We start from the raw sequence: 72,089 nt of genomic DNA on the forward strand, positions 1-72,089 counted from the left end.
ACCGGATCTGTTGACTTTGGGGAGGGGGGAGTTGAGAGGGAAAAACCTAAAATCTTGGAAACACTTAGAGTGGAGGGATCGGGATGAAACTTGGTGGGAAAAATAAGAACAAGTCCTAGATACATGATTAAAATAACTGGAACAGATGCGCTCTCTTTGGGGTAGTTGGAGGGGTTAATTCTGAAAAATTAGAAAAATTAGATATTTTTAACTTACGAATGGGTGATCGGATCTTAATGAAATTTGACATTTAGAAAAAATTCGTGTCTCAGAGCTCTTATTTCAAATCCCGATAAGATCTTTTGACATTGAGGGGAGTTGGAGGGTGAAATCTTGGAAAACCCTTGGAGGGGAAGAATCGGGATGAAGCTTGGTGGATAGAATAAAAAAAATTTCCTTGATACGTGATTGACGTAACCGTACTGGATTGGCTCTCTTTGGGGGAGTTGGGGGGGGGTTCAGTGATTTGGCGAGTTTGGTGCTTCTGGACGTGCTAGGATGATGAAAATTGGTAGTAAAATTGGTAAATTTTCTTTGATAATTCATTTTGTGGGAAAATTTTCTTAAGTTAATTTTTATTCGTTTATTATTAACATAGTCATATTCATTGAAAAATTAACATCTTATATCTGTTTGTTCTTTTTTTTTTTTATAAAAATCCATGGTTTGGCTATTTGTATACTGGAGAATCTTTTTTAACAATTTTTAATTTACAACATTTCTTGTTTAATTTAAGTTTAAGTTTATACCTCCTCAAGTTGACTTAAAAAATAGAAGTTAATATCAATTCCTAAGAAATCCTATCTATGCTCTTCGACAATCTTAATACACTTAACCTCTTTTGGCTTATCAAGTTGTAATTCTAGAATTAGTAATAGCATAATTAATAAAAAGGCTTGTGTAAATTAACATCTACAACATCGACCTCCTAGTTTTAGTTTTTATGGCACTTGGTATTAACCAAGCAACATATAGCAATCGTAAATTCTGTCGGTTTGTCGGTCTCTTTATGTGTTGGTCTGTCGGTCTGGCTGTCTGTCGACCCCGGTTTTGCTACTTTAGGCACTTCAAGGTAAGCTAGGACGATGAAATTTGGCAGCGGTATCAGGGACCGGACCAGATTTAATTAGAAATAGTCATTTTCCCGATTTGACCATCTGGGTGGGGGAGTGGGGGGCCCGTTAATTCGGAAAAAATAGAAAAAAAGAAGTATTTTTAACTTAAGAACGGTTGATCAGATCTTAACGAAATTTGATGTTTGGAAGGATATCATGTCTCAAAGCTGTTATTTTAAATCCTGACCGGATCTATTGACGTTGGGGGGGGGGGAGTTGTGAGGGGGAAACCTAAAATCTTGGAACACTTAGAGTGGTGGAATCGGGATGAAACTTCGTGGTAAAAATAAGCTCAAGTCCTAGATACATCATTGACATAACTGGAACGGATCCGCTCTCTTTGGAGTAGCTGGAGGGGGGGGGGGGGGGTAATTTTAAAAAAATAGAAAAAATGAGGTAATTTTAACTTACGAACGGTTGATCGGATCTCAATAAAATTTGATATTTAGAAGGATATCGTCTCTCAAAGCTCTTATTTTGAATCCCGACTGGATCTGGTGACTTTGGGGGGGGAGTTTGTGGGGTGGAGCTAAAATCACGGAAAACGCTTAGATTGGAGGGATCGAGATGAAACGTGGTGGGAAAAATAGGCAGAAGTCTTAGATACGTCATTTACATAATTTTGAACGGATCTGCTCTATTGGGGGGGGGGGTTAATTCTGAAAAATTAGAAAAAATGACACATTTTTAACTTACGAAGGAGTGATTGGATCTTCATGAAACTTCATTATTAGAATGACCTCTTAACTCAGATCTCTTATTTTAAATTTCAACCGGATCCAGTGTCATTGTCGGGGGGGGGGGGAGCTGGGGGGACTGGAAATCTTAGAAAATACTTAAAGCGGAGAGATCAGGATGAAACTGGATGGGAAGAATAAAACCTGTCTAAGATACGTGACTGACATAACTGGACCAGATCTGCTCTCTTTGGTGGAGTTGAGGGGGGGGGGTAATTTTGAAAATTGAGGTATTTGTAACTTACGAAAGGGTGACCCGATCTTAATGAAATTTGATATTTTGAAGGATCTCGTGCTTTATAGCTCTAATTTTAAATTCCGACCAGATCCTGTGACGCTGGGGGGCGTTGGAGGGGGAAACCAGATTTCTTAGAAAACGTGAAAATTGGGGTGTTTTTATCTTTTGAATAGGTGATCGGATCTTAATGAAATTTGAGATTTAGAAGGAATTCGTGTCTCAGAGCTCTTATTTCAAATCCTGATCAGATCTTTTGACATTGGGGGGAGTTGGAGGGGGAAAAATTGGAAAACCCTTGGAGTGGGGGAATCGAGTTGAAGCTTGGTGGTTAGAATAAGCAAATGTCCTTGATAGGTGATTGACGTAACTTTACTGGATTCGCTCTCTTCGGGGGAGTTTGGGGAAGGGGTTCAGTAATTTGGCGAGTTTGGTGCTTCTAGACGTGCTAGGATGATAAAAATTGGTAAGCGTATCAGGGAGCTGCACAAATTGACTTGATAAAGTCATTTTCCCAGATTCGACTATCTGGGAGGCTAAAGGGAAAGGAAAAATTAGAAAAAATTAGGTATTTATATCTTACGAGTGGGTGATTGGATCTTAATTAATTTTAATATTTAGAAGGACATCGTGACTCAAAGCTCTTATTTTAAATCCTGACCGGCATTAAGTTTCTCATTTTCCTTTTAAATGAATCTATTGATTCCTAGAATTTTGTTTAGAGCTCATACCATGTGATCTTTGGCTTTTAGCTCTTCTTGCCTCGTCACAAGTGCCATATGAGCTCTTAGCTCTTATTTAAGCATACATTAGGCACGGTACAGTTACATAAATTTAAATAGAACTGCAGTTTAGGTGTTTCCTTCTCTTGTAACCAACTTATCAATTAAGCATCTATTTGTAGATTGCCAAAATAACAAAAATACAAAAAAATTCATTTAGAACCTGAGCCTATGCCCAAATCTAGCAAAAGCCGCTTGTGAGGGTCAAAAGCAGAAACTGCCTGCTTTTTTGTTCGAAGAAAGTGATAGTTATCAAAAGCTTGTTTCAAGAGTCTTTTTTTCAGCAAAAAGATCTTATTGTATCTTACCACAGATAAAAAGCTTATGAAATAAAAGTATATTACACATATTTTGTCTGAATATCTTTCTTATTAAATCCGAATATCTATGGTTTTGCGTTTTCTTACATTCTTATTAAATATAAGAATTGGCAACTTTGCTTGATTTCTATTAAAAAAATGCGAAATAATTGGAGACCTTTGCCACGAGGCAAATTTATGCCTACCACCAATGGAACTCGTCAAGATAACGACAAAGTCAGTATTTTTAAGACAACTTTGGTTTTGTTGGGTTGGAAATGAAAATTTTGGTATATGTTTCTGGTGTTAGTTTGGTTCTTAACTCTGCAGAAAACAACCCTAGCCTACATGGTTCTGGAAACTAGACTAGCCTAGTATTAAATACTTACTTACCCTATTTTTTCCTAAATTAAGATTGATTAATATTTAGCAGTATATACATCTGATTCTCCATAAGCAAACTTAAGAAAAATTCTGAAACTAGTTATTTCTAAATAGCCTAGCCTACTAGGCTATTATCAATCCTAGACATAGGCTAAATCACATTGTTTGCCGGGAGAGAACCTTTATGTTTACTACTTTTCTTGTTTTTCAGGTAATCACATTGTTTCATCTGGTATCACAGTTCATACAATTGACTTAGGCTACTAGGCTATAGTGAACATACCACTTGATGCCCTTTTTTCATTCTCTATACAAAAATGATAATCACTTCAGTAAAATTCTAGTTAATTGACTTCTTGCTATCAAAGAAAGGGTTTATGTTAGGAAAATGGAACTTTCAGGAATGAATCTACAGACTAAAGTATGCCCTGGCAAGGTATTTTGAAGCAACTACCTCCACTTTTTCTCCCTCTAAAGGGCCCTGACCTTTGATAACCTTCAAAAATATATGTGTTATAAAATTGAAACCTTACAAAATAAATCTTCTGCTTAATTGAAGTACAACAAATTGTTTCAGCTTCATAACTTTGCTCATATCCATTTTATAAGGTTTTAAAGATATGCAAATACATTTCCTAAATTAAAAAAAAAAACATTGATATGGTTCAAAATTCTACTCAAATAACAGGAATTGCTAAAGGCAGAGAAAAGGCAACTAGTAACTGAAAATGAAGGTAAAATGTTGTTTTGTCAAAATTTCAATAGGTATAGACCTGTCATGTAGGCAAATTTCAGGGCCTTCTAGAGGGAGAAGGAGTGGAGGTGGGCACTTTTCCTAAACTAAACCCTTTCTGAGATAGCAAGAAGTCAATTAACTAGAATTTTACCATCACTTCTATTGCATTTTCAAATGTAAGCACTTTTTGACCTAACCTAACCCACCCAATCCTAACCTAACTATAAATAATTTTGGCACTGAGAAAATATAGTAGGCTATTATTTTGTTGAAAACAACCTAGAAAACAAAGTAATATTTTGTCAAATACAACCAATAACTCATACTTTAATTGAAAATTTGTCATTTGTAAGACCTCAAAAAGGCCTTAAATTTGAATTTGAAATAGAAGTGATTATTATATTTGTAAAGAGCATAAAAAAGGCATCAATTTGTATGTTTACTTTATTAGTGAGTCAATTATATGAACTGTGATACCTTTAGCTTACCATTTTTCCTTCACATTTTTCAATATTTCTGTCTATTCTCTAAGGGGATACCACCAGATAGCTTATTTGACAGTGTATATAGTTCCATATACAAATCTTTAGGCTACCTTAAATTGCAACTTGGAGCAATTGAAGGCATCCTATAGCATTGCTCATCATTTCTTTAAAACAATTGCCATGTGGATCTATTTGGATTGTTTTGAATTTAAGTTGACTTGATTGACTAGGGTTTATGCTCTGGTCTGGGACTCCAAGGTGTCTAATTACAGCCTCCATTCTTTATTGCTCTACTCCTTGTCAAGTGATACTTTGAATTCTTTGATGGTCTTACTGGATACAGTATGATTTCTCAGGGAGTTCCACAGGTCTACAACCTGGTTGGTTAGGAAGTGATGGCATTCCCTCCTCTGAGCATTGAACTTTATGAACTTCTTAGAATGACCCCTTGTTTGCTGTGATGAATCAATAAAGAAGAGACCATGAATTGGATTGTTGTGAATCAACTTGTAAGTGCTAATCATGTTTCCCCTTTGTCTTCAGTAATTCATGCTGCATAAGTTCAGAGTTTACAGTATCATTTGGCAAGGAGGATGTTGGCACCTCTCTGCTATCTTTGTTGCTCTCCTCTGTACTTTTTCCATCATATCCTTGTCCACTTTGCAAAAGAGAGATGCAATTGACATGCCAGTTTCTAGCCTTGGGTCTGACAAGACTCTTGTAGAGCTTGGTGATTATTTGTGGAGATCCAGTTGTGAATGATTGTTTAATTGTCCCTAAAAAATGGTTTGCACTAGCTAAAATCTTTTTGTATGACTTTGAAACTTTAACTGGTAGTCAACTATGACACCCAAGTCTCTTTCCTCTGTAACTGCAACTAGGGGTTTCTTTCCAATGTGACTGTCACTGGTGAATCAATTAATTCTTTCAAAAATGCAGTTGATTTGGAGTGGAGTAATACAGAATAGAAGAACCAGTGGGACCCCACACCCCATCACACCCACTAATTGTGTCACCTCATCAATTCAACAGCAAGATGTTCTACAGGAGGATGCAGTCCACCTTATCTTGCTGTAAATGTGATTTAAGGGTTTCTCTTTGACCAATTATTTGGTTTTGCATGGTGTAAATATGTGTTTTATTTTTATTGCCAACATGTAAAATTTTATATTTGCTTGGATTAAATTCAAGCAGCCATTGTCTAGCCCAGTCATCCAGCTTGTTGAGATCAGCTTGGATTGAGGCAGCCTCTGGCTAAGATGATGCTGCCCCAATGATCTAAGAATCATCTGCATAGAGTGTGAGAAGGTTTTGGAGTATTTCACAAGTAGTATTGATATATATTTTGAAAAGTGATGGCCTAAGCATGGTTCCTTTGGTGACTCTTCTAAGAACATGTATAGGTGATGATAGCACACATACTCCTTTATAATTAGTAACAGCAACTCTTTGGATTTTAGCAATAATAAATGAGGGAAGCATAGTTTCTTGCTACCTGATCCCTGCAGTTTAAGGGAGAAACCACTCCTGTTTCAATAAATGTCTATAGGGAAATCGCACCAGCTTGAGCTTACTGTATTAATAGGTTATATCCAAAATAAGGTGTTTACCAAGCAAACTCTCAAATAAGACTGCAGAATAATTATAGTTAACACATTTTGCATAGGGAGAATCTTTATCTTCACTTCTTTCCTTGTTTTTGCAATTTTTCTAAGAAATTCATGAATTTATTAGAACCTATATATGTGCATAGTATATACTTGCATCTCAGATGAACTTAACCCCCATATTACCTGTATTGTGGATATCCTTTTCTAAGTCAATGGTTCTCAAACTTATTTAGACACTATACCCCTTTTTACCCTTAAAACATTTTAGATACCCCTTCTCAGTTACCAGTAGGCCTACTAAGTAAACTTTAGCTGAAATATTAATAAAATTGCCAGTCCTAGAGTTAAAGGGTTGTTTATTTGTTGCTGGACAGCTGCATACCCCCTAAATTTTTTTGCATACCCCCAAGAGGTACACATAGCCTACCACAGTTTGAGAGCCACTGCTCTGATTCTTGAAAACTGTTTATAAGCAAATAACCAAGTGTTATCTAACTAATCTAACCTAACTTAACCTAATTAATTAGTCTTTGCCTATTAGTATGTTTCTTTTTGATAAATTATTAGGTGGCACTGATGGTGGTAACTTTCATATATATAGATTATTTGAAAATGGATAAATACAGTCAAATCCATGGTTATTTTTCAGAATTTTCCTTAAAAAAATTTGTACTACTGTGAAAGAAGTGAAGATAAAGCATCTCCACTTGCAAAATATATTAATTAGGATTAATCTGCATATTATCACCTTAATCCATCTGAGAGCCTTAAGGTCTTCCTGACTTGTAGTGCTCTTTGGTTAATGACTACCAATTGAATCTCTACTGCTTCTTCCCCCATTCCTTGTCAAGTTGGTTTTTGAAGGACTGGATGGAGGGAGCACTGACAGTTGAAATTTTTGATTCTGGTGATTTATGTCTCTTCTTGAAAAGGACGATTGGCAAGTTCTTGATTGGGAGCTTGACTTTGGTAGCTTCTTGGAGTGTCCTCTCATGTTATGCTGGAACTGAGATTGCAGCCATAAATAGCCGACTTTTCATTCTGCAGCTTGTAAGTAAGCATCACATTGCTCTGCAAGTGTCTGTAAACTTAAGTGGGTAGTTTTAGGTACCTGTAGCAGTCCTTTTATGAGGCTGATGTAAGACTTCTTACGCATTTTGTTGCTCATCTCTGTACATTTTTGATGAGCCTCACATCTTGTCAATAAGAAGGACCAACAAGACACATGCCAAAATTGAGATGGGGTTTTACACAAGAGCTCTATATAGTTTTATAAATATGGATTCCTGTCTGCTATTAATAGTCCATTTTAGTAATCCAAGACTGAAGCTTGCATGGGAAACAACATGCTGGACATGGCTTTTAAATTCAAACTTGTTATCAATGATGACACCAAGATCCCTTTCTTCTGCTCTGCTCTCTTACTTTTGTCGTAGGGTTATATATTGTATAGTTAGCCATTGGGTTATTAGGTCCAAAGTGTAATACAGAGCACATTTGCCTATGTTGAATTGGAGAAGCCAGTCTTGGGTCCAATCTTGTAGCTCATCTGTGTCATGCTGGATGCTTTGGGGGTATGAAATACCAAAGAGTTTAGCATCATTAGCAAACATATGCATGCCATTGTTTATATGGTTAAATATAGCATTGATGTAAATCATAAAGAGAATTGGATACAATGCAGTACCCTGTGGTATTCTGCTTATTGCTTTGGCCTTGTCAGAGTAAGTTGGTTGGCCGTCTGTAGCAAATAAGTGAACTTTCTGCTTGCGATTTGTAAGAAATTTCATTAGCCAGTCTTTCCATGGATTGATGCCAACAGCAGATATTTTGGAATGCAGTTGACTGTTATGAATCTTGTCAAATGCCTTGGGAAAGTCCAGCAACAGCAGGTCAACTGGATGTCTGTGGTCAATTAGATCTGTGATTTCCTTGTATGATTCCAAAAGGATGTTTCAATTGATTTCCCTGACTGGAAGCCATGCTGCTTGGGTGACAAGATCTTGTTGGTGGCCAAATGCTAAAGGATTGAATAATTGATTATGTGCTTGAGTGTTTTGACAACAACTGAGGTCAGGCTAATAGGCCAATAATTTTCAGGCTTTGAATGGTTACCTTTCTTCATTGCCTTCGTTGTTCTAAGGAACCAATTAGGACATCATCCCAGGAGATGTTGCTAAGATCTATTATGAAATAAGAATTTTATTCTAAGTATGTTTCCTTATGTACTGAACAAACCCTAGACTTTTACCATTATTTCTAGAAAAAATTTCATTTTGAGCTGTTCAAGGGGCTAAAAGAGCTAAAAACAGCCCTTAGTAACTAATTTTTAAAAATATGTTCTGAAATAGGCTTGCTTCTCCTTGCTGATGATAGAAAATTGCCATGATGAAAAATGAAAAAATCATGAAAAAGGATTAAGGAATGGTAATTATTATTTTCAGTAGTCTTAATATTAAAATGATGGTATGAAAACAAATTGGCATAAGTTTTAAAAAAGAGCCTGAACTCCCTCAAAAATGACATGTTGGAAGGCTTTGATGTCATTTCCAAGGGGTTTCATGCTCTTTAAAAACTTTTTCTGTTTTACACCACGAAGGTAGACTCCCAGCCTAACTGAACTACTTTCCAAGATAGCAAAAACGAAAAACTAAGAATTTTACAAAAAGTAGAAGAAAAATTAAAATAATGAGTTTCTACATGTATTATGCCAGCATGTTTCTATTAATCACAAGATCATGTTTCCTTCCATTGTAATCTTTTTTTTCTACACAAGTAGTATTTATGTTTACAATTTTATTTCTCTCACTCAAGGCAAATCTAAATTTTATCCAGTAAGAACTACAGATGCTTGTATTATTAAAAGAATCAGAGACATAATGCAAGAGCAATTAATTGAAAAATATATTACTGGGGCTATATTTGAGACCTCTGGGGGGGGGGTCTAATGTCTAAACAACAGCAATATTCAGGGGTCTAGCTTCAGCATTTTTATTGTAGGGGAGGACAGGGGGTCCACCTCCAGATGGTCATTGAGCATAGGTTATCCTTCAGAGAAAAGTAGCAGTAGTTCTGGTCTCTTCAATTTGCTTAAACTTACTGTAAGTATTAAGTATTCCTATATAAGCATTACAGTAAGTAACTAACATACTGCCAACTATGACCTCTATTTTGTTCTAATAAAGAAAACTTTTTAAAAACTACAAATGATTATAAATGTTGGAATATTTATTTCAAATTTGCACCCATAAAATTTCAGTACACAGGGTGAGTGCCCTCTCAACCTCTTTCATCTAAAACCACCTTTGGGGAAGCAGTATTAAAAATTTTGTGAAAAACACAACCCTAAATGTGCGTTAAAGATGTTTGAAAGCTCTGATGATTCTATTCCAAAGTTTCTCTTGTTAGTCTAAGGGAAAATCAAGTCTCTTTGTTGACAAGGGCCATCACAAATATTGCCATAGCTGAAACTTTACACAGGAAAGTTGCACAGTAAATGATACTCATTGAACAACAAGAAAACATCACTTTTTATATGGGCAGCAGTCATAATTCCTCTTACTTTTCTTCATTGCTATTGAGGCACTAGAACATCATTGAGAGCTGTTTAAGGACCCATAAAAAATGAATCCTACATATTACTGTTTTTATATGCCTTGACTCAGTAAAGCCATTGTAAGGTCCTGCAGGGTGCACTAAAAGCACAATTTGGGTGACATTTTTGGAATGGAAAGCCTGGGCCAGACACATGGACATCATAGAAAGCTAATTATGGGCTCATTTATAAACTAATTTTCATATTTAATTGCTCTTTGTAAATTCGACTTTGTAAGGTAGTTATAAAGTGATGAATGACACCCAAAGAGTGGGCTTTGGGTTGTTTTTTTTTCTTTTTTTTACCAAAAAAGGGTATTGTTGGATAAATAAAACTTGGTGTATAAATTTCCCCCCACTCATGAACAAAAATTTTCTCCATGGAACACCCCCCTGGTAATTTTTCTTGCATTTGAAATAGCAAAAGTATTTTTAATTTAAAGTATTAAAAAAATATATCAATTATTAACTTGTTTGTTGAGCATTGTTTGGTTAAGAATATCCAGAAAATCAGAACAATTCTTAGTAGCATTGTGGTAGAAACCTCACATTAATTAAAATTTACCAGGGATGCCAATTGGATGAAAAGAATTGATGCCTACAGTTCGAAAATCATATTTCCCTTAGCATCATAGTTAAAAAATCTAGAAAAATTACAGATTTTTTTGAGAATTTTTTTTTGTGCGAGGTATGCATTTCTGAAAGGGAGAGTGGGGTCCTGAATATTTTTTCCCCAAAATTCTTTTAACCTAGTAAATCCCAGTCTCCTACTGCTGCATATCGAAATGATAACAATAGATAAAAGAGTGTGGGCTGGTACTACTTATTTTGTGAGCATAAAATTTCTAATTTGTGAGAAAATTATATGTATATTGTTCAGATTCACTTTGTTCTGCTTGCAACAGACATTCCTTACAACATACTGATGTAGATATAAATGTCACACAAGTAGTACTGACATTATGCGAATAATTTTCAGTACATTTGTTGATTCCTTTTCTTTGGAGCAGGTTAAGGCCGTGATTAAGTGAACTTGAAAACATCGATATTCAAAATTGAACTTCGGGTAGCCCTCTGTCTCTCAATTCTCTAGAGACCGTCGATTGTCAAAAACCCTTCAAATAGCACTAATTCATTGGCGGAAATAGCAGGTTAATTATACCAGCTTGTCAAGTTGGTCTCTAGGGCGATCTGAAACGATTCTTTCTGGCAAAAAAGTTGTAAAAATTTCATGTAGCTGAAAATGTTCTATGGGGCTGTTCGAAAACAGGAAAATACATTGAAAAATGGTTGCAATCATCTTACAGGTTATTGTCTTCTGCTCATGATAGTACCGATTTTGTTCTAAAAGCAATATCCTTCATAGAGTACACTTGTGAAAAAGAGCTAGACATTTTCTAAGATTTCTAAGCAATTAGAGGAAATAGAGCAAAATCCTAGCAAACATTTTGTAGCATCTTCAAGAGGCTACAGCCTGATATTAAAAGCGGTATCTTCCGTCAATGAATACTTGAGTACTTTTAAATATAAATTTCCAATTTAACAGGGGATTTTCGAGATCCATCAGTTCACTTGATCACAGCCTTAAAAGAAATATGTAGAAAAGTGAAAATAGCAAAAATTCAGCATGGTATTGCACATAGAGGCAGTTCTACATTTATGAGTTAGTATGTGAACCTAAAACGCTAGGAATAGTATGTTATCATTGCTCACTAGCCATTTCAGTTACAATTAAGAGAATTTAGTGCTATTTTGGAATTTTGATTTAAATATTGGAAGTAAAAATTTAAAACAATTAAATGACTCTGGGTGCTGATTCCTCCCCCCTACTAACTTTTATGACTAAATTTCAACTGATCTAACCTATCTAGCTACAAGGTGAATGTTATTATAAGAAATACTGAGTCTTATTTCCTTTTTTGTTGATTTCTTGTCATGTTATTCAATGAAAAATTTATCTTGTTTTTGATGATTTTTGTTTTTTAGTGATTCCATTCTGTCCTATTTAAAGATTTAGAGGGTGCTTTCATAACCATTTTTAAAGTTTTAAAACAAGAAAATCTTACATTGAACTTATAGACTTTAGGAAGTAAAAGTCCCTTGCCTATCAGGAGAAACAACTTGACCTGAGCAAACATTGCAAAATCGGAGGTATAGTACATTTTCGCTATTTTTCCATTAAATAGTCTCACCTATTGGATGATAAGGTGTCAAAGGTAGTATATTTGCATAAATACTAATGTGGAACATATTAGAACGTGTAATGAATGCCTGTTTTTTGCATTTTTTTATGTTAAAAATGAGGATGGATTAATTAAAAAAGTTATCTTCTCGAAGTAAAGAACAAAGTTGAAACTTGAAACAAGCAGCAGTTTCAACGTTACTTAGTAATTTTTCTGCAAATTATTGGGGGGCAAGTGTCCCCCTTGCGCCCCCCCTCAGTAATGCCACTGACAATATTTTTGGAAGTGCTATTAGATAAGAAATCTAAGTGTACTACTTGTATTTGTAGGCTATAGCATGTTGTAGAAAATCCATGGAGAATGTATAATTTTCCCCATATATTTGACCATGAAAAGAGGAGCATGTAAAGTAAAGTGATGTGTGTAGCAGGTGTGCTATGTAGCATTTTATTTAGTTACTAGATATGCTTATGCTTATATTGTAATTGCTTATTCCTTGCTTGTGCATGCGCTATTATATTTGCTTATGCTTGCTTATTTTGTAGGTGCTTGGGTCTAAATAAACTGATTATCTGAATATCCAGCTTCCAATTTCTGCATGATGTCAGAATGGAGAGAGTCACGCTACCATCAATAAACTGGGAGACAGGGAATCTTGAAGTTGAACGGTAAAAGGTTGAAGATCATGCAAGACTGGTGCTTATTGGCCCAACAGCTGAAAAACGAGAAAATACAGAATGCTTACATCCTATTATGGATTGGTGAAAAGGGTAGAGACATTTATAACACCGCACAAGAAGGTCAAAGTAGAGCCATGTCCGAAAAAACTAAGAGACCATTGTGCACTAAAAAAGAACAAAATGTTTGCAAGATATGTATTCCAAAACAGAAATAAGCAAGAGAGAGAGAGAGAGAGAGAGAGAATAGAGATAGAAATTCTGAGATGCCCATTTGTTGTTGTAGAAACTTAGAAAAGAGCTCATTTGACTGGAACTTGAAAGGGCTAGTGCTCTTTTCAAGAGTCAAAAGTGATTGGAGGGTAACTAACCCCCCTCCAATGCCCACCATTTCCTCATACACATCCAATCAAAATTTTGAGATAGCCGTTTCGCTCAACATAGTTGAAAGGTCCAGAAATTATGTCTTTGATGTTGACAACCCCCCTACAGCCCCCAGGGCAAGAGTTGTAAGTTATGCTCTGGGGGCATATAAGGTATATATATATATATATATATATATATATATATATATATATATATATATATATATATATATACCATATAAGGTATATACATATATATATATATATACAGTGGGTGATCGTATAAACTTTGGAGGGGATCCTTGGATCGGTAACCAAAAGTTCTAGTGCCCTTTTTAAGATTCAGAGTGATCAGAGGGCGGATATCCCCCGTGCCTCATATTTTCCTGGAGTGTATCTGATAGAAATCTGATGCCATTTGTTGTCTTAGAAATTTTGAAAAGAGCTCATTTGATTGGAAATTGAAAGGGCTAGTGTCCTCTTTAATACTCAAAAGTGATGGGAGGGCAACTACCCCCCTCCCACGCGCCCACCATTTCCCTGAATCCATTCAATCCAAATTTTGAGATAGCCATTTTGTTCAACGTAATTGAAAGGTCTGGAAATTATGTCTTTGAGGATGGAAACCCCCCACAGCCCTCAGGGCCAGGGTTGTAAGCTATTGTCTGGGGGCATATATATATATATATATATATATATATATATATATATATATATATATATAAATATATATAAATATATATATATATATATATATATATATATATATATATATATATATATATATATATATATATAATATATAAATAAATAAATATATATATATATATATATATATATATATATATATATATATATATATATATATATATATATATATATATATATATATATATATATATATATATATATATATATATATATATATATATATATATATATATATATATATCTTATATGCCCTTGGAGGGGGCACATTGAGCTGGTAGTCAGAAGCTTTAGTACTCTTTTTAAGATTCAGAGTGATCGGAGGGTAGATACCCTTCCCCCCACACCTCGTGTTTTCCCAAAATGTATGTGATTTTAATTTTGAGATGGCTATTTGTTTTCGTAGAAACTTCGAAAACAACTCATTCGATCGGGAATTGGAAAGGCCAGTGCCCTTTTTAATAATCAAAAGAGATTGGATGGCAACTATCCCCCCTCCCACGGCCACTATTTCCCCAACCACATCCAGTATAATTTTGAGATAGCCATTTTGCTTAACGTTACTGAAAGGACTGGAAATTATGTCTTCGAGGATGACAACCCCCCACAGCCCTCAGGACAAGATAAGTTATGTCCTGGGGGCATATAAGATGTATATAGAAAGGATGATTGTATAAATTTTGGAGGGGGCTTGTTGGACTGGTAATAAGAGGTTCTAGTACCTTTTTTAAGATTCAGAATGATCTGAGGCTGGATAACCTCTATCCATCAAAACCCCATATTTTCCTGTAATGCATCTGATAGAAGCTCGTGTTTCATTAGTAACTAGAAATGACTGTTTGTTTTTGATCTATGGCCATTGTGTCATATGCTTGCTCTCTGATTTCTAGGCTGCTATCCTCTCTTGAGTCAACTATTTCAGGCAACAAGCAAGCCATCCAAAAAATTTTTGGAAAGAAAAGAAAATAGATTAAAATATTTTTTAAAGAATGAGCAAAAATAAAGTGAAATAATCTCCCAAACGTAAAAATACTACAAATCACTATCAATAAATAAATGAAACTCAAAACGAACAGAAATTACAATAGATAGCCAAGTCAAACTCAAAAGTCAAAAATTAACATGAGCAGGGCTGATAACCCCTATGCCTTCTCAAGACCAGAAAACAATTTGCGCTTTACTGAAGACAAAATACGTTTGAAATGTTATCACCTTTCTTTATTTTCGTAAATGAAAAATTATCAAAACCTTAACAAAGAATTGTCAGTATATGTCAATTTAACTGACAATCCATGGTCATTTGTTTGTTGTTGTTATTTTTTTAGTAGAGCGTGAATTGTGTTCTGGTCTTGAAGGTATAAGGACTGAGAAGACATAGGATCAACAGAAGTTTCATCAACTGATGTGAATTCAATAGTAATAGTGAAAAAAAAGACGGAAATGTAAGACTGTATATCAATCCAGATGACTTAAATAAAGCAGTACAAAAACCTTCCTACCCCATACCTACCTTTGATGATGTGATACTTGATCTCTCAGGTGCTACCATCTTTTCTAAGCTCATTGCCACCCCTGGTTATAGGTCAATGGTTCTATCAGAAAAAGCTTCATTTCTTACTACGTTTAGTACCATCTATGGACAATATAGATGGAAAAGATATCCTTTTGAGCCCATATCCCCTCAGGGTGAGTTTCCGAAAAAATGGAAGAGATTTTCGAGGGTCTAGAAGTAGTAAAAATAATAGTTGACAATATTCTTGTTTGCACAATACATCTGAAGATCATTGACTAGAACTACTATTAGAAAGAGCTAGACAAAAAGGAACATATTTTAATAAAAACAAATGTGAATTTTCAGTGGATTTTGTTTGCTATTTTGGACACATAATCAGGAACAGTGGAATACAACCTGACCCCTAAAAATACGAGCTATTACTGAAACGCTGTCACCTTCAACCAAAGAAGAATTACAAACCCTGCTTGGAATGCTGAACTTTCTTTTAAGAAATATACCCAGTTTTGCCACAAAAAATTGCCCTTTGAGAGACCTACTAAAAGATGAAATATTCCTTTGGGAACAACACCATGAAAAAAGCTCGAAAGAAATTAAACATACTATCGTATCGAACCTTGCGTACTTCAATAAAATCAGTGATGTAATCCAGTTGGAAGTCAACGCCTCTAAACATGGACTATGGCCAAGAATCTCATCTGGTGGAAATATATTTGGGCATGTTTCGAGGTCTCTAAACAAATCAGAACAAAACTATTCACAACTCGAGAAAGAATTGTTTGCAATTGTGTGTGGAGTCAAACATTTTCACCGATACATCTATGGCCAGAGGATAGATGTCATCACTGATGACACCACTTGAAAATATTCTAACAAAGCTTCTACACAAAGCACCTCCAAGAATCCAATGCTTGATGATATACATTGAGCCATACAATCTAAGAATCAATTATAGACCAGGCAAAGATATTACTATTGCCACTACCCTATCAAGACTACACCTAACAGATACAAACCAAAAACTACACAAAGATATAGAAGTATATGTACACTCAATTATTCAAACCATCTCAGCAACACCAAAAAGACTAAAATAAATCAAATGTAAAACCTCAAACGATTCTAATACATCAAACACTACTACTCAAACAATACCTACTACAATATCTACTCAAACAATACATCTGAAGATCATTGACTAGAACTAGTATTAGAAAGAGCTAGACAAATCAAAGAGATAAAGAAAGAGCTAAACTAAAGAGATAGAAAGAGCTAAACAAATCCAATGTAAAACCTCAAACGATTCTAGACTCCAACAGCTAAAAGCAGCCATCTCGAAATGATGACCTCTAGAGAGGAAACAATGCCAAAAATCTCTCTTACCATTTTAGAATATTAGAAGGGAGCTTTCAACCAATGAAGGAATTTTTTTTCAAAAATGAATGAATTATTATCCTTGAAAAATTCAAACAAGACACCCTGTATAAACTTCATTTGTTCCACTTCGGTCTAGATAAAACTAAGCAAAGAGTAAGAATGATAATTTATTCTGGAATGAATAAACACATTGGTACAAAAAGATTAATACAAAACTGTCATTTCACTTGCTTCAATGGGAAGGCATGGATTCATTGTGACGGTAGGTTACTATTGCGGATATTTCCAGGTATATAGGAATACATTCCACGAAGTCTAAGGCCATAGTCACTAAACTCAAGGTACAGTTTCAAAAACACGGAATCCTCTCAGTAGTAACAACCGACAATGGTCCTCAATTCAGTGCCTCTGAATTTAAAAATTTTATAGAGGAGCGGGTAATCCAGCACAAAACTTCCAGCCCATAGTATCCCAAATTCAATGGACTAGTTGAAAAATTTGTTCAAACCCGCAAACAGATTATGACAAAAGCAAAACTAGGAAAACAAGACCCTTACATTAGAATATTGGAATACAGAAATACTGCCATTGATGGCAGTATTTTGATCAATGCCATTGATCGCATTGATGGCAGTATATTGATCTGCAGGTGCTCACTGCACCTGCAGAATTATTAATGAGCCAGCAATTATGGTTGATACTCCGTGTAACCTCAAATCAGTTACAAAAGAAAATCATCAACCATACAGATTTTGAACAAAACGGGCAATTGAACAGGACCGACAAAAATCGGATTACGATCGTACAGCAAAACCCCTAGCTCAATTACAAATAGGTGCTAGGTAGACTAAAAGAAGAGTTGTTGATGTTAGTAGTTCACCTAGATCATATCAAACAGTTCGTGGTAACGAACTGTAGTAAGGAGCGACCCGGCTCAATAGTAAACGAAACTCTAAAAAATGGAATTTTGATGGTAAAATATACATCAAAAGAATCAGATTTTCATGATGATTTTAAATATATAAGTTTCATCAAATTTATTCTTTGTCATCAAAAGTTACGAGACTGAGAAAATTTGCCTTATTTTCGAAAATAGGGGGAAACACCCCCTATTTCGAATCATAAAAGTAATAGAATCTTAACGAAAATCACACCATCGCATTCAGCGTATCAGAGAACCCTGTAGCAAAAATTTCAAGCTCCTATCTACAAAAATGTGGAATTTCGTATTTTTTGCCAGAAGACAAATCACGGGTGCGTGTTTATTTGTTTGTTTGTTTGTTTTTTTCTTTTCATCGTATCGACCAAGTGGTCCTAGAATGTCGGAAGAGGGCTCATTCTAACGTAAATGAAAAGTTCTAGTGCCCTTTTTAAGTGACCAAAAAAATTGGGGGGCATCTAGACCCCCTCCCACGCTGATTTTTTTTTCCAAAGTCAACGGATCAAAATTTTGAGAGCCATTTTGTTCCGCATAGTCAAAAACCATAAGAACTATGTCTTTGGGAATGACTTACTCCCCCGTAGTTCCTGGGGGAGGGGCTGCAAGTTACAAACTTTGACCAGTGTTTACATATAATAATGGTTACTGGGAAGTGTACAGACGTTTTCAGGGGGATTTTTTGGGGGTGGGGCTGAGGGGAGGGGGCTATGTGGGAGGATCTTTCCTTGGAGAAATATGTCATGGGGGAAGAGGAATTCAATGAAAAGGGTGCAGGATTTTCTAAAACTACTATAAAAAAAAACAATGAAAAAATAAACATGAAAAAGTTTTTTCAACTGAAAGTAAGGAGTAGCATTGAAACTTAAAACGAACAGAGATTATTACGCATATGAGGGGTTCTAAAAATACTTTAGCATAAAAAGCGAGGTATTTAGGAGGAGATAAATACCTCGCTTTTTACGCTAAAGTATTTTTAGTAATTTCAACTATTTATTCTACGGCCTTTCTGATTCAGGGGTCATTCTTAAGGAATTGGGACAAAACTTAAGATTTAGCGTAAAGAGCGAGGTATCAACGAGGGTACAAACCCCCTTATATACATAATAAAAATATAAGAATATAAAAGTTTGTTACGTAAGTTAATTCTTAAGTTACGTATATTTTTTACGAATAGAAACGTTCGTTAAAAATTAAAAGTTATAGTTGCCTTTTTATGTAACCGAAAAATTGGAGGACAGCTAGGCCTCCTTCCCCACCCCTTATTTCTCAAAATCGTCTGATCAAAACTAAGAGAAAGCCATTTAGCCTAAAAAGGAATTAATATGCAAATTTCATTTTAATAATTTACGTGTGAAGAGCCAAAATCAAACATGCATTAATTCAAAAACGTTCAGAAATTAAATAAAAAAAACTAGTTTTTTTAACTGTAAGTAAGGAGCGACATAAAAACTTAAAACGAACAGAAATTACTCCTTATATGAAATGGGTTGTCCCCTCCTCAACGCCTCGCTCTTTACGCTAAAGCTTTTAATTGTTTTAAAAAGTAGAATTGTGGCAAAGAGTCAAACTTTAGCGTAAAGAGCGAGGCGTTGAGGAGGGGACAACCCATTTCATATACGGAGTAATTTCTGTTCGTTTTAAGTTTTAATGTTGCTCCTTACTTACAGTTAAAAAAACTAGTTTTTTTTATTTAATCTTGTAAAGAATGAAGACGGTTCAATTAGCTGACGTAACAGAATCAATCTCTCGAAACGTGTGGAAAATTCCCGATCAAATACAATCGAGCTAAGTGACGACGCAGATAATACAACTACGGATGATGGTGCTACATAAAATAAACACGAAGAAAACGGCGCCCCAACAGCTTCCACCCCCACCAATACAAATATCAGAACTTGCTTGAGACGACTAGTCAACAAACCCCAAAGACTTGATTTATAAAACCAAAACAGATCTATAAATTTTTCAATAGAAAGAAGATGTAGCAGTTGTGCTACGTAGTATTTTATTTAATTACAGGATTTGCTTGTGCTTATATCACAATTTTTTGTTCTTTGCTTGGGCATGCGCTATTATTATTTGCTTATGCTTGCTTATTTTGTAGATGCTTGGGTCTAAATTAATTAATTACCTAAACATCTTGCTTCCAATTTCTGCTACGTGTTTTTATAAATGACATTAGTAAGTAATTAGAATTTGTTAAAGCATTTTTCAGAATGTATTGTTTTAGGGGGGTAAATTTGTACATTTTGTAGTGCTTCCTTATGAAGAGTTGAACCCTTAAATATTCACCTGCAGACTCCCCCCCCCTATAAAATAGACATACATATAACTCAAATTATATGTGCTTATTGTATTTCTAATAATGTGACTCTTTTACTGATTCCTGTGTCAATTTGGTTGACCACTTCCCCTCTCAAGAATCAAACTCAATAAATTCTGAAAACTACTTTTAACACATTTTAAATAGGCTTACTTAATTACATCATTACTAAAAATTGACTGCTTCACTCTGAGCTCCACCTCCCTTAATCAACAAAAATGTAGTCCAGGTTGTATTTCAGTGGCCTGGCTCTAAGATTCTTTTTAATTTAACAGTTGGCCCTAAGTTCAAATTGTTTTGTATTGAAGCAAAAAAAGTGTTGTGTTTTTAGTTTGATTTAATATGGTTTTGTTGCAAGTTCATGCATCATGACTGTCTACTAGCCTCTTTGATATTTCAACTTAGCAGTTGAAAAATGCTAAGTTTGAAAAATGCTATCTCTTCAATGACTATCAGTCTATTGAAGAGGTTGTCAGTTTTTACTTAGTTTAGTTCTTCAACAGATAGAAAGAACTGGTTTTAAAGGCTTTTTGAGATGCATGCTAACCCATGATTGGATGGCAAATTCTTTTCCAAGCAGGTGGTGAGTCTATGGGACTTATTAGACCAGATTAGTCTCCTCTGCCAGAGCTAAGTCGTCCAAATCATCATTTGATAAGGATTGGTGCAATAAGCCCTGGTGAAGAATTTGAGACTCACCTGATAAGTCAACGCACAATCTTCGCTGACTAGTGACTGCTGGATCGTCTTATTTTTGACAAGTGTGATTTAAGGTCATGAATTTTGCATCAGAGGAAGCCACAGTTAGACCTATGTGAGGCCAGGGTAGATGCTCTTGAATTTTATTTGCTTTTTGTAATTTTTTTTTATATTAACCTAGATTTGCAAAGCTGTGGTACATTCTTACGTGAAATTCTTCATTTGTTTTTCTAACAAAAACGAAATATTCCATAGGCCTGTCTTGTTACAAAAAAGACAGAAAAGCATGGCAATAAACCCATAAGTTATATGGTCGTGTAGGCTTGTCACATTACAAAATAACAATAAAAACAATAGAGACAATACTTCTTATTCTTAGCAAAAAACCAAAGATGGCACAGTTACATAGGTATTTCACATTAACAAAAACTACCAACAACACTTCTGATGACAATATATAAGACAAACTTTGCAATGGACAGAAAAGATGGTAGACGCAATAAAAAAATGGGGTCTCTTGATACTGAATGGGGTTTCTTGATATTGAATGGTAAAATAAAATGATAATTCCATTAGCTTGTCACATTATAAAAAAAAAACAAATAGTTCACAATGAACAAGAAAACATTTTCGTAATGCTCCCTTAGGAATAACAGACACACACCATGAATAATATGGTTACATGTACTGTGTTTGGTTAAAAGAGGTTCCAACCAAAGCTGTAATGTTATTTGTTGAAACAACAACAACAGTTGGGAGACATGTTCTGTGATGAAACAGGCCAATTTACAGAAAAACCATTTCCAATGTTTGTAGAAACCCTTTGCTAGTACAGTTTTTATGAATTCTGCCATCTGGATCAATAATGACCTAATTGAAAGAAACACCACAAGATAGATTATCACTGCCTTGAACAAATCATAATGTATTGACCAAATCTAATCAGTCTCTCATGAATTTCTGAGATGGTAGCTTTAAACATTCCTTGTTTTAGGCTTCAATTTTGCACTTTAGCTCAAGCAGATAAGTTTGATTAATTAATAACTGCTTGTTTTTAATATAAAAAAAAACAACACAAAACATAGGTCTGTGTTACACTTCATAATAATAAAATATTGGGTATAATACATAATACTATTGGGGTATGGATAAAGTCAAAATTAATAAAGTCGTATATGCTCTAGGCAATAATATAGGAAATAATATAATAAATCCCATGGAAAATTATTGCTTAGTATCGAGCTATGAATAAAGTCTAAATTAATAAAGATGATACGACAGCCCTAAGAGGGAAATGATTGAATAAAGCTGATTGAAAATAATTTGTTAGAATTGGGGTATGCATAAAGTCGAAATTAATGAAGTCGTATATATTTTAAGCGATGATACAACAATGAGGGAAATGATACGATCATGAGATAAATAATATAATAAAGCCTTTTGAAAAGTTTTGCTTAGTATTAGTGCATGCATAAAGTCGAAATCAGTAAAGTCAAAAATTCATAACGCTTTTTATAATGGCCTGGTATTCGTACTTTTACATTTTTGACTCATAGGAAATTGTTCCGAAAGTGTAGAACTGCTTCTGTGTATAATAACATGCTGTCTACTTGCTATTTATGCTTTTCTGAATATTTATCTTCTAGTGAAGAGAATTTCAGACATTAAAACAACATTCAGCTTATCCCTCACTATGGAAATCTATACCCCCCCCCCATACCCTGATTTACACAATACAAAACAAGTGTAATTTTCCAGATTTTGCTTTTTTAAACAAAAGTACAATAGGGGAAGGTAATTTTCGAAGTTTAGGTATCAATAATTTCCTTCTGTTTGACATCCCTGGCTAGTTTTAATTAATGGAAGGCTTGTTTTATTAATACTGCTTGTTTCTGGCTAGTTTAATTAATACTGCAAATGCTGCCAAGAACTGTTCAGATTTTTTGGACTTTATTTTTCATATTTGACTTTTTGAGTCCCCTACTATACTTAACTTTAACAAAATTTGATACCTTCCAACTTCTCCACATTTTTTTGATCTCTGTAGAGTTTTAGTCAAACAATTGTATATTTTAAGGCGGAGCCAAAGTCTCTGGCTAAGGTGGAATCGTATGCCAAAAACAGTTTTAGAACAGCGACTGCTTGGACTCCAATCACTACAACTCTCAATTTCTAATTGAATGAGCATCCTCCTAAGTTTGGTATTTCCATGATATATCCCCTACCTAATATTCTTCTAATATGTTTCTCTGGTCCTAATGAAATATGCCAAAGTACGAAACAAATATAATACTTTAGAAACAAATTTGGGGTGCGGTGGGGTTAAGTATAGCGGGTCTGCATGCCTAATGTGTTATGTACAGTTATTCTGCAAATTACCTAGTGAAAATTATTTTCTAACTTCACATTGTCCAAATACTTTAGCCCCCCCCCCCTAATGTACAAATAATATTGCCCAAAATCATATATTTTCCATCTATTTTGTCGCTTCTCTTTCTCTTGCCTCACGATAAGCTGAAAGAAAGAAACGAAAAAAAAAAAAACGGTTTTATAATGCGTCAATGAATGAGCCACTTGAGTAGTTGGGGGTTTATTATATAGGTACCCAAAGTTTATATGACCAAAAGGGATGGAGGGATTTTGATGAGGAAGGGGCAGCCCTCCTCCTATACAGAATAAATTCTGCTAATTTTGAGGTTTAATGTTACTGTTTACTTTTATAATAACAGCATAGACCAGAAATATCCCTAGAAATCAAGCGGGATTAAATACCAATATCTAACTCCACCCTTCCTCTAACTCTTCATTATAACTAATCCTGCATTTACCTGAAGGCTCAATGAGAGTTAGGTTGTTTTGGCATTAAAATGCACCCCTTGGGGTATCTGTCTCCTTCCTAATAACACTAGCTTGGGAGAGGGATGGCCGCCACACGATCACTTTTGAATCTTGGGCACTTGAATTTTTGATTTTCAATTGATTGAACCTCCTCCAAAATTCATACGACCACCCTTTCCCTAAAAACCTTATTCCATATCTTAACAATGAGTAACGTGCAGAGCCTACAACCCTTATGCCTGGGACTGGAAGGAGGCTGTCAAAATTAGAGGCATGTTTTTTGGCCTTTGGACTATTTTTTAACAAAATGACCTAAAAATTTTGATCAGATGTATTTTGGAAAAAACGGTTTTGGGTTGTGGCTTGTTGCCTTCCAATCACTTCTGACTCTTAAAAAGGGCACTAGAACTTTTAATTTTCAGTCAAATGAGCCCCCTCTGAAGTTTATGCAACAACCCCTTCCAAATGAATTGCCTTTGGGGAAAGAATAATACATTGGGCTTTATATAGGCAAGGCTATCGCATTTCCTCTGACAACAGGTGAGTAGAACATGGAACCCACCTTAAGTGTGCCCTTACCCCTCCTCTCAGGTAGATAATTTAGAGTAGCTCTTTGTCATTGGTATGCAGAATGCATTGATACGGAATCATTTCTGTTTTGAGTTCTAATGTTGGCTGAATTTGACACTGACACTTTACTCTTACTTTACTGACATTGACACTATACTTTACTGACACTTTACTCCTGTTACCAAGAGTAATTTAGGGTTTTGGTAACTTTTGGACCGAGTTGCTCTTTACATAGAGTTTGTTATCACCAATGGTTTATTTAGGACATCTACACTTATGGTGTTAAAGTGTAAGAAACAACCTCTGTGAGTTAATACAAATTTCAGTAATGCATTATAATTCAAAAATTTAAATTATTTTTCTTAAATGGGATTGGGGTCCCTGGCTATAAGTAATAACAAGATTCTACCATCCTGTGGATGTTATTTGTGGTGCAGTGCCCTATTGCTGTTCACCAAGGGTCCCATAATTATCAAAGTGATTCTTTCCTTTAGTTCTTTTGAAAGCACTTGCATGGTATTGTAGCGATAGATGCAGTTTTTTAAGTTTTTTTGGCTACTTGCAATTCAGTTGGTAATTGTATTTGTCAATGCTGTGGTTATTTCAGTGTTATTTTCTTTTACAGGTGTATCCAGCAAACAAATTAGTCATACACAAAGCGGAAAGCCTTGAAGACATATGTTTTGCATCTGCCTATAAAAGTATTATTTCTGACCTAGAATCGGCATACCAGCTTCTGGCAATAAAGGACACAGAAAAATACAAACACTCAACCCTCTTACCTGACGTTCATAAAGCAATGACTCCAGATAATATGGTTAAAACTGTAAAAGCAAGAATGGATCAGCTTTGTGGGATTGTTGCAAATAGATTTAAGCAAAAGTTCATTGACAAGGCCTTGTCTGATAGATCGTTTGCTCATCTGAAAGAGGATGTGCTGCTAGACATTTGTATAGATGATACTTTTGATGAGATTGAGCTTCAACTCCCATTGCAAGTTAACTGGCAAGTGCAGCGAAACTTCGTTAGAATCCTCAGTCGTTTGCAATATGCTCAAAAGATAATTATTAAAGTGGGCAGAGACTTTGAAGATGGATATAAAAAACATTCTTTAAATAAAAACGTTTGTGAATTTTGCGGCTGCTTTTTGTGTTCATCGGTAGATGACTGTTTAAATATCATTAGTAATTTTGCTTACCTACGAGTAATAAAATTTACTGGTATGGGTGGGATCCCAACTAAGGACTGCCAAAATCTCTTTCAGAGTTTTGGTGAAACTTGCCATTTCCTTGAGGTTTTCCATATGAATGAAGTGATGATTTCTGGTGGTGCACTATTACATTTAATACACAAAGAACCTTCATTGATACTTGAATCATTTTCTAGTTTATGGTTTACTCATGTCACTCGTGATGTACCTGAGAAACTTGCCTCGAGACATTGTAAGAGATATTTGCATCCTTGCTTCAAATCTTTAAGCGACTTAGAAGTGCAGTCTCTAGTAGAACTTGAGGGTCCATTCGTCGACAGGGCTCTGTTAATTGCCTTTTTTGTCAGTAATCTACCTAAACTAAAGTACATCAATATTGGAGGAAAATGTTTAGGAATAGCAAATGGTAAGGTTTCTTTCTCTCTATCCACCTGTCTGTCTGTCTTTCTGTCTGTTTACCTGTCTGTCTGTCCTCTCCTTCTCTATTTCCTCCTCTCTTCCCCCTTCCTTTCTCCCTCTCTCCTCTCCCCTTCTCTCTCTTTTTTCATTCCAGAAGAAAATATTTTTAACTCGCAGAAATGGGGCAATAAATTTTGTATTTTAAATTGGCTTATTGCTTCAAAAATATTAGTAGTATTAGAAAGGAAAATTATTGATTCATGAGAAGGATTTTTTAAAATTGAAAAAAAAACGAAAGGGCCATTCTAAAATTTTAAATTAGTAGAAATTAAATTGTATAATAATTGAAGTTTCGATCGAACAGAAACTACTATTAGTGAACAAATGCTATATAAAAGAGATTGAAACTAAATTGAATAATCGCATTAAATATGGACATAAAAGATGGCACTTCAGATGAACAAATAAAATCTAAAATTAAAATGAATTAAAGGGAAAGGTTATGCCAGCCTTAAAGCGAACAGAGATTACCATAGATGAGAGTAGGGTTACCGCCGCCCTAAACTCTGAAGACAAAAATTCCTTTAACACTTTATTGACAACGAAATCTTTTTTATACCATTTTTTCTTATTATAAATATGAGAATAAATTTCCAATATTTTTAAAATTCAATATAATAACATTTTAAACAGTCAATCTAGTTTCATTAGTCTGATATGCAGTAAATCTTTATCTGTGTTTAGTTCTTTACACATTCCTTTTAAATTTGTTTAACACACCAGGTCAAATTGTAGCTAGTAACTGGTAATTTGCCATTTTCTTTCTTTTTGAAAGAATGACTGCAACTTTTGAAAAGTAATAAAATCATTAATAAAGATTGATTGAAATGGAAATTATCCTCATTAAATGAATGTAAAGGATTCATCATTTTATGATATTTATATCTTACTGTAGCCTACTGTCATGCTACATTTAGATGAAAAATGGAAGTTATTCTGAATATGAGTTGGAAAAAAATTGAATCAGTAGAACTTCAAGAGTTCACAGTCCAGAAAGTCATCACAAATTAGCACAATCTGCAAATGAGTTTCGGTAACTAGTGCCTCAAAAAAAAGTAACCCAATTTAAGAAAAGCTTTTGCAGATAACTGTCTATCTTTGGCATAACTGATCGTTGTGAGTTACTTTTTTCTTCAATCAAATTTTTCTTCAAGGGACCGTTAACAGCTTGCAAATGAGCATTTAACGGCTTTAATTTGAAACATGATAACAAAATATGAACCCTATTTCTGAAAATTTAGAACTAAATTGTTAGTTAACATGCCATCTACTAGCAAACAATGCCTTGTGGGGTACAAAATAAAATATATGTATGCATTTGTTTGACAATGTTCTGAATAAACCAAAAATTTCGAAACAACTGAAATTTTTGACATTTGTTTTTATGTTGGCTTTTGTGATGAAAGATTATTGGAATACGGTCCCATCTGTAACGGAGCTTGACCGTCTAGGCTGCATAAAATCAAACGGCAAATAATTTATTGATTTTTTACGTTATGACAGTATTTTACGACAGTAGTTTTACGTTATGACAGTATTTTAGTATTAATAAAATGATAGATTAATTTGTCCTTTATAAGTATTACAGCAACAAACTAACAGATTGATTGAAAATTACCATTATTAATTTTCAAAATTACCATAAAAGGTCAATATATCTGTCGCACCAAACTTGCAAATATTCTTGAGTGTTTTATTCCATTGAGGTAGGTAAAATAAATAATGCATTGTGCTATCATTTCCATAATGTCACATTATTTTTAATTAACCACGGTGTGTAAATGCTATTAGTTATATCATATTATATAATATGTTATATCATATTATGTTTACAATAATTAAATATAGAACCCATATATCAATTTTCAAAAATGGATATAACCTGACAGAAAAACAATTTAATGATCACAGTACGTTGAATAATGTCTTGCTAGGACCTTAAGGAAAAATTGACTCAGTTTAGGACGATGAGTGTATAACCCATTTAAAGAAACAGCAAGCACAATATGACTTATAACTGAAACAGAATAGCAAATATTAATCCGAAGACAACACAAAAAAGAAACAAGCTTAACTGGATAGGATTTTCAATCTAAAGAGTACTTTGGTTTTGAAAAAAAAAAAAAATTCCATTTTTCAATATTCACCTACATGCCTATTTCTTCAATAGGCTTGGAAATAAGCTGATTGACTTTGCTAGCCTAAAACTTAATACGGTGAATAAAAATTATGTCATCCGTGTGCATATAAGGTTAAATAGTTAATATAGAGCTCATAATGCACTGGGGAGTGATTTGAGAAAGCATGGATTAAAGTTTCACATTGAAAAGGTATGCGACACTACCTTGACTTATATCAGACCCCTGAAAATGACTGTCATACTCTCCAGAACACCAGATATATTTATTATGTATTTATCTTTTTCCTTTTCACATGTGTTAAGATTGATTAATTGAAACTGATTACATTATGATTTTTGAGTTGGATTTATAATTATAGTCTTGTGTATATTTCTTTCAAGTTGGTTGTAAGAGGAAGGTGTCATGGTTGTTCCTTGAATTTTCGTTTTTAATACTGAGTCTTCAGTTGACGGTTGCTAAATTTGAGATTAATGGTGATAAATGGCACAAAGCCGGCTCTGTTTTGTTTTTACTGTATTACTCACTAGTGCCTGTTTTAGAGCCATGGAGACCAGAGAGTATGGTAACTTTTTTTTTATATTTTCTGTAGTTGTACCTATATTTTTAATAAACAACCTTGGGAGATACATCTTTGATGTCATGTCATATGTGCTCTCAGCGCTTACATATATCAGTTTTTACGTTATTTTGGCATAGTTAACCTATTAACAGAGCTGCTTACTGCATTAAAATTATGTTTATTTCAAAAAAGGAAAGTATAAAAATAGTGGTGGCAAATTCTATGCAGACAGCTATCCTTTTAAAAGCGGCTTACTTTTTCATTTTAGATAACTTCTGTTCGATACAACCCTTGGCTTATTCCCTGACGCCCCAATCGTCGTTCACTTTGAAAAGGCTGGTTATTCAAAATCGTTGCGATTTATCACAGATAGAAATTAGTTTCCTGAAACGGCACTTTTTGCATCTTGAAGAAGTTAATGTAGAATTCAGGAACACATTTTGGAACACGCAGAAAAGCACAGGAGCTCACATTATGGCAGAAACTGACAAAGTAGATCAGATTGTCCCTCAAGTAAGGCTAAAAGCTGTTGTACAGTTATCTAAAAAGTTAAACAGTTTAAAAAGTTTCATTGAAAAAGCTAGTTAAAAATTGTGCTAGTTAGTAAAATGCTATAAAACTTAAAAAATATAAAAAGTTGAACAATCCTTAACTGTCTGTTTCCTTGTAATAGACAAAAAAAGTTTTGCAGATGTTATATGAAACAAGTGCTACGTTTTGCTACAATACAGTGCTACCATTGTTTTCATGCTACGAAACAAAGGCACATGAAATTAAAACCTATGTTGAACATTAAATGTCTTTGCGCACTGCTGGGTTAGGGAATATCGAGTGGGAGAATTTAAAGTCTTCTCCTTATTTTTTTCGTCAAACGTTCCAGCAAATATAGCAATTTGTAGTCGATAGTGCATGAGCCGTCCTAGCTAAGGGGTTGACATGATGTGGCCAGAAATTCTTTGTCCATTGGGCACGGGCTCAATTCCTCGTGAGATCGGTTATTTTGTTTGGAACAAAGGTCAGCGGCGTGGCTCTGTAAGCTTAATCAGAATTGACATAGCTCCAAATGGGTACCTAGAGAAATCTGGGCAAAGTAAGCAGGAATAGTGTGTGACAGGCTCCTGGCCCCTGTTGCCGAAGGGCCATGAAACAGATATCAGCACCGCTGGTTAGGTTAATTGGCATTCTCCCAAATTCTCTCTTTTTCTTTTTCTCTCATTCTTAATTATCAAAAACCCATAAAAAAATTGAAAATTTATTGAACGGGTTTTTTCTTTAAATTAATCAGGAAAAAAAAATGCTTGACATGAAACTCAGATGATGATCCACAAGTTGTTTTTATTCATATTACCAATCTAAGGGGGACATTTTTAGGATTGGTGAATTTTAATGAGACAAATCAAAAACATTATCTAGCTATCCTACCTACTTTTCAAAAAGTCTTGCAAATATAAGAATTTGAGGACTAAAACATTAGTATTAGATTCATTAGCAAATAAGAAAGCTCAGACATGAAACTCAGCAAATTACCCAGAAATAGTGTTTGCAATATATTTAACCAATGGAATACGAAAATTTCAGTGGGAAACTAGGGTCGGCCCCCTCATTTCCTTATTTTCAAAAAAAAACCTTTACTTGGTGGGCTAGACAAATATCACTAAATTTACTGGCAATCAAGAAAACTCGATCTTGGAACTCAAGCAAATGCTTGGTCTTAAGTAAGTAACAAGTGAGTGTGATAGCACTGGACCCTCAAGGTCCAAACCAGTAGTGCTGATCTCCTGATAGCCATATAGAGCAGAGTTGACTCTGGCTGAGCCTAGAGAGTAATGCCATTGACTCCTTCCCAAACCAAGTAACTGGCCACCCCAGGAATTGATCCCGTGCCCCTCAGACAAAGCGATTCCTAACTCCGCGCGCCTACCACTTGGTCTTAAGGCGGGTGACAAACATTCTGTTTTGGCTGCAATAGTTTGCATTCTGTATGTTAGGAGACATTGTGTTCTGTTTGGAAACCCGAGGTCTCCTAATCTGGCTAGTCAGGCATGATCATTTAGTGTTTTAAGCTCGTTTCTTACAGGATTCTAGTTTCGTGTCAGTTGCCAAATTTTCATGGTCCAATAAAAATAATGTGTTCAAATAGGTTAAAAAAAACTTGGTCTTATATATTATAATATAAAAATTATTATTTTAAAAGTGCAAGCACTGAAAGTTTTGAAAGTTAGCTATTTAGCTATTGCCCTGTAATTTTTCATTGTCCCAACAGAAATGTTCTCAGTAGACCCCTAAAAGCCCCAAGGAATTGCCAGCTATTGCGGGTTTTCTTATGATACCGGCACTCTCTTTTGTTGTCTCCTTCATAGCCATTGTAACATAATTGCCTTATAATTTTTATTTCCTCAACAGAAAAGTTGTCAATGAAGCCCAAAAAGCTTTGAAAAATTGCCTGTTATTTTGGGTTTTCTATTTTCTTCAGCACTATCTTTTTTTTATCTCCTCCAAAGTCTTCTGTTACCTACCGGGCAAGGAATTTCTATTGTCGTTTGAAGTTGGTAAAAATGACTTAGGGCACACGAGTTCCATCGTTGGCCTAAGGCAGTATGATCTGATATATATAAAAATTAAGCAGAACTTTTTGTTGTTGAAGCACATCAGGACAAGCCTGTGTTGAATAGACAGACTAGTGTAATGTAGCTTTACTTGGCGGCTTGGCAAGCTTGGTGAAATCTACTAGATTAGGTACCTTATGATTGATATCTACAAGCTTACTTGTTCAAGTCTAATCTATCTAACGAATTGGAATTTATTATTGCAGTCTACGTTTTTGAGACGTAAGAGAGAAAAAGGATGGCCCAAGATGTAAAAATTACTGATAAAATTTGTGAGATAAATGTTAGTGAAAGAAATGATGGATTTCTTGCTCTGTTCTTCTTGGTGTCTTGACGTCCAAATGGACCTTAAATCATAAGTTGTGCCTTTGTAAAATCATGTTTTTGATTGCATCTTTAACTTTTGCCTCAGTATCTATCTTAGTTTAGTAAAAGTAGAAAATCATGAAAAATGTGTCTCCTTAATTTAAAACCAGAAGAAAAACAACGTCTTTAAATGAAGACTTGAATTGTTTTATTTGCTTTTTTTCAGTGTTTATTTTTATCCTTTTATATTGTGGTTTTATGTTAATTTTTCCTTTCATTTTTAATTTTTTTCGTAATTTTTCATGACTGGATGATATAAGTTTTAAATTTTTTTTTTTTAAAAGGAAAATTTTGTCTTGAGGTATATTGTAATCAGACTTCTACCTCTTTGCTTGATACAAATGGAAATGCTTACTTTATTGTCATTTTTCAGGTGAAAATTCTCAAAATTTCAGTGAATCCATATACTCAGCATCAAAGTGGCACATGTAAGTACATTGACTACTTCTCCAATATTTTCCAGAATATTGAAGAACTTGTGATAAATTTTGTGCCAAGTGATTTTAAAATTATTGACAAGCTTGATAAATTACGAATCTTAGTTATAAAAATATCTGCAAATAACATATGTTCATCAATCAAATCAAATCAATCAAATCAAAGAACAAGTGTTCAGAAAGGATTTATGCCATTGAAGAGCTATTGCCTAACTTCATTTATTTGCCCAAATGTCTGCCTTGGCCCGGATGTTGCTCGAGAAATAGTGAAAAATTCGCCAGTCCTGCAAACAATTGAGTTGTTGTGTATACACGGAATAAGATTAACAGAACTAGATTCGTTAAAACATATACACGATTTTGAAATCGGTGTCTTTGATTATATTTGCTCAGTGGATGACTATTATACTTTCGTTGAAAGATGGAATCGACTTACTAAAGTGTCCTTTCCCTCTCTTTTAATGGGTTCTGAGACTGAAGCTGTGCCTAGACTTTTGAAACTGTATGATTTCTGCTATAAAAAGGATATTAAGTTGAATTTTGTTGTCTCATTTTGTAACAAATTCTGGGACAATGAAAGAAAAATGTTCCAGCTTTATACTCCTTATACTTATACCGGTAGTTCAGAGGATTCATTTGAGGATGACTCTAGTGAAGATAATAATTCAGTTTCAGACTTCACTGATTCAACTTCGGACGGCAATCTAGCCTTACATTATTTGGATCAAACTGGTTCTTACATAACTTTTGATCAAACTGGCTCTGAATCTGATTAAGTCTGATGTGATTTTTTCTTGTGATGCGTGTTTTGTGTTTCTGTTTTCAATTACTTTGTTGTTCCGTAACTTTGTTTCCTGTTAAAATGATATTTTTTTAACCGATGTGTGCAAAAAGTATATGTTTTGAAATAATATATCTATCTCTTGATTATTTTCTTAGTAATGCTATTTCAGTTAAAATGATGTGAAACAGTGTTGAATGGGATATGCTATCAAGCAAAGTAAAATTAGACTAATTTAAGTGCTTAAGGGTAGTCGACGTTAGAACTGGTTATGACTAGAATAGAATTCCATTTAAAAATTTCTTTCACAGCATGGTTTCCGAATCCGAATTTATGAAAAAAATAGCACTAGTATATATATATATATATATATATATATATATATATATATATATATATATATATATATATACTAGCTGTTGGGGTGGCGCTTCGCGCCACCCCAACACCTAGTTGGTGGGGGCGCTTCGCGCCCCCCCAAGCCCCCCCGCGCGCGTAAGTCGTTACGCGCCATATTAGTTACGCGCCATTGTAGTTGTGTCCCTATGTCCCACCTGTGAATATAGATATATATATATATATATATATATATATATATATATATATATATATATATATATATATATATATATATATATATATATATATATATATATATATATATATATATATATATATGTTTTTAACTACGTAAAACTTGCGAATATACAACATTCTTTGCTGTCCCATTGTCTGTGCATATAAATAGATTTTCAGGTTTACCGACTCTTGAACATGCAACATATAATGGTCCATGGGAAAACAATCCGTATTCAGATCTATACCTCATGATTCTAATGATTGTCCTTGAGCTTTGTTGATGGTGATTGCTAATCGACCATTCCCTGAGTCGCCATCGTCATTTATATATCCCCCTGTGCACCCCGGCGTCCCCTTTGTAGTTATGTCCCTGTGTCCCGGTCGTCATTTATATTCCCTGTGTCCCGGTCGTCATTTGTGTCCCGGTGTTCCAGTCTGTGATTTATCTTTGAGTGTCCCGGGCGTCATTTATATTCCTTGTGTCCCGGTGTCCCGGTCGTCATTTATATCCCCCTGTGCCCCCCGGCGTCCCCATTGTAGTTGTGTCCCTGTGTCCCGGTCGTCATTTATATTCCCTGTGTCCCGGTCGTCATTTGTATCCCGGTGTCCCGGTCTGTATATACATTCGTTTTTTAGTTTTGTTTTTCTCCTTTATTTTTTTCCTTTTTTCTTTTTTTTCTTTTTTAGTTTATTCAGATTTTTAGATTTTTTAGTTTTTTTGTTAGTTTTTAGTTTTTTTGTAGTTTTTACCATTTTTTAGTTTTTTTAGTTTTTTTTTTTTACTTATGTCCTGGTCGTCATTTATACTCCCTGTGTCCCGGTCGTCTATTTTTTATATTTATTAATATTTTTTTAGTTTTCTTTTTCTCTTATTTTTCAGTTTTTTCCTTTTTTTTAGTTTTTTCTTTTTTAGTTTTTAGTTTTTTTGTTTTTTACCTTTTTTTAGTTTTTTTAGTTTTTTTAGTTTTTTAGCTTTTTTAGTTTTTTAGCTTTTTTAGTTTTTTTTATTAGTTTTTAATTTTTTTTTTAGTTTTTGCCTTTTTTTAGTTTTTTCAGTTTTTTTTAGTTTTTAGTTTTTTACCTTTTTTTAGTTTTTTTTAGTTTTTTAGCTTTTTTAGTTTTTTTTCTTTTTAGTTTTTTTTGTAGTTTTTACCTTTTTTAGTTTTTTTTCTTCTTTTGTATTAGTGTGAAATAATTCAGACGTCATATGCGGACAAACACGACGTCACTCGACAGACAGACAGACAGACATAACCCACAAACAACTTATTTTTATATATATTTATTCATATTTTTTTAGTTTTCTTTTTCTCTTTTATTTTTCAGTTTTTTCCTTTTTTTCAGTTTTTTTCTTTTTTAGTTTTTAGTTTTTTTTTTAGTTTTTTACCTTTTTTTAGTTTTTTTAGTTTTTTTAGTTTTTTAGTTTTTTTAGTTTTTTTATTAGTTTTTATTTTTTTTGTAGTTTTTGCCTTTTTTTATTTTTTTCAGTTTTTTTTTAGTTATTAGATTTTTACCTTTTTTTAGTTTTTTTTTAGTTTTTTAGCTTTTTTAGTTTTTTTTTCTTTTTAGTTTTTTTTGTAGTTTTTACCTTTTTTAGTTTTTTTCTTCTTTTGTATTAGTGTGAAATAATTCAGACGTCATATGCGGACAAACATGACGTCACCTGATCCATCCATAGATCCACACACAGACAACTTATTTTTATATATATAGATATATATATATATATATATATATATATATATATATATATATATATATATATATATATATATATATATATATATATATATATATATATATATATATATATATATAACCATTTCTATATATATAAAAATAAGTTGTAAGTATGTTTGTTTTTTTGCATGTTTTTGGTAAAAAGAGGGTTTGTATATGACGTCATTATAAGATGACGTCACAGATCGAGACACCGAAACACAAATGACGACCAGGACACCGGGACACAGGAAATATAAATAACGACCGGGACACTCAAAGAGAATTTACAGACCAAAGGTATTCAAAGGTATGGCAGGTATTGATGACCTTACCCATGTCAAAAGCCAAATTCCAATCATCATCGCTATTATTTTCATTTTGTTTAGTTCGTTTTAACCATCATTGCCAGTAATTGTTTTGAGTACTAAAAGTCGAGGATATTGCTTTGTGCACCTTCATTTGGCCATGCATGGTGATTTTTCATTCAGTGCACCGCAAGGCACCTAGACATGTATCGTATTTTTTACAACACTATCATATAAGCCCTTATTCCACTGAGTACATCCAACATCGTACTGACCCAAACACTTTAAGTTTTGCTATGTAGTTTATCAGTGATTTCAACTTTTGCCAGAAGACAAGGGCCGTAATGTCATGTCTATGAACCGACGATTGTCCTTGAAGTAAAAGCTGCCGTATCTCGTCACAAGATTGATTACATGTAAATGCAATAAATAAATCTGAACGACCATAGAGACGAACATACGCAATAGCATCTTGAGCATATTCATGCATATGACGGGGACTGCCAGCATGTGACGGAGGTAAAATCGTTAATCTTCAAACGTTTGCAGTATTACCGTCATTTACAACTGCATCTCGCAAATGAATGTATTGTTCAGAGCGGAGCTTGATCTGATTCAGACGGATAAATAGCAAACGTTCTAATTCAGTTTTTGCATACATATCAACGATGTATTGGTGAAACAATTGACGGTATTTTAAAATATAATTGTCTTCATCCTGCCGAATCATTAGTCTATAGGAATAATAATGCTGCCGAATCATTAGTCTATAGGAATAATAATGCATTACGCTGCATTTCTTATCCGTTTGTTTGTTAGTGGATGGATCTTGCAATTTATTATTAAAGTGATAGCCGTTGGCTCCATCCCAAAAATAATAGGATATTGTAGGGCATCGTAGGTTCGATGAGTCTCAGCAATTCTTACCAACTGAGCGTTTCGCTTATGAAGAATAATATCTCGAGGTAAAAACTTATCACCGACCATAACGATTGCCACTTCGTCGATAGTTGGAGCATTGTATCTGCGCACATGTTGACCAGGAGGCGTTTTGTCAGCGGAAATAACAATTTTATGCGTGTCAGTAGGCATCAAATCGATGGCCGTTTTTGAACAGACGCCTTAAATTATTATTTTCGTGGAAAAGATGTTGCAATTGAGAAACGATAGTCCTTTCAACGCTGGGAGAAATTTCGCAACGTGCATTCAATTCAGAATTTCTATCACTGATGAAGTACAGTTGTAAAAATTTATGATTCTCGCCTGACAATGGTAGAAGAGACCCTGCTCTATGATAAGTTTGTCCTTTTACTTTGAAAGTAGGCATAAATTGATCTGGATTTTCGATTTGGGCACCAAACGACGTCATTTGGAAACATGAGTTATATTTTCTTATCTGTGATGAAAAACGCTTAGATTCTGACGTAGTTCCAGCAAGCAAAGTCTTCAATGGCTGTGGTGGTGCAGCCAGTAGAGGAAGTTTAACTTTTCCTGAGGCGCAACACATTTCCATTGTTTCACCATTAAATTTCAAGGCCTTGCAATAGGGACAAATTTTAGACATAGTCCCGGTTTGAACACATCTACTCAAGCTATAATCGTCGACTGGGCTGCACCTGAATGCCAGGCGAAAGTTTTCAGGTTGCTCTTGTGATTCCTCGGCACGCTTTCTTTTTGTGATTTCTCTTTGAGACGCAAGGCTTTTTTCACGCTGTTGTTGTGGTTCCCCGGCACGCCTTCTTTTCATTCTTTCTCTATTAGCCGCAAGCCTGTTTTCACGCTGTTCTTGTGATTCCTTGGCACGCTTTCTTTTCATACACTCTGGTTCCTTGGCACGCTTTCTTTTCTTACTTTCTTTATCAGCCGCAAGCCTGTTTTCACGCTGTTGTTGTGATTCCTCGGCACGCTTTCTTTTTATACTTTCTCTATTAGCCGCAAGTCTTTTGGCATAGACTCTTTGAGCAGCTTCCTCGGCTGTTGCCAGTTTCGGTTCATCTGTCATTTTACAATTAAAAATCTCTCTTTAAACGATCTTTTTATAGTTTTTTTTTGATGTTTTTACCTTTTTTTAGTTTTTTTTTCTTCTTTTGTATTAATGCTAAAGCCAAGGTTCGACCCTGGAACCTCTCGGACCTAGATCCTGGAACATAACGCTTTACCAACTCAGCTACTTCGGCTTGAATACATTTAACTTTTTTAGTTTATTTATTATTTTTTTTTTCTCCTTTATTTTTCAGTTTATTTCCTTTTTTCAGTTTTTTTCTTTTTCAGTTTTTATTTTTTTAGTTTTTTTATTAGTTTTAAGTTTTTTTCTTTTTAGTTTTTGTGTAGTTTTTACCTTTTTCTAGTTATTTTACTTTTTTTTCGTTTTTAGCTTTTTAGCTTTTATTATTTTTTTTAGTTTTTTAGCTTTTTTAGTATTTTTCCTTTTAGTTTTTTTTATTCCCTGTGTCCCGGTCTTTATATACATTCGTTTTTGAATTGGTATATGATGAAATAAATTTTTTGTTTTTTTCCTTGTTTTCTTTTTAGTTTTTTTTTGGTTTTTACCTTTTTTAGCTTTTTTAGTTTTTTTTTTCTTTTTTCTTTTTAGTTTTTTTTGTAGTTTTTACCTTTTTTAGTTTTTTTATTTTTATTTTTTTTAGTCTTCTTTTTCTACTTTATTTTTAAGTTTTTTTCGTTTTTTTCGTTTTTTTTTCTTTTTCAGTTTTTAGTTTTTTTTAGTTTTTTAGTTTTTTTTCTTTTTTTGTTTTTAGTTTTTTACCTTTTTTTAGTTTTTTTTTAGTTTTTTAGCTTTTTTAGTTTTCTTAGTATTTTCTTTTTAGATTTTTTTGTAGTTTTTACCTTTTTTAGTTTTTTTCTTCGTTTGTATTAATGCTAAAGCCAAGGTTCGAACCTGGAACCTCTCGGACCTAGAACCTGGAACATAACGCTTTACCAAATCAGCTACATCGGCTTGAATACATTTACCTTTTTTAGCTTTTTTTTTTTTTTTTTTTTTAGTGCAAAGTATGAAGCTTAGGTAGGTAAATAACTCTACCCTAGACTTTTACCCGTCTCTGACTTTGAAAAAAAAGCATTATTCATGTGCCTTTGACTTTTGAAAAAAATGTATCTATATTTCTTTTACTCCTGGTCTTGTTTCACTAACATTGGTAAAAACCCTGAAAATTCTGCTTATATGTCAAAATTTTGAAAAAAAATCACCATTCACTTACCTATAAATTTTGATTACCTCCAATTCATATGCCTCTATCTCTTACAAAACTTCAGTTCACGTGTTTTTATCTTGAGGAAAGCCCGCTAAGGTTTCTGATTGTTTAAAAATCTTGTGGACGCTTCTCTAGCTTATGAAAATCTTCTTCACATATCATTGACTTTTGAGTTCCCTGAAAATATTATGTTTGTTTGATTTTCTACTTTAAAAAAAAATTGGTTTACATTTTTCTTGCTATTAAAAAAAAAACTTTTTGTTTCTCTGACTTTGGTAAAAACTCTTGAAAATCCTGTTTGTTCGTCTGATATTAAAAAAAATTCCCATTCACTTCCCTCTGACTTTAAAAATGTCAATTCGTTTGTTTCCAACTCTAAAAAAGAATGCAGTTCGCATCTTTAGGACTGAAAAAACTCATTTACATGTGTTTGACTTTGGAGGGTCCTGAAGATATTCTTTTTGTGTTTTAACTTTTGGGGAAAAAAGTCTGGCTCTTAAGCTTCGAAGTTTTTAGAAATGTTGTTAACCTGTCTCTTACTTTGAAATATTCATATATATATATATATATATATATATATATATATACTAGCTGTTGGGGTGGCGCTTCGCGCCACCCCAACACCTAGTTGGTGGGGGCGCTTCGCGCCCCCCCCAAGCCCCCCCGCGCGCGTAAGTCGTTACGCGCCATAATAGTTACGCGCCATTGTAGTTGTGTCCCTATGTCCCACCTGTGAATATATATAGATATATATATATGGTTTTAACTACGTAAAACTTGCGAATATACAACATTCTTTGCTGTCCCATTGTCTTTGCATATAAATAGATTGTCAGGTTTACCGACTCTTGAACATGCAACATATAATGGTCCATGGGAAAACAATCTGTATTCAGATCTATACCTCATGATTCTAATGATTGCCCTTGAGCTTTGTTGATGGTGATTGCTAATCGACCATTCCCTGTCCCGGTGTCCCGGTCGTCATTTACATCCCCCTGTTTCCCCCGGTGTCCCCGTTGTAGTTGTGTCCCTGTGTCCCGGTCGTCATTTATATTCCCTGTGTCCCGGGTCCCGGTCGTCATTTGTATCCCGGTGTCCCGGTCTGTATATACATTCGTTTTTTAGTTTTGTTTTTCTCCTTTATTTTTTTCCTTTTTTTTTCTTTTTTAGCTTATTTAGATTTTTAGATTTTTTAGTTTTTTTATTAGTTTTTAGTTTTTTTTTCTTTTTAGTTTTTTTGTAGTTTTTACCTTCTTTTTAGTTTTGTTAATTTTTTTTTTTTACTTGTGTCCTGGTCGTCATTTATACTCCCTGTGTCCCGGTGCTTTGTTGATTGCTAATCGAACATTCCTTTTGTCCTGGTCGCTTTCTCTTTGAGTGTCGTCATTTATTTTTTTCTTTTTTAGTTCTTTTAGTTTTTACCTTTTTTAGTTTTTTTTTAGTTTTTATTTTTTTTAGTTTTTTACCTTTTTTTAGTTTTTTAGTTTTTTTAGTTTTTTAGCTTTTTTATTTTTTTTATTAGTTTTTAGTTTTTTTGTAGTTTTTGCCTTTTTTTTAGTTTTTTTAGTTTCTTAGCTTTTTTATTAGTTTTTAGTTTTTTTTGTAGTTTTTGCCTTTTTTTAGTTTATTTAGTTTTTTAGCTTTTTTATTTTTTTTATTAGTTTTTAGTTTTTTTTGTAGTTTTTGCCTTTTTTTAGTTTTTTCAGTTTTGACGTCACCTGATCCAGTTTTTTCAGGTGACGTCACCTGATCCACGATCCACAGATCCACAGACAACTTATTTTTATATATATAGATAGTTTTTTTTTTTTTACTTATGTCCTGGTCGTCATTTATACTCCCTGTGTCCCGGTGCTTTGTTGATTGCTAATCGAACATTCCTTTTGTCCTGGTCGCTTTCTCTTTGAGTGTCGTCATTTATTAGTTTTTTCCTTTTTTTTTAGTTTTTTATTGGTTTTTACCTTTATTTTAGCTTATTTTTCAGTTTTTTTTTATTTTTTATTTTTTTTAGTTTTTTACCTTTTTTTAGTTTTTATAGTTTTTTTAGTTTTTTAGCTTTTTTACTTTTTTTATTAGTTTTTAGTTTTTTTTTGTAGTTTTTGCCTTTTTTTAGTTTTTTCAGTTTTTTTTTTAGTTTTTTATTGGTTTTTACCTTTATAGTTTTTTTAGTTTTTTAGCTTTTTTATTTTTTTTATTAGTTTTTAGTTTTTTTTGTAGTTTTTGCCTTTTTTTAGTTTTTTCAGTTTTGACGTCACCTGATCCAGTTTTTTCAGGTGACGTCACCTGACACATCCATCCATCCATCCACAGACAACTTATTTTTATATATATAGATATATATATATATATATATATATATATATCTATATATATCTTCTATATATATAAAAATAAGTTGTCTGTCTGTCTGTGGATGGATGGATGGATGTGTCAGGTGACGTCACCTGAAAAAACTGGATTAGGTGACGTCAAAACTGAAAAAACTAAAAAAAGGCAAAAACTACAAAAAAAACTAAAAACTAATAAAAAAAATAAAAAAGCTAAAAAACTAAAAAAACTATAAAGGTAAAAACCAATAAAAAACTAAAAAAAAAACTGAAAAAACTAAAAAAAGGCAAAAACTACAAAAAAAACTAAAAACTAATAAAAAAAGTAAAAAAGCTAAAAAACTAAAAAAACTAAAAAAAGGTAAAAAACTAAAAAAAATAAAAAATAAAAAAAAACTAAAAAAAAGGAAAAAACTGAAAAATAAGCTAAAATAAAGGTAAAAACCAATAAAAAACTAAAAAAAAAAGGAAAAACTAATAAATGACGACACTCAAAGAGAAAGCGACCAGGACAAAAGGAATGTTCGATTAGCAATCAACAAAGCACCGGGACACAGGGAGTATAAATGACGACCAGGACATAAGTAAAAAAAAAAAACTATCTATATATATAAAAATAAGTTGTCTGTGGATCTGTGGATCGTGGATCAGGTGACGTCACCTGAAAAAACTGGATCAGGTGACGTCAAAACTGAAAAAACTAAAAAAAGGCAAAAACTACAAAAAAAACTAAAAACTAATAAAAAAAATAAAAAAGCTAAAAAACTAAAAAAACTAAAAAAAGGCAAAAACTACAAAAAAAACTAAAAACTAATAAAAAAGCTAAAAAACTAAAAAAACAAAAAAAGGCAAAAACTACAAAAAAACTAAAAACTAATAAAAAAAATAAAAAAGCTAAAAAACTAAAAAAACTAAAAAAACTAAAAAAAGGTAAAAAACTAAAAAAACTAAAAAAAAACTAAAAAAGGTAAAAACTAAAAGAACTAAAAAAGAAAAAAATAAATGACGACACTCAAAGAGAAAGCGACCAGGACAAAAGGAATGTTCGATTAGCAATCAACAAAGCACCGGGACACAGGGAGTATAAATGACGACCAGGACACAACTAAAAAAAAAAATTAACAAAACTAAAAAGAAGGTAAAAACTACAAAAAAACTAAAAAGAAAAAAAAACTAAAAACTAATAAAAAAACTAAAAAATCTAAAAATCTAAATAAACTAAAAAAGAAAAAAAAAGGAAAAAAATAAAGGAGAAAAACAAAACTAAAAAACCAATGTATATACAGACCGGTACACCGGGATACAAATGACGACCGGGACACAGGGAATATAAATAACGACCGGGACACAGGGACACAACTACAACGGGGACACCGGGGGAAACAGGGGGATATAAATGACGACCGGGACAAAAAAACTAAAAAGAAATAAAAACTAAAAACTAATAAAAAAAACTAAAAAATCTAAAAATCTAAATAAGCTAAAAAAGAAAAAAAAAGGAAAAAAATAAAGGAGAAAAACAAAACTAAAAAACGAATGTATATACAGACCGGGACACCGGGATACAAATGATGACCGGGACCCGGGACACAGGGAATATAAATGACGACCGGGACACAGGGACACAACTACAACGGGGACACCGGGGGAAACAGGGGGATGTAAATGACGACCGGGACAGGGAATGGTCGATTAGCAATCACCATCAACAAAGCTCAAGGGCAATCATTAGAATCATGAGGTATAGATCTGAATACAGATTGTTTTCCCATGGACCATTATATGTTGCATGTTCAAGAGTCGGTAAACCTGACAATCTATTTATATGCAAAGACAATGGGACAGCAAAGAATGTTGTATATTCGCAAGTTTTACGTAGTTAAAACCATATATATATATATATATCTATATTCACAGGTGGGACATAGGGACACAACTACAATGGCGCGTAACTATTATGGCGCGTAACGACTTACGCGCGCGGGGGGGCTTGGGGGGGGCGCGAAGCGCCCCCACCAACTAGGTGTTGGGGTGGCGCGAAGCGCCACCCCAACAGCTAGTATGTATATATATATATAATTGTCGAGAACCTCGAAAATTGAGCTTTAATTTCAAATTTTTTTTAAAGCATGTCTATTGGGGTCGGTACATGGATGACAAATGCTTCTGAACTTTGAAAAAAATCCCTCCATGTTTCACCAACTTCGCCCTTGTTAATATTTTTTGTGTATTTTGACATTTGAAAAAGTTCCCATCCACCTGCTTGTGACTTTTGAAAAACCTCAATTAATATGTCTCTAACTCTAAAAACAAAAATCTGGTTCGCAGGTTCAGACTCTCGATTCACAGGTACTTAACTTATGTGTTTTACAGATTTTTGAAAAAATTCTTGTTCACATATTTCTGACTTTGGAAAGATGTCATTTATCTGTCTTTAACTTTGAATAAACTGAATATTCTATTCATCTGCTTCTAACTGAAAAAAGTCCCACGACATTTTATTTAAACAATATGATATCCAATATCACGCATTATTAATACCATTGACCGACTAGGAATATTTTGAATCAGTTCAATTAAATAGCTCATCACGTTCTCTCTTGACAATGTAGTTATTCTCTTCTCTTAGTGCTTAGCCTGTAGAGTAATCATTGATGTATTTTGGGTCATATACTCTTTTTAGTGCAGGTTCATCTAAAGGCTCAATATGCGTTTTGTCATTAGTGTTACTAGGTTCATTGACTGTATCTGCTGGTACACGATAATCTGTAATAATAATTTTCAAAGGCGCTTTGCTTTTATCAATTCGTCCTTATGTTTCTTATTGATAATATCTGCCAATGCCATTTTTATTTGACTTAGAATTTTACTGTCTATCACTACTTTATTTTTAAATAGCTAATGTTGAAAAAATGTTGGTTTATGATACTGTTACAGTGATATGCCTTTCTTCTTCTTGTCTGCTTTGTAATGATAATGCCGGAACGATGTTGACACGATCTATTAATTGGTAATGCGTTACCACAAGCATTTATAAGAGCCTTTCCAGCACCATCAACTATTTTTTTAGGCTTGCATCTTCTTTCAGCATCAGCTCCTCTGGATATTTTAATCAGTCATATCCACTGTCATGGCATTTGAATTTCTTCGGTACTTCAAAAACTTACGAGTCCTCAATTTTATGGCAATGCATGCATATATTTGATGCATGCATATATTTCAATGATGGCATAGCTAGTACTTGGTTTGCACTTTAAGTATTTGTGTTTGTGAGCATTTAACGCTACGATACCTCTATCAGTGTACTATTAGTACTATTCGGAAATGTAAAATAGATTAACTAGTACCCATGATTAAAAATTCTTTTACCTTGAATACCCACTTAAGTGGTTCACCTAAGACTTCCCTAAGGAAAATGACTGCTTCATTCATTGGAAATTGACTTAAACTGCTGATTACAACAAAATGACCAAAACACGAAATGTTCTGTCCGTCTTTAGCAAAAAAAAAAAAAAAAAAAAAAAAAAAAAAAAAAAAAAAAAAAAAAAAAATTAAGATCAGCCTACGCATACTGTTTTTATTCATGACCGATTTGTTTGCCATAAGTAGCTGGATTGTCATTTAGACATATAAAAATAAGTTGAAAGCGATTTTTAAGTTCGAAAAAATCACTTCAAATGGTGTTTTTAAAAATGGAAAAATCCCAACCCAGCATGTGTACACCATTTTCACTTTGTATTTCAAAAGTATTATAGCCAGTTTTTTTTTTGTCATTAGAATACGCGATGTAATTTAAAGATTTGTTATCTAAGTTTTAAAAAATTATCAGTACGAATGTTGTCTGTTTGAAATAAAAAAAATCAATACTAGCATATGTCCATCATTTTCATTTTGTATTTCAAAAACATTGTCGACAAATTTCTTTTGTTTTGAGTGTACACAGTGTCTTTTAAAGACATGAAAAAAGTCCAAGTTGAAAAATAAACTAACTAGCAAAACTATGTTAAAATAAAGTTAAAGAAAAATTAAGTAAAAAACTAAGTTTAAAAAAAGTCGAAAAGTTTCTAAGTTAACAAAAAAAAAACTGAAAAACTATGTTAAAAAATCAAATTAAACAACCAAATTAAAAATTAAGTTCAAAATGTGTACCAAAACTACGTTAAAAAAACTAAATAATAGATAAGTTAAAAAACAAAGTAAAAAAAAATACGTAAAATAAAACTCAGTCAAAAAACTATTTTAAAAGAATTAAGCTAAGAAAAACTAAGAAAAAAAAGTTAAAAATAAAATGCATTTAAAAATCCACTTTGTATCCACTCAGTTAAGGAAACTGGAATGACAACCATCTTCATACTTTTTAAGTAATTGCGAATTGACATGGGTTATTTGAATATTTTAGCGGTTATCCACACATTGATACATAAGGTTTAAAACAAACCGATTTACTTTGTCCAAGCGCGCGCCATTATCAAAAAGTTTGTGGTAATGAACCTTAGTAACGAGCTACCCGGCTCAATAGTAACCGAAAACCTAAAAAAAGGAACTTTCGTACCAATATATAGATCGAAAGAATCATATTTTTATTGTAATTTTAAATATGTAAGTTTCATCAAGTTTAGTCATACCCATCAAAGGTGATGATTGGTTATTTTTGTCTTTATTTTTGAAAAACTTTTTCTTTATTTTTTCTTTTTTCTTTATTTTTGAAAAAGGAAAAACATTTCCTAAATGTCATAGAATCTCCATGAAAATTACACCGTTAGATTCAGTGTGTCAGAGAACCGTACGATAGAGGTTTCTAGCTCCTATATACGAAAATGTGAAATTTTAGATTTTTTTTTTGCCAGAAAAAAGATCACGGATGCGTGTTTATTTTATTTTTCTTATTTTTTTTCCCACGGCTGATCGTACCAATCCAGTGGTCTTGAATGTAACGAGACAGTTCACTTTAATGGATATTAAAAACTATATTGCCTTTTTTAAGTGACTAAAAAATGACGGAAGGCAGCCAGGCCCCCTCCCACGTTAATTTTTTCTCAAAGTCACTGGATCAACATTTTGAGATATCTATTTTGTTCAACATAGTCCAAAATATAATAAAGGATTCTTTGGGGACCGCTTAATCCACCACAGTTCCCATGGGAGGGGCTGCATTTTATGAACTTTGCCCATCGTTTACATATAATATTGGTTAGAGGGAAGTATACTGACGTTTCAGGGGGGGTATTTTCTGTTTGAGGGGGAGGGGAGGAATGAATTGGTTACGTAAGAGGATCTTTCCATGGAGGATGGATCGTGGAAAAAAAATCCTTGAAGGGGGTGCTGGATTTTGTAGCTTTATTAAAAAAAAACAAAAAACAATGAGAAATAAAATAAAAGTTTTTCAACTGAAAGTGAAGAGTAACATTAAAATTTAAACCGAATGGAAATTATTACGTATATGAGGGGGTTTTCCCCCTCCTCAATACCTTACTCTTTACGTAATTTCATTTCGCTTTTCTTAGTAATTTCAAAAAAGCTATTTATTCTAATGAAACAGCTTTTATGATTCAGGGGGTTATCCTTAAGGATAACTCCTGTATTTGAATAATTAAATTTGAACTTTAGTGTAATGAGCGAAGAATAGACGGGTAGGCGAACCCCCTTCTGTACGTAATAAAATTATACGAATGCAGAAGCTCGTTACTTAAGTAAATTCATACGTTTCGTATATTTATTACTAATAGAAACATTTGTAAATAAAATTAAAAGTTCTAGTGGGCTTTTTAAGTAACCCAATAAAATTGGAAGGCAACAAGGCCCTCTCCCCGCCCAATATTTTTTCCAAAAACGTCCGATAATAACTTTCAGAGAGCCATTTAGCCAAAAACTAATATTAATATTAAAAATTGATTTTAATTATTCATGCACGGTGAGCCAAAATCATAACCTGCATTAATTCAAAAACGTTCAGAAATTAAATAAAAAATAAAGTTTTAACTGAAATTAATGAGTTACATTGAAAATTATAGTGAACAGAAATTATTACGCATAGGAGTGGGTTCGTACCCTCCTCGAAACCTAGCTCTTTACGCTAAAGAATTTTTAGCTATTTCAAAAGAGCTGTTTATTCTAATTAAACGGCCATTGTGCTTTGGAGGTCACTATTAAAGATTTGGAACAAAATTGAGACAAAATCAAAACCTGCATTAATTTGAAAACGTTCAGAAATTAAATAAAATATAAACTGGATATAAACATAAAATATAAACCTATAAACATAAAAAATTAAAACTATAAAATATAAACATAAAAAACAAAAAAATATAAACATAAAATAAAACTGGATAAATACCAAAACTGGCAGAAATTAAGAAAAACAACGGTTTAAGCTGGAAAAGAAAACGATTTGAAAACTTAAAGCAAGCATAAATAGTCCTATGCCGATAGGGCCTCTACTTCCTCCCCTATTCTTTGCTCTATATTTTTACTTTTTTCCCCCTGAATGCTAAAAACAACGAATGCTCTTGATAAAACCTCATATAAAATAGGTTTGATTGAAAAACTGCTCGTGTTTCTCGTGACATATTTACATTTGTTTCAATTTTTGTAACATTTGCATACAGTTTCTACTTAATAATGGCAATCCTAGGCTGCAATCTTAGCTTTGACAAAATTTTGATAATAAGTAAAAATTTTGGCTTAACTAAAATTTTGTTAAATTACTTCAAATTATAATTATTCCAATAAACATATGTGGTTGGTATTCTATCATACAGATTGAAAATTTGAAGAAATTCGGTCTTTTATGGGGTTGGGGCCATTCAGTCATTGAGGCCATTCATTCACCTTGGAAATTATACTGACTTGAACTGAATCCTTCAAGTATCAACTGTTACAAGTAAAGCGAACAGAGAACAGAGATAAAAGGCAGTGAAAAAGTCCTTTTGCTTGACCAATATCTTTCCAATTGCAAGAAAAAATGCCACCCAAGTGAAGAAGCACCTGAATAGGAACAACTCATTCGCAAGATAAGATACTTGCTTGACTAAGGTCGGGTTTTCCACAATTAAATAAAAAAAACAAGTTTTTTCAACTGAAAGTAAGGAGTGACATCAAAACTTAAAACGCACAGAAATTACTTCGTATATGAAAGAGGCTGCTTCCTCATCAACGCCCCGCTCTTTACGCTAAAGTTTGACTCTTTCTCTCAATTCTTCTTTCTAAAACAGTAAAAAACTTTAGCGTAAAGAGCGAAGCGTTGATGAGGAAGCAGCCTCTTTCATATACGAAGTAATTTCTGTGCGTTTTAAGTTTTGATGTCACTCCTTACTTTCAGTTGAAAAAACTTGTTTTTTTTATTTAATTTCTGAACGTTTTTGAATCAATGCATGTTTTGATTTTGGCTCTCCGCAGAGGAATGATCAAAACGAAATTTGCATATTTTTTTTTTGGCTCAATGGCTTTCTCATAATTTTGATCGAATGATTTTGAGAAAAAAAGAGCGGGGGACGAAGCCTAGTTGCCCCCCGATTTTTTGGTTAATTAAAAAGGCAACTAGAACTTTTAATTTTTTACGAATCTTTTTATTGGTAAAAGATTTACGTAACTTATAAATTAGCTTACGTAAAGAACTTTTGTATTCTCATGTTTTTATTACATATATGAGGGGATTCGCCCCATCGTCAGTACCTCGCTCTTTACACGAAAGCTTAAATTTTATCCCAATTCATTAAGAATGACCCCCTGAATCACAAAAGCCGTAGAATAAGTAGTTGAAATTACCGAAAATACTTTAGCGTAAAGAGCGAGGTATTAGAAGGAGGTGAGCCCCTCATATGGGTAATAATTTCTGTTTGTTTTAAGTTTTATTGCTGTTCCTTACTTCCAGCTGAAAAAGCTTTTTCACTTTTATTTTTAATTGTTTTTTTTTTAATAATGCTAGTAAATCCTGCTCTCCCTTCATGGAAATTTTCTTCTCCCATTACAAATTCTCGAAGGAAAGTTCCCCCAGCATATCCCCCTCTTCTCAACCCCTCCCCCAAACCAAAAAATCCTCCTGAAAACGCCTGTATACTTCCCAATAACCATTACTATATGTAAGCACAGGTCAAAGTTTGTAACTTGTTGCCCCTCCCACGGGGACTGTGGGGGAGTAAGTCGTCCCCAAAGACATAGTTATAAGGTTTTTTGACTCCGCTGAATAAAATGGCTATCTCAGAATTTTGATCCGTTGACTTTGGGAAAATAATTAGCGTGGGAGGGGGCCTAGGTGCCCTCCAATTTTTTTGGTCACTTAAAAAGGGCACTAGAACTTTTCATTTCCGTTAGAATGAGCCCTCTTGCAACATTCTAGGACAACTGGGTCGATACGATCACCCCTGGGGAAAAGAAAAAAAAAACAAAAAAAACAAAAAACAAATAAACACGCATCCGTGATCTGCCTTCTGGCAAAAAATGCAAAATTCCACATTTTTGTAGATAGGAGCTCGAAACTTCTACAGTAGGGTTCTCTGATACGCTGAATCAGATGGTGTGATTTTCGTTAAGATTCTATGACTTTTAGGGGGCGTTTCCCCCTATTTTCTAAAATAACGCAAATTTTCTCAGGCTCGTAACTTTTGATGGGTAAGACTAAACTTGATGAAACTTATATATTTAAAACCAGCATTAAAATGCGATTCTTTTGATGTAGCTATTGGTATCAAAATTCCATTTTTTAGAGTTTTGGTTACTATTGAGCCGGGTCGCTCCTTACTACAGTTCGTTACCACGAACTGTTTGATATAATAAGGTCGGGTTTTCCTTGCTCTTTACGCTAAAGTTTGACTCTTTCTCTCAATTCTTCTTTTTAAAACAGTAAAAAACTTTAGCGTAAAGAGCGGGGCGTTGATGAGGAAGCAGCCTCTTCCATATACGAAGTAATTTCTGGTCGTTTTAAGTTTTAATTTCGCTCCTTACTTTTAGTTAAAAAACTTGTTTTTTTTTTTATTTATTTCTGGACGTTTTTGAATCAATGCATGTTTTGATTTTGGCTCTCCGCAGAGGAATAATTAAAGCAAAATTTGCATTTTTTTTTTGGCTAAATGGCTTTCTCATAATTTTGATCGAATGATTTTGAGAAAAAAAGAGCGGGGGAGGAAGCCTAGTTGCGCTCCAATTTTTTGGTCAATTAAAAAGGCAACTAGAATTTTTAATTTTTTACGAATATATTTATTAGTAAAAGATCTACGTAACTTATAAATTAGCTTACGTAAAGAACTTTTGTATTCTCATATTTTTAGTACATATATGAGGGGGTTCGCCCCCTTGTCAGATCCTCGCTCTTTACACTAAAGCTTAAATTTTGTCCCAATTCATTAAGAATGACCCCAGAATCACAAAAGCCGTAGAATAAATAGTTGAAATTGCTAAAAATACTTTAGCGTGAAGAGCGAGGTATTAGGAGGAGGTGAGCCCCTCAAATGGGTAATAATTTCTGTTTGTTTTAAGGTTTAATGCTGCTCCTTACTTCCAGCTGAAAGAACTTTTTCATATTTATTTTTTCATTGTTTTTTTTTAAATAATACTAGTAAATCCCTGCGCTCCCTTCATGGAGATTTTCTTCCCCATGACAAACTATCGATGGAAAGTTCCCCCAGAATATCCCCCTCTTCTCAACCCCTCCCCCAACCAAAAAAAAATCCTCCTGAAAACGCCTGTACACTTCCCAATAACCATTACTATATGTAAGCACTGGTCAAAGTTTGTAACTTGTTGCCCCTCCCACGGGGACTGTGGGGGAGTAAGTCGTCCCCAAAGACATAGTTATAAGGTTTTTCGACTACGCTGAATAAAATGGCTATCTCAGAATTTTGATCCGTTGACTTTGGTAAAATAATTAGCGTGGGAGGGGGCCTAGGTGCCCTCCAATTTTTCTGGTCACTTAAAAAGGGCACTAGAACTTTTCATTTCCGTTAGAATGAGCCCTCTTGCAATATTCTAGGACAACTGGGTCGATACGATCACCCCTGGAAAAAAAAACAAAAAAAACAAACAAATTAAGACGCACCCGTGATCTGCCTTCGGGCAAAAAATACAAAATTCCACATTTTTGTAGATAGGAGCTTGAAAATTCTACAGTAGGGTTCTCTGATACGCTGAATCTGAGGGTGTGATTTTCGTCAAGATTCTATGACTTCTAGGGGGCGTTTCGCCCTATTTTCTAAAATAACGCAAATTTTCTTAGGCTCGTAACTTTTGATGGGTAAGACTAAACTTGATGAAACTTATATATTTAAAATCAGCATTAAAATTCGATTCTTTTGATGTAGGTATTGTTATCAAAATTCCATTTTTTAGAGTTTTGGTTACTATTGAGCCGGGTCGCTCCTTACTACAGTTCGTTACCACGAACTGTTTGAAAACCGGTTTCTCGGCATTAACCGGATAGCCAGACTTAAGCTCGAGTATATTAAGTCAGTTATTGTCACTCAGAACCAAACTAAGCAAGGCCATTTGCCGTCTTTAATAACTGATAAATGCAAAAATTAATCCAAAAGGCTAACATAGTGATCTAAGCCAAAATCATAAAAACTGTTGTTAAAGTAAAGGTATTTCTAAACTCATTTAGATTAAAATAGGGTACGAGCCACAATAATATGCCATTTTTGGCCTAAAAAAAGTTTGAAGATCTTTGGAATGAAGAATTTGGGTCATTTATTGTCCTAGCTTCTCAACCAGAAATCCAGGTAAGCAGCCTCACTGAGGTAGAAAAGGTAAGGTACCATAGTTGACATAGTTTTTAATGACGTTGGCAAACATGCAAAAAGGTGCCCTTTTTAAATATTAAGCTAAATCAAATGCCCTTAACAAAGCCATAACAACTAAAATTTTATTGTCGACATTTATTTATTTACTTGATTGCAAAATGTTCACTATCTTGTCTAGCGCAAACCTGATAGTGACATCAATCAAGATAAATCCTTTGATCAGATTATCTTTATAATTGGGTCATCCATTCTCTGTCATGTACTTATCAAAAATGTCTTTCAGTACAAACAAAACTGACAATGATTTGCGCATTAAAACTCTAGGTCAGACATTTTTTTGTTAGTACCTTAAGCTTTTCAACGATTCACAATTTGTTTATGTTTCATCCAACCGTTAGGGAAAAACACAAAGTCCATAATCAAATAACATTTGTGATAATGAAATGTAGAAAAAGGATAACCTTTGTCAAATGAAATACGGGACCATGATAGCCATAAATCCATAAAACGAATTTAACTTTACATTGATTCAAGAAATTTGAAATCCATTTAGTTTTAAGTTACCGATTGATAAGCTAATATAGTACAAAGTTGCTGCAGAGTTTTGATGGAAGGCAAAACAATCCATGTTGTTTCAGATCCCAGGGTCTTGATGAAAACTGAACAGATAAATTATTGTTTCCAGAGTTTTGGAGCCCATTCCACAGTCCTGAAGCCCATTCCACAGAGATATTTCTTTTCAGAAATAATACAATGAAAAAAAAACAGACTTTTTCAACTGAAACTAAAGAGAAAATTGAAAGAACTAAAATCCTATCACATGTGACAGGGGTTTCTCCCTACTAAATACCCCGCTCTTTACGGTAATTTTTTTAGGAACTTTAAAAAGTTTCTTATTCCAATTAAACAGTCCTTTTGCTTCAGAAGTCCTTAATAAATTGGGCTAAAAATTCAAAATCGTAACGAGTAAAGTGTTGAAGAGAGGGCAACCCCTCATACACGAAATAATTTCTGTTCATTTTAAGTTTTTATGTTCCTCCTTAATCTCGAATAAAACAAAATTGGTTTTTAGAATTAATTTCTCATCGTTGATCAAATATCGTTTTTCTTTTGTTTTTTTTGTTTTATTTTTTATTTTATTTTTTTAGCTTTTCTGGAGTTTCCTTTTTTAGTTTTTTTTGTAACAAACATATTATGTGTTTTGTTAGTTTTTTTATTTCTCTGTTGTGTTTTTAGTATTTGTGTGTTTTTTTAGTTTTTTCTTGCAGTTTTTTTTATTTCTTTTTTTAGTTATAGTTAGTTTTGTTCTTTCAAATCACATCGTAAATTTTAGTACATTTAGTATATATACGTGTGGCAATCCTCGCTTTTGCCATTCCACTGAGTACAACCAGCATCGCACTGACGCAAACACGTTAAGTTTTACTATGAAATCTATCAGTGATTTCAACTTTAAACAGTTTGTGGTAACGAACTGAAGTAAGCAACGACACGGCTCAATAGTAAACGAAACACTAAAAAACGGAATTTAGATACTAAAAGATACATCAAAAGAATTAGATTTTCAGCGCTGATTTTAAATATATTAGTTTCATGAAATTTAGTCTTTGTCATCAAAAGTTACGAGCCTGAGAAAATTTGCCTTATTTTGGAAAATAGGGGGAAACACCCCCTAAAAGCCTACAAAGCTTAACAAAAATCACACCATCGCATTCACCGTATCAGAAAACCCTATTAAAAAAATTTCAAGCTCCTATCTACAAAAATTTGAAATTTCACATTTTTGCTAGAACACAGATCACGGGTGCGTGTTTATTTGTTTTTTTTTCTCTCAGGGGTCATCGTATCGACCAAGTGTTCCTAGAATGTTGCAAAAAGGCTCATTTTAACAGAAATAAAAACTTCTAGTGCCCCTATTAAGCGACCAAAAAATGGGGGAAATCTCTGCCCCCTCCCACATCTTTTTTTACCAAAGTGAACGGATCAAAATTTTGAGATAGCCATTTTGTTTAGTATAGTTGAAAACCTTAATAACTATGTCTTTGAGGATGAATTACTCCCCCACAATCCCTGGGGGAGGGGCTGCACGTTACAAACTTTGACCAGTGTTTACATACAGTGATGGGTATTGGGAAGTATAACGTCGTTTCCAGGAGGTTTTTTTTTGGGGGGAGAGGGCTATGTGGGAGGATCTTTCCTTGTAGGAATATGTTATGGGGGAAGAGAAATTAAATGAAAATCTGCATGATAATCTATCATCACTATAAAAAAAATGAAAAAAATAAACATGAAAAACTTTTTTCAATTGAAAGTAAGGAGTAGCATTAAAACTCAAAACAAACAGAGATTACTACGCATATGAAAGTTTCTCCTCTTCCTAAATACCTCACTCTTTATGCTAAAGTATTTTTAGTAATTTCAACTGTTTATTCTACGGCCTCTCTGATTCAGGGGTAATTCTTAAATAATCTGGACAAAACTTAAGCTTTAGTGTAAAGAACAAGGCATTAACGAGGGGACAAACCCCCTAATATACATAATAAAAATATAGAAGTTTTTTACGTAAGTTACTTCTTAAGTTACTTATTTTTTTACTAATAAAAACATTCGTTAAAGATTAAAAGTTCTAGTTGTCTTTTTAAGTAATCGAAAAATTGGAGAGCAACTAGGCCTTTTTACCCAACCCTTATTTCTCAAAATCGTCTGATCAAAACTAAGAGAAAGCCATTTAGCCAAAAAAAAGACTTGATAGGCAAATTTCATTTGAAATAATTTTTACGCGGAGAGCCAAAATCAAACATGAATTAATTTGAAAAACCTTTAATAAATAAAATTAAATAAAAAAATAGTTTTTTTTAACTGAGCGACCAATAAAAGTAACGAGCGACATTAAAACTTAAAACAAACAGAAATTACTCCGTGTATGAAAGGGGCCGTTCGCTTCTCAACGCCTCACTCTTTACGCTAAAGTTTTTTACTGTTTAATAGAAGTAGAATTGAGAGAAAGAGTCAAACTTTAGCATAAAGAGTGGAGAATTGAAAAGGGAATAGCCCCTTTCATACACGGAATAATTTCTGTTCGTTTTAAGTTTTAATGTCGCTCCTTACTTTCAGTTTAAAAAAACTAGTTTTTTTTATTTAATTTTGGGAAGACTCGGGCCGTAATGCCATGTCAATGAACTGGCAATTGTCCAGGAAATAAAAGCTACTGTATCTCGTCCCAAGATGGAATACATGTAAATTTAATAATAAAATACGGACAACCATAGAGACGAACATACGCAATGGCATCTTGGGCATACTCATGCACATGACGCTGACTGCCACAATATGACAAATGTAAAACTTTTACTCTTCCAATGTTACTCTTCCGACTGCATCTTGTAAATGAATGTCTTCTTCAGAGTGTAGCTTGGTCTGATGCAGACGGATGAATAGCAAACGTTCAGATTCATCTTTGCATACCCATCAATGATGTATTGGTAAAACAATGACGGCATTTAAAATATAATTCTCTTCATCCTGACGAATAATTAGTCTATAGGTATTATAGTTCATTGCGCTGCATTTCTCATCAATTTCTTTGTTAGTGACTGGATTTATCAATTTAATATTAAAGTGATAGCCGTCAGCTCCATTTCAAATAATGATTAAATAAAAAAAAACTAATTTTTTTAGCTGAAAGTAAGGAGCGACATTAAAACTTAAAAGGAACAGAAATTACTCCGTATATGAAATGAGTTGTCCCCTCCGCAATCCCTCGCTCTTTACGCTAAAGCTTTTAATTGTTTTAAAAAGTAGAATTGTGGCAAAGAGTCAAACTTTAGCGTAAAGAGCGAGGGATTGCGGAGGGGACAACTCATTTCATATACGGAGTAATCTCTGTTCGTTTTAAGTTTTAATGTCGCTCCTTACTTTCAGCTAAAAAAATTAGTTATTTTTATTTAATTTCTGAACGTTTTTGAATTAATGCATGTTTGGTTTTGGCTCTCCGCACATAAATTATTAAAATGAAATTTGTATATTAATTCTTTTTTTGGCTAAATGGCTTTCTCTTCGTTTTGATCAGACGATTTTGAGAAATAAGGGGTGGAGAAGGAGGCCTAGTTGCCCTCCAATTTTTCGGTTACTTAAAAAGGCAACTAGAACTTTTAATTTTTAACGAGCGTTTTTATTAGTAAAAAATATACGTAACTTAAGAATTAACTTACGTAACAAACTTTCATAACCTTATATTTTTATTATGTATACGAGGGGGTTTGTACCCTCGTTAATACCTCGCTCTTTACACTAAATCGTAAGTTTTGTCCCAATTCTTTAAGAATGACCCCTGAATCAGAAAGGCCGTAGAATAAATAGTTGAAATTACTAAAAATACTTTAGCATAAAGAGCAAGGTATTTATTTCCTCCTAAATACCTCGCTCTTTATGCTAAAGTATTTTTAGAACCCCTCATATGCGTAATAATCTCTGTTCGTTTTAAGTTTCAATGCTACTTCTTCCTTTCATTTGAAAAAATGTTTTCATGTTTATTTTTCAGTGTTTTCTTATAGTAATGCTAGAGAATCCTGCGCCCTTGTCATTGAATTTTTCTTCCCCCATGACAGATTCCTCCAAGGAAAGATCCTCCAACATAGCCCCCTCTCCTCAGCCCCACCCCCAAACAAAATAAAATCCCCCTGAAAACGTCTGTACACTTCCCAATAACCATTACTATATGTAATTACATAAAAAAACTAGTTTTTTTAACTGAAAGTAAGGAGCGACATTAAAACTTAAAACGAACAGAAATTACTCCGTATATGAAATGGCTTGTGCCCTCCGCAATCCCTTGCTCTTTACGCTAAAGTTTTAATTGTTTTAAAGAGTAGAATTTTGGAAAAGAGTCAAACTGTAGCGTAAAGAGCAAGGGATTGCGAAGGGGAAAACCCATTTCATATACGGAGTAATTTCTGTTCGTTTAAGTTTTAATGTCGCTCCTTACTTTCAGTTAAAAAAACTAGTTTTTTTATGTAATTCCTGAACGTTTTTGAATTAATGCATGTTTGATTTTGGCTCTCCACACATAAATTATTAAAATGAAATTTGCATATTAATTCCTTTTTTGGCTAAATGGCTTTCTCTTAGTTTTGATCAGACGATTTTGAGAAATAAGGGGTGGGGAAAGCCTAGTTGCCCTACAATTTTTCGGTTACATAAAAAGGCAATTATAAATTTTAATTTTTAACGAATGTTTTTATTAGTAAAAATATAAGTAATTTAAGAATTAGCTTACGTAACAAACTTTTATATTCTTAAATTTTATTATGTATATGAGGGGGTTTGTACCCTCGTTAATACCTCGCTCTTTGCACTAAATTGCAAGTTTTGTTCCAATTCTTTAAGAATGACCCCTGAATCTGAGAGGCCGTAGAGTAGATAGTTGAAATTACTAAAAATACTATAGCATAAAGAGCGAGGTATTTATCTCCTCCCAAATATCTCGCTTTTTATGCTAAAATATTTTTAGAACCCCTCATATTCGTAATAATCTCTGTTCGTTTTAAGTTTCAATGCTACTCCTTGCTTTCAATTGAAAAAACTTTTCCATGTTTATTTCTTCATTGTTTTTTTATTATAATTTTAGAAAATTCTGATCCCTTTTCATTGAATTTTTGGTCCCCCATGACATATTTCTCCAAGGAAATATCTTCCCACATAGCTCCCTTCCCTCAACCCCACCCCCAAAACCAAAAAAAAAAAAATCCCTGAAAACGCTATACACTTGCCAGTAACCATTATTATATGTAAACACTGGCCGAAGTTTGTAACTTGCAGCCCCTCCCCAGCGACTGTGGGGGAGTAAGTCATTCCCAAAGACATAGTTATTATGGTTTTTGACTATGCAGAACAAAATGGCTATCTCAAATTTTGATCCGTTGACTTTGGAGAATAATGAGCGTGGGAGGGGGCCTAGGTGCCCTCCAATTTTTTGGGTCACTTAAAAAGGACAATGTAAGATATAACCTATGACACAATTTCCAATAAAGTCACAGTATTAGTAATGACAGAAAAATAAATGGTATAAAAACGATGTCCGAAATATCATATTGTAATTTATTTGGTTGCACCCTAACGTTCCTGAGACAAGGAATATAAATGATGTAATTAAGCCCAGTTTTACATATAAGATGAATCAGATGCAACGGTACACTGTTGCTTATAGTAAAGGCCGTAAGGCTTCATTGTTTTATGTTTATTTAATTGTTCATATAGAGGCACTTCAAATGGGGACAGTGGTATTATAAACTTCGAAAAGGGCTCATTTGATTGCAATTTAAAAGTTGTAGTGCCGTTACTAAGAATCAAAAGTAATGAAGGGGCAACTAGCCCCCTCGCCAAGGCTGTTTTTCCCCAAATTTCTCCAGTCAAAATTCTTCGACAAAGCCCTTTCTTCAAAATAGTCCAAAGATCAGATTACTATAATTTGAGAGTAGAAACAACTACCAAAGGCCCAGGGACAAGTATTGTAAGTTATGGCACAGGAACAAATACGATTTTTGTGAAATAGTGGCAAGGGTAATAAGTTAAGCACCGATTACATAAGAGTTCTCTTTGAATGGGTGTTTACATGAGCTTTAGAGAGGGCTCATTGTGTTGCAAGAGCAACATTTTGGTTTAGTCGCGTTTTTTCTAGCACCCCAAATTCACAGTTTATCATTCGTTTTTTGCACTTGGGATTGCGGTAGAAAAACGGTATCAGATCTGCCTCTTAAATTTTAAAAGCTCTGTTATTGCTAAGGATATTAGAGTTCATCCTTTGCTGCTTTCTAAGTGATGACATTAGAAACTTGAACAACGGCAAAAAAGTCAGTTTTTGAATAAGACCGATAGATTTTTTTTACAGCGGTCGATATGACAACTTCAATAGTAAGGTACACACTGAAACCAAAAATAGATCGATGCCAATTGTGAGATCTATAGGGGAGTTTTAAGCAACAGTCGGCTGTTAGCTCATAATCATCTCCGGCAATGAGGGGCTCACAGCTTTTGCTAGTTGGTATACTATAGTTTGTTTCCGTTGTATTTGATGATTAATAACATATTAATATAATTAATTAACATATTAATAATAATGATTGTATATCTATCTATATAAAAATAAGTTGTCTGTCTGTGTGTCTGTTGATCAGGTGACGTCATGTTTCTGTGTTGACTGACGTCATGTTTTCGACTGACGAAATAACAGACCGGGACATCGGGACACAAATGACGACCGGGACACCGGCACATCTATCTATCTATATATATAAAAATAAGTTGTCTGTGTGTGGATCTGTGGATCAGGTGACGTCATGTTTGTTCGCATATGACGTCTGAATTATTTCACACTAATACAAAAGAAGAAAAAAACTAAAAAAGGTAAAAACTACAAAAAAAACTAAAAAAGCTAAAAAATTAAAAAAAACTAAAAAAAGGTAAAAATCTAATAACTAAAAAAAAACTGAAAAAAATAAAAAAAGGCAAAAACTACAAAAAAAATAAAAACTAATAAAAAAACTAAAAAAGCTAAAAAACTAAAAAAACTAAAAAAAACTAAAAAAAGGTAAAAAACTAAAAAAAAACTAAAAACTAAAAAAGAAAAAAACTAAAAAAAAGGAAAAAACTGAAAAATAAAAGAGAAAAAGAAAACTAAAAAAATATGAATAAATATATATAAAAATAAGTTGTTTGTGGGTTATGTCTGTCTGTCTGTCTGTCGAGTGACGTCGTGTTTGTCCGCATATGACGTCTGAATTATTTCACACTAATACAAAAGAAGAAAAAAAACTAAAAAAGGTAAAAACTACAAAAAAAACTAAAAAGAAAAAAAACTAAAAAAGCTAAAAAACTAAAAAAAAACTAAAAAAAGGTAAAAAACTAAAAACTAAAAAAAACTGAAAAAACTAAAAAAAGGCAAAAACTAAAAAAAAACTAAAAACTAATAAAAAAACTAAAAAAGCTAAAAAACTAAAAAAACTAAAAAAACTAAAAAAAGGTAAAAAACAAAAAAAAACTAAAAACTAAAAAAGAAAAAACTAAAAAAAAAGGAAAAAACTGAAAAATAAGAGAAAAAGAAAACTAAAAAAATATTAATAAATATAAAAAATGTAAATATAAATATAATATAAATTAGCAATCAACAAAGCACCGAGACACAAATGACGACCGGGACTCAGGGAGTATAAATGACGACCAGGACATAAGTAAAAAAAAAAAACTAAAAAAACTAAAAAAATGGTAAAAACTACAAAAAACTAAAAACTAATAAAAAACCTAAAAAATCTAAAAATCTAAATAAACTAAAAAAGAAAAAAAAGAAAAAAGGAAAAAAATAAAGGAGAAAAACAAAACTAAAAAACGAATGTATATACAGACCGGGACACCGGGATACAAATGACGACCGGGACACAGGGAATATAAATGACGACCGGGACACAGGGACACAACTACAATGGGGACGCCGGGGGGCACAGGGGGATATAAATGACGACCGGGACACCGGGACACAAGGAATATAAATGACGCCCGGGACACTCAAAGAGAAATCACAGACTGGAACACCGGGACACAAATGACGACCGGGACACAGGGAATATAAATGACGACCGGGACACAGGGACATAACTACAAAGGGGACGCCGGGGTGCACAGGGGGATATATAAATGACGATGGCGACTCAGGGAATGGTCGATTAGCAATCACCATCAACAAAGCTCAAGGGCAATCATTAGAATCATGAGGTATAGATCTGAATACGGATTGTTTTCCCATGGACCATTATATGTTGCATGTTCAAGAGTCGGTAAACCTGACAATCTATTTATATGCACAGACAATGGGACAGCAAAGAATGTTGTATATTCGCAAGTTTTACGTAGTTAAAAACATATATATATATATATATATATATATATATATATATATATATATATATATATATATATATATATATATATATATATATATATATATATATATATCTATATTCACAGGTGGGACATAGGGACACAACTACAATGGCGCGTAACTAATATGGCGCGTAACGACTTAAGCGCGCGGGGGGCTTGGGGGGGCGCAAAGCGCCCCCACCAACTAGGTGTTGGGGTGGCGCGAAGCGTCACCCCAACAGCTAGTCTTCTATATATATAAAAATAAGTTGTCTGTCTGTGGATGTGTGGATGGATCAGGTGACGTCATGTTTGTTCGCATATGACGTCTGAATTATTTCACACTAATACAAAAGAAGAAAAAAACTAAAAAAGGTAAAAACTACAAAAAAAAACTAAAAAAGCTAAAAAACTAAAAAAAACTAAAAAAAGGTAAAAATCTAATAACTAAAAGAAAACTGAAAAAAATAAAAAAAGGCAAAAACTACAAAAAAAAATAAAAACTAATAAAAAAACTAAAAAAGCTAAAAAACTAAAAAAACTAAAAAAACGAAAAAAAGGTAAAAAACTAAAAAAAACTAAAAACTAAAAAAGAAAAAAACTAAAAAAAAGGAAAAAACTGAAAAATAAAAGAGAAAAAGAAAACTAAAAAAATATGAATAAATATATATAAAAATAAGTTGTTTGTGGGTTATGTCTGTCTGTCTGTCTGTCGAGTGACGTCGTGTTTGTCCGCATATGACGTCTGAATTATTTCACACTAATACAAAAGAAGAAAAAAAACTAAAAAAGGTAAAAACTACAAAAAAAACTAAAAAGACAAAAAACTAAAAAAGCTAAAAAACTAAAAAAAACTAAAAAAAGGTAAAAAACTAAAAACTAAAAAAAAACTGAAAAAACTAAAAAAAGGCAAAAACTAAAAAAAAACTAAAAACTAATAAAAAAACTAAAAAAGCTAAAAAACTAAAAAAACTAAAAAAACTAAAAAAAGGTAAAAAACAAAAAAAAATAAAAACTAAAAAAGAAAAAACTAAAAAAAAGGAAAAAACTGAAAAATAAGAGAAAAAGAAAACTAAAAAAATATTAATAAATATAAAAAATATAAATATAAATATAATATAAATTAGCAATCAACAAAGCACCGAGACACAAATGACGACCGGGACACAGGGAGTATAAATGACGACCAGGACATAAGTAAAAAAAAAAACTAAAAAAACTAAAAAAATGGTAAAAACTACAAAAAAACTAAAAACTAATAAAAAAACTAAAAAATCTAAAAATCTAAATAAACTAAAAAAGAAAAAAAAGAAAAAAGGAAAAAAATAAAGGAGAAAAACAAAACTAAAAAACGAATGTATATACAGACCGGGACACCGGGATACAAATGACGACCGGGACACAGGGAATATAAATGACGACCGGGACACAGGGACATAACTACAAAGGGGACGCCGGGGTGCACAGGGGGATATATAAATGACGATGGCGACTCAGGGAATGGTCGATTAGCAATCACCATCAACAAAGCTCAAGGGCAATCATTAGAATCATGAGGTATAGATCTGAATACGGATTGTTTTCCCATGGACCATTATATGTTGCATGTTCAAGAGTCGGTAAACCTGACAATCTATTTATATGCACAGACAATGGGACAGCAAAGAATGTTGTATATTCGCAAGTTTTACGTAGTTAAAAACATATATATATATACATATATATATATATATATATATATATATATATATATATATATATATATATATATATATATATATATATATATCTATCTATATTCACAGGTGGGACATAGGGACACAACTACAATGGCGCGTAACTAATATGGCGCGTAGCGACTTACGCGCGCGGGGGGGCTTGGGGGGGGCGCGAAGCGCCCCCACCAACTAGGTGTTGGGGTGGCGCGAAGCGCCACCCCAACAGCTAGTATATATATAAAAATAAGTTGTCTGTCTGTCTGTGTTTCAGGTGACGTCATGTTTCTGTGTCGACTGAAGTCATGTTTTCGACTGACGAAATTACGAAATTACATTGGGACACAAATGACGACCAGGACACCGGCACATAGGGAATATAAATGACGACCGGGACACTCAAAGAGAAAGCGACCGGGACACAAGGAATGTTCGATTAGCAATCACCATCAACAAAGCACCGGGACACAAATGACGACCGGGACAGAGGGAGTATAAATGACGACCAGGACATAAATAACAAAAGCTAAAAAAAAAACTAAAAAAAGGTAAAAACTACAAAAAAACTAAAAAGAAAAAAAACTAAAAACTAATAAAAAAAATTAAAAAAACTAAAAAAGAAAAAAAATAAAAAAAGGAAAAATAATGAAAAATAAAGGAGAAAAACAAAATTAAAAAAAATAAAAATAAAAAAAAAGAAAAAGAAAAAAGAAAAAAAATTGAAAAACCAAAAAAAATAAAAAGAAAAAAAGGGGATAAATAAAAAAATTTATTTCATCATATACCATTTCAAAAACGAATGTATAGCCTATACGAACCGGGACACCGGGATACAAATGACGAACGGGACACAGGGAATATAAATGACGACCGGGACACAGGGACACAACTACAACGGGGACGCCGGGGGGCACAGGGGGATATATAAATGACGACGGGGACACAGGGAATGTTCGATTAGCAATCACCATCAACAAAGCTCAAAGGCAATCATTAGAATCATGAGGTATAACTAAAAAAACTAAAAAAAGTAAAAAACTAAAACCTAAAAAAAAGACCAATTCAAAACGAATGTATATACAGACCGGGACACCGGGACACAAATGATGGTCGGGACACCGGGGACACAGGGACACAAATACAACGGGGACGCCGGGGGGCACAGGGGGATATATAAATGACGACGGCGACACAGGGAATCGTCGATTAGCAATCACCATCAACAAAGCTCAAGAGCAATCATTAGAATCATGAGGTATAGATCTGAATACGGATTGTTTTCCCATGGACCATTATATGTTGCATGTTCAAGAGTCGGTAAACCTGACAATCTATTTATATTCACAGACAATTGGACAGCAAAGAATGTTGTATATTCGCAAGTTTTACGTAGTTAAAAACATATATATATATATATATATATATATATATATATATAAATAAGTTGTCTGTCTGTGTGTCTGTGGATCAGGTGACGTCATGTTTCTGTGTTGACTGACGTCATGTTTTCGACTGACGAAATTACAGACCGGGACATCGGGACACAAATGACGACCGGGACACCGGCACATCTATATACATAAAAATAAGTTGTCTGTCTGTCTGTGTGTCAGGTGACGTCATGTTTCTGTGTCGACTGAAGTCATGTTTTCGACTGACGAAATTCCGAAATTACATTGGGACACAAATGACGACCAGGACACCGGCACATAGGGAATATAAATGACGACCGGGACACTCAAAGAGAAAGCGACCGGGACACAAGGAATGTTCGATTAGCAATCACCATCAACAAAGCACCGGGACACAAATGACAACCGGGATACAGGGAGTATAAATGACGACCAGGACATAAGTAAAAAAAAGCTAAAAAAAAACTAAAAAAAGGTAAAAACTACAAAAAAACTAAAAAGAAAAAAAAACTAAAAACTAATAAAAAAAATTAAAAAAACTAAAAAAGAAAAAAAATAAAAAAAGGAAAAAAAATGAAAAATAAAGGAGAAAAACAAAACTAAAAAAAATAAAAATAAAAAAAAATAAAAAGAAAAAAGAAAAAAAACTAAAAAAAACTAAAAAAAAGTAAAAACCAAAAAAATAAAAAGAAAAAAAGGGGAAAAATACAAAAATTTATTTCATCATATACCATTTCAAAAACGAATGTATAGCCTATACAAACCGGGACACCGGGATACAAATGACGAACGGGACACAGGGAATATAAATGACGACCGGGACACAGGGACACAACTACAACGGGGACGCCGGGGGGCACAGGGGGATATATAAATGACGACGGGGACACAGGGAATGTTCGATTAGCAATCACCATCAACAAAGCTCAAAGGCAATCATTAGAATCATGAGGTATAACTAAAAAAACTAAAAAAAGGTAAAAAACTAAAACCTAAAAAAAAGACCAATTCAAAAACGAATGTATATACAGACCGGGACACCGGGACAGAAATGATGACCGGGACACAGGGACACAAATACAACGGGGACGCCGGGGGGCACAGGGGGATATATAAATGACGACGGTGACACAGGGAATCGTCGATTCGCGTAACGACTTACGCGTGCGGGGGGGGGCTTGGGGGGGGGGGGGCGAAGCGCCCCCACCAACTAGGTGTTGGGATGGCGCGAAGCGCCACCCCAACAGCTAGTCTATATATATAAAAATAAGTTGTCTGTCTGTGTGTCTGTGGATCAGGTGACGTCATGTTTCTGTGTTGACTGACGTCATGTTTTCGACTGACGAAATTACGAAATTACATTGGGACACAAATGACGACCAGGACACCGGCACATAGGGAATATAAATGACGACCGGGACACTCAAAGAGAAAGCGACCGGGACACAAGGAATGTTCAATTAGTAATCACCATCAACAAAACACCGTCAACAAACCATCACAAATGACGACCGGGACACAGGGAGTATAAATGACGACCAGGACATAAGTAAAAAAAAAAACTAAAAAAAAGGTAAAAACTACAAAAAAACTAAAAAGAAAAAAACAAACTAAAAACTAATAAAAAAACTAAAAAAGCTAAAAAATTAAAAAAACTAAAAAATAAAAAAAAACAAAAAAAAGGAAACAAAAAGAAAAATAAAGGAGAAAAACAAAACTAAAAAAATAAAAATAAAAAAAAACTAAAAAGAAAAAAGAAAAAAAACTAAAAAAACTAAAAAAATGTAAAAACCAAAAAAACTAAAAAGAAAAAAAGGGGAAAAATACAAAAATTTATTTCATCATTTACCATTTCAAAAACGAATGTATATACATTCGTATATTCAATTTTAGTTTTACTTGTTTTTAAATTCATTTGCTTATTGATAACAGTACTTGCTGCGTTTTAGTTTGTTCTGATTGTTTATTTAATTACAGTTTATTCATTCTTTAAAAGTAAGTTCTTGTCGTTTAAAGCTTGAACTATTGTAAGGTTATATATTGTTGATCTTAAGTATAAAATACCGTTTAACTTTATTTGAAAAGGTCCTTTTTTGGAGTCTTTTTAAGTTTATCATTAAATTGGGGACAAAATATGATCTTGGGTATGTCCAAAATCGCTAAGAGTAGTGAGGTGAAATTTTTGTGGATCATCGACGGGTTTGTGGAGCTGAATCAATTATGTTCATCCAAATATATGCATCTTCAACAGTAGTTTATGCCTTTTTGGAGACCAAGGATCAAACATATTTCCTGATAAGAAACTCTATATTTAAACAACAAAAATGGTTTTTCGAACCTCCTAAACAAAGTGACCATCTCAAAATTTCCTAAGTAACGCTATTTAAAATAAACAATGCGTAAGTAGTCACACCAGCAGTCACAATAGCAGAAACAGCAGCCTGGTAGTGGTCCTCAAATATTCAAGTTAATACTCTTGCCCGTTCCTAAGAAATAAAATAAAATAAAATAAACAAGTTTTTTTTAATGAAAGTAAGGAGCGATATTAAAACTTAAAACGAACAGAAATTACTCCGTATATGAAAGGGGCTTTTCTTCCTCAACGCCCCGCTCTGTACGCTAAAGTTTGACTCTTTCTCTTAGCTCTACTTTTTTAAAAAGGAAAAAACTTTAGCGTAAAGAGCGGGGCGTTGAGGAAGAGAAGCCCTTTTCATATACGGAGTAATTTCTGTTCGTTTTAAGTTTTAATGTCGCTCCTTACTTTCATTTAAAAAAAACTTATTTTTTTAATTTAATTTCTGGAAGTTTTTTAATTAATACATGTTTTGATCTTGGCTCTCCGCACATAAATAATTAAAACGAAATTTGCATATTAATTTTCTTTTTGGCTAAATGGCTTTCTCGTAGTTTTAATCGGAAGATTTGAGAAAAAAGGAGACAGGGAGGAACCATAGCTGCCCTCTAATTTTTTGATTACTTAAAAAGGCAACTAGAACTTTTAGTTGTTTAACGAACATTTTCATTAGTAAAAAATAAACGTAATTTACGAATTAACTTACGTAAAGAACTTCTATATTTGTATATTTTTATTGCGTATATGAGGGAGTTCCCCTCGTCGATACCTCGCTCTTTACACTAAAGCTTAAATTCTGTCCCAATTCCTTAAGAATGACCATTGAATCACAAAGGCCGTAGAATAAATAGGTGAAATTACTAAAATACTTTCGCGTAAAGAGCGAGGTATTACAAGGAGGTAAACCCCTCATATGCACAATAATTTCTCATCGTTTTAAGTTTTAATGCTGCTCCTCACTTTCAGTAGAAAAAAACTTCTCATATTTATTTTTTCCTTGTTTTTTAAATAATGCAAAAATCCTGCACCCCCTTCATTGAAAGTCTCTTCCCCATGAGAAGTTTTTCCATGGAAAGATCCTCCTGCGCAACCCCCCCCCCACCTCAACTCTCCCTCCCAAACCAAAAACATTCCCCTGAAAACGTCCATACACTTCCCAGTAACCATTACTATATGTAAACACAAGTCAAAGTTTTGAACTTGCAACCCCTCCCAGGGAGACTGCGGGGTAGTAAGTCGTCCCCAAAAATACAGTTATTAGGTTGTTTGACTATGTTGAATAAAATGGCCATCTCAGAATTTTGATCCGGTGACCTTTGGGAAAAAATGAGCGTTGGAGGGGGCCTAGGTGCCCTCCATTTTTTTTGGTCACTTAAAAAGGGCACTAGAACTTTTAATTTCCGTTAGAATGAGCCCTCCTGCAATATTCTAGGACGACTGGGTCGATACAATCCCCCTTGGGGAAAAACAAGCAAACAAAAAAACAAATAAATACGCATCCATGATTTGTCTTCGGGCAAAAAGTGCGAAATTCCACATTTTTATGGATAGGAGTTCTCTAATACGCTGAATCTGATGATTTGATTTTCGTTAGGATTGCATGACTTTAAGGGGTTGTTTTTTCCTATTTTCTAAAATGAGGCAAATTTTCTCAGGCTCGTAACTTTTGACAGGTCAAACTAATCTTGATGAAAGTTATATATTTGAAATCAGCATTAAAATGCAATTTTTTTTATGTAGCTATTGGTATCAAAATTCCATTTTTTGAAGTTTTGGTTACTATTGAGCCGGGTCGCTCCTTGCTACAGTTCGTTATCACAAACTGTTTGATAGACAATCGTCTATTGCTTGACTATGAATTTGAAATCAGGTAATTTCATAGGCTAAGGAAAATGAATTTGACTTACTTTGATTTAGATCTCATGCCAGGCGCCGCTCAGTGTAGAAAGTGATGTTTGCCGCCTCCATCCTTTCGGTCCAGTACAAGCTTTTGTGCTTCGCCTGGTTTGATATTTGACATCGCCAGAAACTCGGACAGGCTATCGGACCATCACTCCTTTGGTCGGCTACAAGGTCACTGGTTACTTCCAACCGGCTTCCGTAGGATAAAAGTCAAAGATCATCTTTGCTGGTAAGTGCAGGGGCATTCAAAGTAGGTGTCTAAACTATCGTAAGGCGCGCTCAGATTCTTAGATTAAAACTGAGACTGCTTGGTGAGCTGCAGTAGCCTCTCGTCACTTATAAAATCAAACCACCTTATACCTTCAATCCTTCCCAGGCTCTTCGTCTGGAATACGCCAATGGCCTTTAGCATTGCGTGCTATCATGTATGCCATGTTTCAGCTCTGTAAAGCATTACAGAACCGACAAGGGCATTGAAATTTCGCAGTTTTGTTGAACGACTGATGGCTGGTTTTTGCCAAAAATTACGGTTTAACCTGCCCATGGCAGAATATACTTTGGATATGCTTGCTTGTAGCAAGGATACATCCTTCATCCGTAGAACGTGGCCTAGCCATCTCAACCTTTCTTTCATTATAGCCCCAGAAAGCAGGATTGAACCACACTTTTCGTACAACCTACTGTTTGAAATACGGTCAGTCAGCCGGGTACCCAGAACAATCCGTAGGCAATTTCTCTGGAAAACATCTAGTAAATTTTCATCTGCTTTTCGGAGTGCCCATGCTTCAGAGCCATATTTGACCACTGTCATCACTGTAGCTTCCAATATTCTAATCTTGGTTTGTAGACTTATCTTTCAATTCTTCCAAACTGTTTTTAACTGTGAAAAAAGACCCTGGGCCTTAGCTATTCTACTTTTAACATCTTCACTGCTCCCACCATCTTTACTAATAATACTACCAAGGTAACTGAAGCTCCCAACCTGATCAATCTTTTCGTTACCTAATGTCACCTGTTCATCTTCACTTATTCCTAGCCTTAGTGACTTAGTCTTCTTAACATTAATTTTCAAGCCTATTTTAGCACCCTGAACTCGTAAAACCTCTAAAAATTAATTCATTTTGCTCACACTTTCATCTAATATGCTTAAATCATCAGCATAATCTAAGTCCAGGAGCGTTCTTCCTCCCCATTTGATTCCATGGTCTCCAATTGCCTTTCCTGTGCTCCTTAAGACGAAGTCCATCAAAATGATCCATATAAAGGGGGATAGAACACAACCCTGCTTAACTCCTGATTTAATACAAAACCAGTTGCTAACCTCATTTCCTACCTTAACGGCAGCAGTATTATTCTCGTACATAGCGCAAATCACTTTAATGTATTTTTCAGGTATATTTAGGTATATTTTTCACAATATAACGACAAGACCTTTGTTAACGCTGTTCTATCAACAGAATCGAAAGCTTGCTCATAATCGATAAAACTGAGGACCAAAGGTGTTTGACAACGAAGGGACTTCTCAATTATTAACCTAAGAGTGAAAACATGGTCGACATATCCTCTACCTTTTCTAAAACCGCATTGTTCTTCCCTTAAAACTTTGTCTACAGCATGTCTCAGTCTAAAAAGTATCATATTACTCAGTAATTTGCTACCTACAGAGACCAGACTAATGCTTCGATAATTACGACACTCACTCTTGTCACCTTTCTTATACACTGGTTTAATTAAGGTTTTCCTAAAATCATTTGGTACTTCTCCTTTTTCAAAAATCATGTTCGTAATCTTCAGTAGCTTATTCCTAACCTCAGAGCCATCATATTTAAGAAACTCATTAATCATACTATCAGTACCTGGGGCCTTATTATTTTTTAATCCTTTTAGTAATGTCGCTAATTCTTCCTCACTAAACAAATCTTCCTTCACATCCAAGGTATCACAAACTTTTTCATTTTCATCTATATCTTTTCCTGCAACTGTATCTCGGTTTAGCACATTCTCAAAATGTTCCAACCATCTTTCTTTAACTTTTTCCTTATCACTAATTGTGGCCCCATTTCTATCATTAACTGGGACTAGTCCGGATTGGCTACTCCCTTTCAATTTTTTCAATTTTATTCTGATATGTAAAACAAAACGAAGTTTGCAATTTGTTAAAAAGAAGTAGGGGTCCTCTTAAATCCATCAGAATATCCATTTATGTTCTGATTCGAATCTTGAAAAACGGAAAAGGTACGTTGCTTTAAATTCCATTATACCAGTCACAGCTGAGCGAAATTCTTTCACTAGAATTCCCCTAAGGAAAAATGCCATGCCAAGGGTTACTTTTGGGGAGGGAAAATATATTTTAAGGGTTTATATGGAGCGTATATAGAGAATGTGTTCATGGGCCAATTGAAACTCATTTCTATTTTTGAGAACTAAGGCAAGTTCCAAGTATTGAGGAACGTCAGGTTTATTTTGGAAAAAACAATATTCAAAAAATATCATTGACATATTTTCTATTCAACAGTGCTATAATATATCCCATCTTTCACAAAGTACTAATGAAATAACATATTATTTGTCCTAACGTGTACTTTCCAAACCTTCATTCTATTTTAGAGGATTGCGAACACCTTGGATGAGCAAAATTCTCATTACATCGCAAAACAACAGAATCTATCTGATTTTGCGCAAGATCGTGCGATGATATGTCGTATTTCTAAAGGCTGGCTTCTCGACTATTCGCTGTTTTTTCCTTAGGTATCCTTTTTGTTCATGTGTATGTGTTGTTATTTTTTATATATAAGATAGGCTAGGTGGTTAATCATGAGATGTTATGTTTAGATATTTATTTATATGATGTAAATCATAATATGAAATTGCAGCACAAGTCCTTAGGACTTTCTTTTTCTGCAACAATTTATTAATGTTGTCATTTTTTTTATTTATGTTTGTATTGTTGATAAAATAAAACTTACCTACCTACCTACCTACCTACCTTTTAAAATTACTTTTTCAAACAGTTCGTGGTAACGAACTGTAGTAAGGAGCGACCCGGCTCAATAGTAACGAAAACTCTAAAAAAATGAATTTTGACACCAATAGCTACATCAAAAGAATCGTATTTTAATGCTGATTTAAATATATAAGTTTCATCTAGTTTAGTCTTACCCATCAAAAGTTACGAGCCTGAGAAAATTTGCATTATTTAAGAAAATAGGGGAAACACCCCCTAAAAGTCGTAGAATCTTAACGAAAATGACACCATAAGATTCAACGTATCAGAGAACCCTATTGTAGAAGTTTCAAGTTCCTATCTACAAAAATGTGGAATTTTGTATTTTTTGCCAGAAGACAAATCACGGGTGCGTGTTTATTTGTTTGATTTTTTTTCCAGGGGTCATCGTATCGCCCACGTGGTCCTAGAATGTCGCAAGAGGGCTCATTCTAACGGGAATGAGAAATTCTAGTGCCCTTTTTAAGTGACCAAAAAATTGGAGGGCATCTAGGCCCCCTCCCACACTCATTTTTTTCTCAATGTCAACGGATCAAAATTTTGAGATAGCCATTTTGTTCAACATAGTCGAAAACCATAGTAACTATGTCTTTGGGGATGACTTACTCCCCCACAATCCCTGGGGGAGGGGCTGCAAGTTACATACTTTGACCAGTGTTTACATATAGTAATGGTTATTGAGAAGTGTACAGACGTTTTCAGGGGGATTTTATTTTGTTACGGGGTGGGGCTGAGGTGAGGGGGCTATGTTGGAGGATTTTTCCTTGGAGGAATCTGTCATGGGGGAAGAAAACTTCAATGAAAAGTGGGCAGGATTGTCTAGCATTACTATAAGAAAACAATGAAAAATAAAGATGAAAACGTTTTTTCAAATGAAAGGAAGGAGTTGCATTGAAACTTAAAACGAACAGAGATTATTACGCATATGAGGGGTTCTAAAAACACTTTAGCATAAATAGCGAGATATTTAGGAGGAGATAAATACCTCGCTCTTTATGCTAAAGTATTTTTAGTAATTTCAACTATTTATTCTACGGCCTTTCTGATTCAGGGGTCATTCTTAAAGAATTGGGACAAAACTTACGATTTAGTGTAAAGAGCGAGGTATTAACGAGGGTACAAAGCCCCTCGTATACATAATGAAAATATAGGATTATGAAAATTTGTTACGTAAGTTAATTCTTAA

The 72,089-nt window shown here is 33.8% G+C and overlaps 1 protein-coding gene across 4 annotated transcripts; it reads left to right on the plus strand.

Annotated features, from left to right (window-relative positions):
* The first annotated feature begins 3,298 nt into the window (after positions 1-3,298).
* LOC136037432 (uncharacterized) lies at positions 3,299-32,977 on the plus strand. 4 transcript variants are annotated; one of them, XM_065720201.1, is made up of 5 exons: positions 3,299-3,405; positions 12,706-12,930; positions 24,796-25,786; positions 28,808-29,052; positions 31,885-32,977. In XM_065720201.1, the coding sequence occupies exons 2-5, from the start codon at positions 12,898-12,900 to the stop codon at positions 32,722-32,724; spliced, it is 2,109 nt and encodes a 702-aa protein (XP_065576273.1). In that variant the 5' UTR covers positions 3,299-3,405; positions 12,706-12,897; the 3' UTR covers positions 32,725-32,977. The 4 variants fall into 4 exon arrangements, with proteins under 4 accessions (XP_065576273.1, XP_065576274.1, XP_065576272.1 ...); XM_065720202.1 differs by having other exon boundaries at positions 12,706-12,895; positions 31,885-32,974; XM_065720200.1 differs by lacking the exon at positions 12,706-12,930 and having other exon boundaries at positions 3,318-3,405.
* The last annotated feature ends 39,112 nt before the right edge of the window (positions 32,978-72,089 follow it).

The sequence above is a fragment of the Artemia franciscana genome, chromosome 2 (genome assembly GCF_032884065.1).
Source record: "Artemia franciscana chromosome 2, ASM3288406v1, whole genome shotgun sequence".
Classification (NCBI taxonomy): Eukaryota; Metazoa; Arthropoda; class Branchiopoda; order Anostraca; family Artemiidae; genus Artemia; species Artemia franciscana.

Coding starts and splice junctions, on each gene's coding strand:
- LOC136037432 (XM_065720200.1), top strand. CDS start 3,328: ATGCGAAATAATTGGAGACCTTTGCCACGAGGCAAATTTATGCCTACC. Junction 25,787..28,807: donor ATGTTTAGGAATAGCAAATG/GTAAGGTTTCTT, acceptor TTTTCATTTTAG/ATAACTTCTGTTCGATACAA. Junction 29,053..31,884: donor TAGATCAGATTGTCCCTCAA/GTAAGGCTAAAA, acceptor GTCATTTTTCAG/GTGAAAATTCTCAAAATTTC.